Here is a 72089-nt window from a genome sequence, read left to right as displayed (position 1 = left end):
TTGTCTTTGTTGTAAATTCTTATGCTAGTTACAATGTTCTATTGGGGAGAGATTAGATTCATGCCAATTTGTGTATGCCATCCTCCCTTTACCAGTTTTTGCTTTTCTAGAAAGGTGATGATATAGAGGTGGTATGGGCAGATATAGGCAGCCTATTTTTACTTGTTCAAACGGAATAGAAGCTAGATATTATAATGTGGATTTTAGGCTAATCAAGTTTACAAAAAGGAAAAAGAATGGAGATTCCAATCATGTTTATATGTGTAGAGAGGAAACTAAGAATCATATTAAAGCACTTCTCAAACCTACAACCATCATGCCACACAGGCTGATGTCTCAGCCTATCATAGAAGAGATTGATGATTGAGTACTCTAATGAGGAGTTGGTGACAGTTGCACCGCTGTATTTAAAATATTTGTGCAGCAGCCTTTTGAGAGACTTGAGTTGGAGGGGCTTCACGAGGTGGATGGAGTTGAAGTATTCTTTAAGGAAGAACCAGAACATGATGTAGAGGAAATACAAATTAAAGACTTAGCAATGGCGTCTTAGAAATTTGAAGATATGAAACTAGAACTCCATGATCCTCTAGAGGAAGTTAACCTTGGTACCTCAGAAGAACCAAGGTTGACGTACATTAGCAATTTATTACCAAAATATTTGAGAAAGAAATTATGAAGACTTTACATGAGTTCAAAGATTGCTTTGCACGAAGCTACGAAGAAACGCTTGGGTTGAGCAGGAGCTTGGTAGCACCGCCTTCTTATCAAGGAAGAACTTAAGCCATATAAACAACTAGCTAGGAGAATGTCTCAAGAAATTAAACTCAGGGTGAATGAAGAAATTGAGAAATTGCTAAAAGCAAGCTTCATCAGACTAGCAAGGTATTCCAGTGGCTTTCCAATATTGTGCCTGTTATGAAAAAGAATGGGAAGCTATGAGCATGTTTTGATTTTAGATATTTAAATATAGCAAGTCCTAAAGATATGTATCTAATGCCTATAGCTGACATGTTAATTGATGCTACTACTACTTATGAATTTTATCTTCTATGGATGGTTATTTAGGTTATAATCAGATTTTAATTGTTGTAGATGATGTTTCTAAGACTCTTTTAGATGTCAAGGATCAATAGGGACATTTGAATGACTTGTTATGCCCTTGGATTGAAATATGCAGGTGCCACTTATCAAAGGGACATGAATGCCATTTCTCATGATATGCTAGGTCATTATATGGAAGTTTATATTGATGACATAGTAGTCAAGTCTAAAAAAGCTACTGACCATGTGGAGCACCTAAGGAAAAGCTTTCAGAGAATGAGAGAGCACAGACTAAAGTTAAACTCATTAAAATGTGCTTTTTTGGAGTCTAGGCAAGAAACTTCTTAGATTTTCTAGTGCATCAATGAGTAGTGGAGGTAGATAAGCATAAGGCCAAGGCAATTATTGAGGCAAAACCTCCACAGAATAAAAAGGAACTCCATAGGTTTTTGGGTCAGGTAAATTATTTAAGGAGATTCATGTCTAACTTGGTAGGAGAAACTAAATAGTTTTCAAACCTACTCAAACTAATGCAAGTTAAAGAGTTCGAATAGGAGGAGCACCATCAAAAGGCGTTTGAAAGGATTAAAGAGTCCCTGACAAAACCGCCAATCTTAATTCATCCTAGAGATTAATTTCCACTTAAGTCATATATGTCAGCCATAAATGGATCTATATATTGTTTATTAGCACAAAATAATTCTATAGGTCACGCGCATGCTATTTATTACTTGAGTAGAATTTTAACCTCTACTAAGGTAAGCTATTCACCAATTGAAAATGCTTGTCTGGCCCTTTATTCTCCTTGTACAAAGTTAAACATTATCTCCTCAAATCAAGGGTGTATGTGGTATCTCAAATAGACTTGGTGAAACACATGCTCAGCAAACCACCTATCACGAGAAAATAAGTAAGTGGTCATTAGCTTTAACTGAATTTTCATTGACTTATTTTCCTCAAAAACCCATGAAAGGACAAGCATTGGCTGATTTCCTACCTAAGCATCCCTCTCTAGAGTTTGGAGAAAATAAAGAGTAGGGATTGCTAGTGAATAATGTGAAAGTTCAGACATGGATCCTAAAATTTGATAGGGCAAGCACAGAAAAGTATCCAGGTGCAGGAGTCGTTATAAGATGACCAAGTGGAACTAAAACAACATTAGCATTCAACCTAGCATTTGACTACACCAACAACCAGGCTGAGTATGAAGCCCTTGTGATTTTATTGGAAATTCTACAAGAGTTGGGAGCAAAAGAAATAATGGTGATTAGAGATTCCCAGCTAGTTCTCAAGTAATTATCAAGGGAGTATAAATGTAGTAGTTTATCTTTAGCTCCTTATTTTATTGTTTTACTTAAATTATTGATTCAGTCAAGGAAGTTTCTTCTTATACCTAGAGAAGAGAATTGGGAAGCAGATGAGCTGGCTCAGATAGCTTCAGGCATAAAGATGAGTGAAGAGCTTACTCACAAACTAATTATGGTGGAAAAAGAATGCATCCATCAGTAGTTGAGAGACGAATTCACGTGGAAACTTTTAGTTTGGGTGCAAGAATTATTGAAGATTGGAGGAGTGATTTAAAAGAAATATCTTAATTGTCCTAGAAAGAAGAGGCCTCACATGATAAAGATACAGGCTCATAATTATATCTTGTCGGAAAAACAATTGCAGAGGAAAGGTCATGACTTATTGTTACTAAGATGCTTGGGGTTTCCATATGCAATGGAGATAATGAAATAGGTACATGAAGGCGTCGTTGCAGCACATCAAGTAGGAGTAAAAATGAGATGGCTAATTAGGAAACATGGCTACTTTTGGCCATCTATCCTAAAAGATTGCATAAACTATGTAAAGGATGTCAATAATGTCAGGAGTATGGAAACATTTAGAAAGCTCCATGCCAAAGGGACGAGTTATATTCAATTTTCAAGCCATGGCCACTCAAGGAATGGCCGAGTGATTTAATAAGTAAAATTCATCCAACTTCATCTAAGAGTCATAGTTTCATTATTGTGGTGACTGATTATTTTACCAAATGGGCAGAGGTGATCTCTATGAGAAAAGTAGAATAAAAGGATGTGATTCAATTTATAAAGGAATATATTATTCATAGATTTGGCATCCACAGTCCATCACTAGTGACTAAGGAACTATGTTTACTAGGGGAAGACATGAAGGAATTTGTAGAAGATTATGGAATAAAGCTTATCAAATCTACCCCATTCTATGCACAAGCCAATGGCCAAGTAGAGGCATCAAATAAAATCCTCATTAGAATTTTGGGGAAAAAGCTAGAAGATAATCCGAAAGACTAGCCAAGAATTCTTTCTGAAACTCTGTGGGTTATCCAAAAGAACGTCTACAAGTGTGAGTCCATTTCCCCTTACTTATGGTCATGATGTTGTATTGCCTATGGAGGCAGTAGTGCCTTCATTGAAAGTAGCAAAATAGAATCTTTTGCAGCTTTAAGAGTACATGAGGTCATGGTGATGGAATTAGAACAAATAGATGAGGAAAGAATGGAAGCTCTTAACAATCTAATTGCCTAAAAGAAGGTAGCTAGATTATACAAAAAAAAAGACTAAGAATGTGTAAGGTACATAATAAAGACAATTAAGTTCGCTGTGTTGGAGGGTCGGCACCGAACCCGAATGGGTGACGGGCATCTCCATATGTGGTGGGATGTACCACAGGGTTAGGCACCCAACCTTGAGAGGTGACAGGTACCTGTTGGTGAACCACAATAGATAACCAGAGGGTTGGGCAATGATGGTTGCTATTTATGTTAGCTACAATCTAAGGTAGTGTACCTATCGATGCAGTCTAGCACTAATGGCGAGTATCAAGGTCGTATTTCTCGGGAAAGTAAAAGCCCAGAGTTACTCCTTTGTTCTTTATTATATTAACCTAAAATGAATAATGAATAATTTCTAAACTAACTAATAGCTACAAGCTAAATTCTAAGGGAGATGCAGGAGTAAATGGATAAATGAAATAACCCAGACAAGAAAGCAAACCCAAAGGGAACCTAAACTAGTTGGCAATCAAACAAAAGATAAAGGATTGATGACTCCAATTATGCTACCCGTGGACAAATTCTTAATTGAATTTGGTTTCTTTTTCGAGATAACCGAATTCCTAAACTTAATAACCTAAAGTTGGAATCTCTTCCTAACGATTGAATCTTAAATTAGCATTAAGCTTTAATCCGCCTCTATTAAGCTTTATTAATTCTTAATCCGGCTAGTTAATTATCCTTATCTCTAAGTGATTATTAACCAGTTCTTGCTATTCAAAATTCCAATTACCAAATGGACTTCTCAATCACATAAAGCAATCTAAACACCACAATTCACAACGTCTCATGGATAATGCATTATCTTATTAATACTGAAAGCAAGAAGAATACAAAACCAACTCAAACAATCCAACAATATAACATTAAGCCAACATAGTAAAGAAAGAGAATTAGTTGATGGAGTATTGATATCATTCTCTGAATGATCCTGGACAATTCTTGTCACGACCCCACCCGAGGGCCCGTGAGCGGCACTAGGGAATGGGTAGGCGTAAGGCCACCGAATCCCGTAGTAAGCCTGACACTCACAACTCAAACAAATCTCATCTCAAATTAATATTATTAAAGCCATAAATTATCTTAATACCTACATTTTACATAATAAATTCGGTCTGCTAGGAAAATTAGGCGAGAACCGAAACTCATAAAATTTACAACTGATACATCTACTATTACTACTGTGGAGAATCTAAGATTTACCAATTTATATACCAAATCAAATACATCACCCGATGATGAAATAGTCGGGTTACTGAATAAGAGTCGCGGGAAGACTAACAGTCACGCCTCTGAAAAAAAAATAATTTGAGACTGTCAGTCTCGAGAGTGAGTTAAAATCAAATAATCTAGAAACCATAGCAGTCTTCACAGAAAATATTAATCATTTGAATCAGTATATCAACCATGCACATATATACAAATCATATTATAATCATACCAAAATAAAATTAAATTAATTAAATAAATAAATACTCATTATTAAATATATAAAAATTTCGGGTGGGGACATCCGATAAAATTGGAAGAGGAGAGAATTGTCGGGGAGAGAGAGTGAGGCGCGTCGGAAGAGAGAGAAAAGGGCCTGCAGTATCGTGTGACACCTTTACGGGGCACTGATTGGCACTGGCCCGAGTGGCGCGGCACCGCCGCAGGCAGCGAGGCAGCGAAGAGCGTGAAGTGGCAGCAGCTTCTAGGCATGTTTCCGGCCGTTTTCGGCGGCGTTGGCAACCGAGTCTAGTGGCAATCGGCTCCTCTCGGCGAGCGCTCTCTTTCAGCGGCAACGGCGATGCCTGTGGTGGCCAGAATTGCGAGATCTGGCAAAGTGAAGTTTGGGGACCCGACTCCCATTGTTTAAATTGTTAAGTATTTGAAGTGTTTTTCTGGCAGGTCCTGGACCCGTTTTCACGGGGGGTAAATGTCCATGTTGTAGGGGAAGTTCTGTCAAATTTTCGGTAGAATTCTCTCGAGTCGAGATTCTTAGACAGTCAGTCCTAGGAGTCTAGACCTAGGATTAATGATCGATTGTTTCAGCATAATTGATAAATTGTTTTTCCGTGATTAGATGATCTGTTTGTTCGGCTCGCTCCAACCGAGGCACCGGAGCAGAGCTAGGAGGTCGCCCAAAACCTGTGAGTTAAAGTCATTTAATCATTGCACTATTGCTAAGTCTGATTTTAATATGCTATTTTAGAATTTGTGCTTAATATGATTATTAGTATCGTAAAATAAATAATTTCACTTGATTATTAATTATTGAAAATAATATAAATATTATTATTAGTAACGTTATAACAATACAGATATTATTATTTTCTTCTACACGAATTGCACGTTGCCTTATCCTAAATTTTTAATCTTTATTTCGATATGTGTTGAATGGTTTCATTAGACAATGATATTTATTAAATGTGATGATTGCGTTTTGGGAAATGTGGCTTTAGTAGAACATGACACCTGGTGGGTTGCATCAGGACCACGTGCGCACAGGTAATGATCAAAGACAGGTAATAGGGTTATTATGGATTTGTTTGCCATGATCGAGCATTGCTCTCTAGGCTGAGTTCAGTTGATTGTTGGAGTTAAGGTCCCTGATCGAGCAACGCTCTCTAGGCGGCGGCTTATTTGGAATTCAAGTGTTCAGGCTGGAGGTAAGGACCCTGATCGAGCTTGCTCTCTGGGCGCCAGACCTGTTGGATTAAGAGAGCCGAAAGGCTACTAGAATTTGGCGTTAGGGTTCTACTGAGCCACTCATCCCGTAAAAGTAAAAATATATTTTATTTATTTATTTATTTATTTATTTATTATGGTATGATTATAATATGATTTGTATATACGTTCATGGTTGATATACTGATTCGAATGATTAATATTTTCTGTGAAGACTGCAATAGTTTCTAGATTATTTGATTTTAACTCACTCTCGAGACTGACAATCTCAAATTACTTTTTTTTAAGATGCGTGACTGTTAGTCTTCCCGCGACTCTTATTTAGTAACCCGACTCCTTCATCATCGGGTGATGTATTTGATTTGGTATGTAAATTGGTAAATCTTAGATTCTCCGCAGTAGTAATAGTAGATGTATCGCTTGTAATTTTATGAGTTTCGCCTAATTTTCGGCGACCGAATTTATTATGTAAAATGTAGCTATTAAGATAATTTGTGGCTTTAATAATATTAATTTGAGATGATATTTGTTTGAGTTGTGAGTGTCGCCACGACGAATTCGGTGGCCTTACGCCTACCCATTCCTGCTTCATTACCAGCCCTTAGGTGGGGTCATGACAAAGTTGGTATCAGAGCTTAGGTTTAGATTTCCTTCGACCTAAGTTAAGATTTTTCTTGGTACTGCGGAGTTAGGATCAAGTCTGTCTTGTTGTTTTCATTGACTCCAGTGTCTCAGCCTTCACCGTTAGGAGTCACTTTTCCTTTCGTAGCTTGTCTTTGCGTCAGGCCGAGAATGAGCTTTGTAGCGATAGGGAGATCCGAAGTGTGGTAGACTCGTGTCGTTTTCATCAAATGATTAGTGCAGTCCGCCTTTAGAAGCTTTGATTGTTGTTTCAATGGTGGGCACCGCAGTCAGTTTTAATGTAGAGCGTGGTTGCAGTCGTGTCATGGACTGCCTCGTCATCGCATTAGGCATCGCCTTAATTAGTAGTGCCGAAGTTAGTGCCTGGGAAGTCGGGCGGATGTTAGAGTTTTATGGTTGAGTTTGTGATTGTAAGAAGCTTAAGAAAGGTGGCAGGAGTATTTTCGGATGCTCGGAATCCAGAGAAACTTAAGCGAACATTATTTATTTTTCTAAGTGGAACAAGTGTTTTTGAAATACAATATTGCACCCAGTCCCGTAAGAGTGCATTATGGCATTTCACTATTAGGCATGCACAAATTCATTTTAGGGCATGCATCACACATCGTGCATTGCAACCCTTGGTGATAGGGGCATCATCACCCTGGCCCGCGATATTGTAGAATTTTATATTAAGAAATGGCTACAGGTTTTACGATTTTAAAGTATTTTTCCAAGATAATAAAGCTTTTATCAGTGATGATTATGAGGTAAATAAATAAGTAAATTTTTCAAGTGAATGGTGCTAGCTTGAGAATTCTCTAGATGACGAGCTGAGTTGCTGTAAGAGTAAGTCTGTGGTGATGTAGGCCCCATGTTGGATTATAAAGGAGGCTTCTGGATTTCAGTCAAGGAGGAATCTTGTGTTAGGATGGCATGGTTTGTATCGGTTATGGAAACCAGATGGATGGTATGTTGTGGATGATGTGATGTGGATGTTAAGAATTTTTCTGTACGTGCAAGGGGCACATCATTTAGGAAGGAAGTTGGCGAGTGGATTCTTGGCAGGATCAGAGTTACCCCTTCTTGTGTGGAAACCCTTGGTTTTGTCGGCAGGTTGGTGAGGTGGCATGTAAGTTGGACTTGCCGCTGAGTAATGTTCTCTGAGGTCAAATCCAGTTGTTCGTAGGTCTGAGTTGAGGAAGTGTAGTTTCGATCTTTTGCTCGTGTTGAACCCTCAGTGTGTGGATGTAAGTAAAGATTTGGTTTCCGAGGAGCCGTAAATTAGGATCGCCAGTTTTGCTAAAGGGTTTTGTCGATAAGTCTTGTGGTTGAGTTTATTTCTGCCGAGGAAAAGTTCCCGAGAAGCCGAGTTGGAGATGAGAGATCCCTATTTTATTTATTTTCAGTCTTACAGTGTAGCCCCTTTCTTTTAAAATTCGAGGACGAATTTTTGTTAAGGGGGGGAGAATGTAATACCCGAAATTTTTATATATTTAATAATGAGTATTTATTTATTTAATTAATTTTATTTTATTTTTATTTAGTTTAATTTGAAATAATTCAATGAAAATTTTAATAGTAGTCAATTAAATGAATTATTTTTCTATACCCAATTAATTTGAAATTTTAAGAATTAATTAAGTAAATTATTTAAGAAATGATTATATTTTGGTTATTCAAATTTTCTCCAAATGCATATTTATATAAGTAAGATTATATATTGGAAAATTATGGTAGAAATTGTAAAGGATGTTTATAAAAGAATTTTGCGAAAATTGGTATTATAATTGATTAGTAGTATTAAATTTTAAGTTGGAAATTGATTATTTAATTTAATTGTGTTTAGGATTTAATTGGAGGATTATTTTGGAATAAGGATTAAAAGTATAATTTTATTATTATGAGGGTTTAATGGAAATTTGTGAGTTTGGTATTTTCGTAAATAAATATGTCGGTCAGGGGTATTTATGTAATTATGTAATTTCAATAATTCGGATTTGGCCCAAATTAAATAGTTAAGGGCTTAATTGAAAGGATAAAGGAAAGTTTAGAGGTTAAATTGAAATTCTGCAGGATGAGATTGTAAGTAATTAAGGAAGTTAAGATCAAATTGTGATAAGGAAAAGTTTGGGGGCTTAATGTCGATATTGAAAGAAATAAAGGAGGAATGGAATCGGGGAAGAAGAAGAAAAAAAGAGAGAGATGTCAAGGGAGAGAGAGGAGCGCGCGGAGGAAGAAGCAAGGCCGGAAAGCTGGTCATGGCAGGTGGCCAGTCTTTCTCGAGCGGTAGCAATGGGAGCTCGCGCAAGGAGGAAGTTAATGAAACTTCCTTGCAAGGCGGGGCGCCCAACGCCTGGGAGTCACGATCTTGGTGCCGATCGACTCCTCTCGGCCTTAGCTTTGTTTTGGCGGCGGCAGTGTCGACAATGGTAGCCGGAAACGAAGGTTCATGGTGGAGAGAGAAAATGGAGGCAGCCGAGGTTTTTGGGCATTTCCGGCGAGCTCCGGCGAGCTATAAAAGAGCGGAGGACATATCCCGACTCTCCTCAGCTCAAGCTTCGAAATGGCACCGGTTTCATGGCGATCAAGCTCCGTTTGCAAATCGACGGCCGTGATCATCTGAAAATCTCTCCGGATGATCGGGTGTCAGATCAGAAAATAAGAAGCGGGGATCGTCATCAGCGCGTCGTTGTGAGTCTGATGGTGTGTTTGGATTGTCGATTGGACTCCGGCTGCCGGATGCGAGTCGACCGAGCAATCGAGCATCTCGGTAATTTTTCTCTAGCCTGTAATTTTGGAAATTCTTGGCTTAATTTTATGTCTATTGATTGTGTTGAGTATTTGATGATATTTGTGAGTCAAAAATAATTGTCTGTCAGTTTGCCTGCCTCGTGTTTTGTGCTGTGTAGCGAAGTCGGGAAAATAGTGAAGTTTGGGGACCCGACTCCCATTGTTTAAATTGTTAAGTATTTGAAGTGTTTTTCTGGCAGGTCCTAGACCCGTTTTTACGTGGGGTAAATGTCCGTGTTGTAGGGGAGGTTCTATCGAATTTTCAGTAGAATTCTCCCGAGTCGAGATTCTTAAACAGTCAGTCCTAGGAGTCTAGACCTAGGATTAATGATCGATTATTTCAGCATAATTGATAAATTGTTTTTCCGTTATTAGATGATCTATTTGTTCGGCTCGCTCCAACCGAGGCACCGGAGCAGAGCTAGGAGGTCGCCCAAAACCTGTGAGTTAAAGTCATTTAATCATTGCACTATTGCTAAGTCTGATTTTAATATGCTATTTTAGAATTTGTGCTTAATATGATTATTAGTATCGCAAAATAAATAATTTCACTTGATTATTAATTATTGAAAATAATATAAATATTATTATTAGTAACGTTATAACAATACAGATATTATTATTTTCTTCGACACGAATTGCACGTTGCCTTATCCTAAATTTTTAATCTTTATTTCGATATGTGTTGAATGATTTCATTAGACAATGATATTTATTAAATGTGATGATTGCATTTTGGGAAATGTGGCTTTAGTAGAACATGCCACCTGGTGGGTTGCATCAGGACCGCGTGCGCACCGGTAATGATCAAAGACAGGTAATAAGGTTATTATGGATTTGTTTGCCCTGATCGAGCATTGCTCTCTGGGATGAGTTCAGTTGATTGCCGGAGTTAAGGTCCCTGATCGAGCAACGCTCTCTGGGTGCCGGCTTATTTGGAATTCAAGTGTTCAGGCTGGAGGTAAGGACCCTGATCGAGCTTGCTCTCTGGGTACCAGACCTGTTGGATTAAGAGAGCCGAAAGGCTACTAGAATTTGGGGTTAGGGTTCTACTGAGCCACTCGTCCCGTAAAAGTAAAAATATATTTTTTTTATTTATTTATTTATTTATTATGGTATGATTATAATATGATTTGTATATACGTGCATGGTTGATATACTGATTCGAATGATTAATATTTTCTGTGAAGACTGCAATAGTTTCTAGATTATTTGATTTTAACTCACTCTCGAGACTGACAGTCTTAAATTACTTTTTTTTCAGATGCGTGACTGTTAGTCTTCCCGCGACTCTTATTCAGTAACTCGACTCTTTCATCATCGGGTGATGTATTTGATTTGGTATGTAAATTGGTAAATCTTAGATTCTCCGCAGTAGTAATAGTAGATGTATCAGTTGTAAATTTTATGAGTTTCGATTCTCGCCTAATTTTCCTGGCAGACCGGATTTATTATGTAAAATGTAGCTATTAAGATAATTTGTGGCTTTAATAATATTAATTTGAGATGGGATTTGTTTGAGTTGTGAGTATCAGGCTGACTACGGGATTCGGTGGCCCTACGCCTACCCATTCCCTAGTGCCGGTCACGGGCCCTCGGGTGGGGTCGTGACAATTGTTTTGGAGGAAAGAGGGAACACCGAGAATCGAGGCTTGCCCAAATATGGATTACTTGAGGAAAATATTCTATTTTTGTTATTATTGACAGATTTAGTAAAATGGCACATTTTATTCCATGCCACAAGACAGATGATGCAACTCATATTACGAGGTTGTTTTGTAGAGAAATTGTGAGATTGCATGGAGTTCTAAGGACAACTGTTAGTGATAGAGATGTCAAGTTTCCTTAGCCACTTTTGGAAGACACTTTGGAGCAAGTTGGGAATAAAGCTGCTCTTCTCAACAACTTGTCATCCATAAACGGATGGACGAACAGAGGTGGTTAATAGGACTTTCTCACAACTATTGAGGGCAATAATTCAAAGAAATTTGGAGAATTGGGAAGAATGCTTGCCACATGTTGAGTTTACATAAAATAGGAGTATTCATGCTACAATAAATTATTCACCTTTTGAGGTTGTATATAGGTTCAATCCATTAACTCCTATGGGTTTACTGCCATTGCCCATTGATAAGGCTAATTTTGAAGGCAAGCAAAAAGCTGAATTTGTTAAAAGCTTACATGAGAAGGTGCATGCTCAAATAAAGAAAAGAAATCAACAATATGAAAAGCAACACAACAAGGGGAGAAAGAAAGTTTTATTTGAGCCAGGTGATTAGGTTTGGGTGCATTTGAGGAAGGAAAGATTTCCAAGCCAAAGAAAGTCTAAGTTAATGCCAAGAGAGGATTGGCAATTCCAAGTCCTTGAAAGAATTAATGACAACGCCTACACGCTAGCTTTTCTAAGTGAGTATGGCAATGTGAGTGCTTCTTTTAATGTTGTTGATCTTTCTTTATTTGATGTAGGTGATGAAGTTAACAATGAGGCTGATTCAAGGATGAATCCTTACGAGGAAAACTACTTTCAAAATAAAACATAGATTATATGAGTGGTTAGTCATGCCGTTTGATTTAATTAATGCTCCAAGTACTTTTATGCGATTGATGAATCATGTTTTATGCACTTTCAGTGGAAAGTTTGTAGTAGTTTATTTTGATGATATTCTTGTGTCTTGAAAATCTTTAGATGAGCATGTAATACACTTAAAGCTTGCTTTGATGTGTTAAGGTAAGAAACATTATATGCTAATCTTAAGAAATGCACTTTTTACTTTTCTTAGATATATCTTTAATGATAAGGGAATTCATGTTGATCAGGAAAAAGTAAAAGTAATTAGAGAGTGGTCGAAACCTACTAGTGTGCATGATGTTAGGAGTTTCCATGATCTTGCTAGCTTTTATACGAGATTCATTAAGGATTTCTCTACAATCGTTGCACCTTTTACTGAATGCATTAAAAACAATGTGGGTTTGAAATGGGGAAAAGAACAAGATGATGCTTTTAACTTGCTAAAGACAAACTTAGTTCAGCAACTTTACATTCTTTGCCTGACTTTGCTCAAACCTTTGAGATTGAGTGTGATGAAAGTGGAATAGGTATTGGTGGAGTCTTTATACAAGAAGGAAGATTAATTGCATTCTTTAGTGAGAAGCTAAGTCGGAGCAAGTCTAAACTACCCAAATTATGACAAAGAGTTTTATGCTTTGGTAAGAGTTTTAGAGACATAGCAGCATTATCTTTGGTATAAGGAATTCATTGTACACACCGACTACGGGTCTTTGAAATATCTCAAAGGACAAGGGAAGCTAGCCGTAGGCATATGCTAAATGGGTGGAATTTATTGAATCCTTTCCATACATCATCAAGTACAAACAAGGTAAAGAGAATGTCATTGCCAATGCTCTATCTAGAAGGTATGCTCTAATTTCTACCCTTGATGCAAAATTATTGGGTTTTGAGTTCATTAAGGAATTATATAATTCAGACCATGATTTTGCTAATGTGTATAGGGCATATGTGAGAGAGGGGGTTTTGACTACTTCTATAGACATTATGGTTTTCTTCTTAAAGAAAACAAGTTGTGTGTGCCTCAATCTTCTTTAAGAGAGTTGCTTGTGAGGGAGGCACATGGTGGGGGTTCGATAGGCATTTTGGTGTGCGAAAGACTTTCGATGTTTTAAGTAATCATTTCTTTTGGCCACAAATGAAAAGAGATGTTGAAAAAATATGTGAGAACTCTGTATATTATAATGGTTTAGTTTTATTTAGGGAGCATAAACACGGACGTTGAGTGAAAGCATATCCAAGTGGCAATCATAGGCACCAATTTAATGCTTGGAAAATGTGGAGAAAGAAAATTAGTTGATCAAGTATTGATCTCATTGTCCGAATAAAATTTGGGACTATAAGAGTTCTTGACTAATCAACTACGCTCTAGTCCTTTATTTGATATTAGTTTATTTATCTTTCTTAATTTATATATTCATATTTAGCTTCTAGTTTTTTCTTCTTATGGATTCAAGGCTTCCGCATTATGAAGATCGCATGCAACTGAATATTTAAGGCTAGTGATTTAATCCTTATGCTTAGCTATGTATTTGTCCAAGCATTGGATCAGTGCCTATAATTGTCGCTTCCATGCGCTTTCACTCAATAGTCGTGTGTATCCTCCCCAAATAAAACCAAACCATCATTACTAAATAGAGATCAGAAAGAATAATATAAAAGAAACAAACAAACAAAATGAGAACATAGGTAGGATTTTTTATTCGAGAAAGAAAAAAATCACAAGTTCTTTGTTCTCTTTGATGCGGCTAAGCGTAAGGATCAAATCGAATTGATTTAAACATAAGGGTAGAGAAAGAACACAAAAGAAAGGAAGCATGTGGGCTATAAGTCTATGCTCGTTAAGAAAGAAAATTTATTAATCGAGTATTAATATAATTCCTTGAATGATCGCGCATGAATCTTTTGGAGGAAATAGGGAATAATGGGAATCGAGGCACACCCAAATATTCCAATTCAAGATTTCCACCATTGGGATCTTCATCATTCCTTTTTCCTCAAGGCACGTGGACTCTTGATGACAGATGGAATGGCGTAAGAAATCATGGGAATGCAATTGACAAGCTTGACCGATGGCATTGGAGCTTAGCTTGATGATCAAGTAGGATGAGACATAAATTCCAGCCATGTAAGGGAGAAATCATGTTACTTTCTATTAATCCAAGTGGGAATGAGCACGTTTTGATGTCTAGAAGGCATATAATGAAGTAAATTGGGACACAGTGTTGTTCGGTATGCCCACTCAAATTGTTTTCATTAAGGAATCGTAGGAATGCAATTGACAAGCTTGACCGGTGGCATTGGGGCATGATTTAATGGTCAAGCAGCACGAGATGCAACTCCATGAGCTTAAGGAGAAATCATATTGCTTTCTATTAATGCTAGTGGGAATACACGCGTTTTGATGCTGGGGAAGGATATAATGAAACACACTGGGGTGAAGTATTATTAGGTACGCCCACATGATTGACTAAATCTTGTTATTTAGGAATAAATCTTCATCCATTTAGTCATGTCTTTATTGATTATGATTGACTAAATCAATTAGGCTTCTTATTTTATTATTTTGGAAGTCTTTTATTATTTCCTTTTAGAATAAGTTTTTTATTACTTCCTAATTAGGCATAGTTCCTCATTTTGTTTATTCAAGAAAACTTCTATTTAGCATATACTTTAGTTAATTCCTATTTAGTTTATTTTCTTTATGCAAATAAGAAATTAAGGTAATGTCTTTGTCTATTTAAATCATATGTAGCCGAATGGCACACATTAATGAATATTTTGAGTTAAACGTATTTGTGAGAATTATTCTTGCTTGGTTCTTTCGAAGAATTTTAAAATTATTAAGAACTTGTTCTTGTGGCGTTCAACTTCGACTCATCACTCACCTTCTACCTTTCTTGAGTGTGACGTCAACAATCTTTCTTATACCAAGGTTTAAGACACAATTTATCTTTAGGTCAAGGTTATCAAAGTTCAGATTTAGCTTTCTTGGGAATCTTATTCTAATTCTGCGTGTTGGGTCTTTGCACAAGTTGCCAAGGTTCACCTCAAGCTTGACTTACCTGGAGAGTATAATGTAAGTGTTTCTTTTAATGTCGCTAATTTATCTCCTTTTGATATAGGTGAAGATTCAAGGACGAACCCTTTTGAGGAGGGAGGGAATAGTTCAAATCACAATACCAAGCTTCAAGGTCAAGTCATGATCCTAGCACAAGCATAGCACCGAAGCCTACACCAAGCACAAGGGATCCTTTATACATTCAAGGTAGGCCAATTACAAGATCTAAGGCCAAACGCATGAAGGAAGCTCTTAATGGACTCATTCAAGAGATTTAGGCCAATGATATATTAACCCATGGAGAGTTATAGTTAATTAAGGCTCTTAGCCTTGTTAATTTGATTCAATATGATAGGCTTAATGAAACCAAGCATGGCTGGATATGTGTGCACAAGGGGGAGAGCTTAATACTTGAAAGAGGAAATAAAGGAAACACCACTTTAGCTTCCTATTAGCTAAAGGGGCGTGCCAAATCAAATAAGAAGCATGGGAGCACATTTTAGCTTCCTCTTTTGCCAAATTGGAGTGTTCTTCATTAAGAAATAAGGAGGCAACCACGCACTTCATTGTTTAGGAAGTTTTGCTTGATTGTTTAGTCAATTCTTATTTAGTAAAGATTGACTATTCCTTATTCTATTATTTAGAAAACTCTTATTTAGCATATCTTTTAGATGATTCCTAATTAGTTTATTTCCTTTTATGCTATTTAGGAATTAGATTTATTTCTTTTACTATATAAACTAAGTGTAACCATATTATTGAGGGTTACTGAATATTTTGAGTTAAACATATTTGTGAGAATTATTCTTGCTTGGTTCTTTGGAGGAACTTTAAACTTATCAAGAACTTGTTCTTGTAGCGTTCAATATCGACTTATCACTCACCTTCTACCTTTCTTGAGTGTGGCGTCAACAATTTTTCTTATACCAAGGTTCAAGATACAAGTTATCTTTGGGTAAAGATTATCAAAGTTCTGATTTAGCTTTCTTAGGATCTTATTCCAATTCTACGTGTTGGGTCTTGTCACAAGTTGCCAAGGTTCACATCACCGGTGAACTTGTTAATTGTGTTTCCATGATTCCTTACACCAATCCTTGTGTCATCAGCAGTCCTTGTGCATAGAGGAATAAGGAATATGGAGATCCTAATGATGCACATCCTGAATTGAAATATTTAGGAGTTCCTCGATTATCGTCGTTCCCTCTTTCCTCTACAAGATTTGTCCATGATAATTTCAACAATGAATCAACTAATTTTCCTTCTTTGCATTCATCCAAGCATTGGATTGGTTCCTATGATTGCCACTTCCAGGTGTTATCACTTAATACCATGTCTATGCTCTCCAAATAAAACCAAACCATCATACTAGATAGAGATTAAAAAGAAAGACATAAAAGAAATAAACAAAGTTAGAACATAGGTAAGGTTTTCGATCCGATAAGGAGAAATATTACAAGTTCTTTGTTCTCTTCCATATAGCTAAGCATAAGGATCAAATCGAATTGATTTAAACATAAGGGTAGACAAAGAACACAAAAAAAGGAAGGACGTGAGCAGTAAGTCTATTTTCATTAGTAGGAGTGTTTATAAGTCCATAAGGTTCTTGAAAGAAGCTGTTAATGAACCTCCAAGAATAGAACCCACGAACTCTAATCCTTATGAACTCATGAATCACTAACTTGAAAACCTAAAGAACAACTTGAAATCAAATCTTAGGATCGTCTAATCAGATTGTAAGATGATCAAGAATTAGAACCTAAGGAAAACTAAGTCCCTTAAACCCCAATTGCCAGTGTGCCACAAGGATAGATCAACTCCTTGATAAGTAAGTTTTGCATACAAACAAGAACATAAGATACAAGCAATTTTGGCTTAAAAGAAAGTAAGAACTTTAATTAATCATAATTTGAAAAAGGCATACGAATTTGACATGTATTAAAGACATATCCAAAGTCCTAAGAAGAATTGAACTCTTACTTTACTAATTTGATCTAATTTGAGATTCCTTACAAGCTTAGGAAACTCTAACATCTAACCAAGTAGGATACTAAGAGCTAAACAAAGCCTTCGTAAATTTTCGATTGAAGAACATTAAAAAAAGCCAATTTAGCCTTCATAAACTTGAACTTTAAGAATATTAAACAAAGCCCATTCTTTATGAATTTTATTTAGGCCGAATTTATTGGACTTCCATTGTTAGTCCACTCTTGCACAAACCCATTTAAGGACTCTTGAAGCTTCTTGGCCCTTGACCTTGTAATTGGACCTTGTAGCAAACTTAATGGACTCAGATCAACAATATTAAATGGCCCACTCACATTATCCTTACCTTGTAAATCAATTTTATAAGCATTGTCGTTGATCCTCTTAAGTACTTGAAACGGTCCATCACCCCTTGGACTTAGCTTTGACTTTCGTTGATTTGGGAACCTTTCCTTGCGAAAATGCACCCAAACCAATCACCAGGTTGGAACACCATTGGCATTCTTCCTTTGTTAACTCTTATTGCCATAAATAACAGCCTTATCATCTCCTATTTTGTTTCCTTTCCATTCATTAGACTAATTAGGCCTATTACTTGAAGTGCCTTTCTGTTCAAACCTTGTTGCTCCTTTTGGTTTTAATTTCTTTTCAACCTTAATTGCAAGACGAACTATCTCCTCAAGTTCTATACAATGCTGCAATTCGTCCCTATCCATAATCTCCTTATAAAGCCCACTAATAAAACGTGCCACGGTAGCTTCCAAATTTCATCCAAATCAATCCTTGTCATGAGCATCTCCATTTCCTTATAATAATCCTCTACGTTTTTAGTACCTTGCTTCAAAGCTTGGAGTCTTTGATGTAACTCTCTATGGTAATGTCTAGGTACAAAATGTCTTTTCATGATTGTTTTGAGAACATGCCAAGTATCAATAGGCTCTTCCATGTTTCTTCTCCTACTCACCACCAATTGATCCCGCCACACTATTTCACAATTAGAAAATTGAGTAACCACTAACTTTATCTTCTTTTCCTTAGAAAAGTAATGACAATCAAAGATAAGGCTACTTACTTTTTCCAGTCCAAATTTCCCTCCCGATCTGATTTTCCTAAAAAGGTAAGAATCCTAAGTTTGATGCTACCTAAATTTTTATCCACATCATCATTATACCCACAGGAACCACCAAATTCACCTCCATGATTTTGTCTACCCATTTCATTGTTTCGGCCTCCTCTAGTTTCTCTACCCATGCCACGGCCAACACCTATAATTGTGGCATTATCATCATCATTATAGCCTAGTTCTAAATCATCCTCATTGCCTACCAAGTTCTGCCTATTGTTTCCTACATGAGCATTAGCATTGACTTGCTCTAATATGGCTCTTTGGTTGGCTGCCATATTTAATCGCATCCTCTCCACAGCCTTATTAATGTTCATTATACTCTGTTGCTGTGAGAAAAAGTTAGTATGCAAAAACAAGAATTAAAAATATTAGGGCCTCATCAATCGCATCCTTATATGTTTACTCTCCATAAATGGGAGTATTAATATCATTCTTTGAATGATCGCGAAAGAATCTTTTGGAAGAAAGAGGAAACAACAAGAATCGAGGCACGCCTAAATATTTTATTTCAAGATTTGCACCATTAGGATCTCCATCATTTCTTATTCCTTTAGGCATGAGGACTCTTGATGACACAAGGATTGACCCATGCGAATTATCCCCTATTTTCATTAAGGTGGGTCATAAAAGTTGGGACTATGGGAGTTGTTGGCCAGTCAACTCCTCTCTAGTTCTTGATTTGACTTTAATTTATTCATCTTTCTTTATTTACTTATTCATATTTAGCTTCTAGTTTCTTCTTCTTATGGAATAAGGGCTTCCGCACTATGAAAACGACATGCAACTGAATATTTAAACCTAGTGAGCATATAATTTCAGTTTTGTACCTTGTAGAGAATTAAGTTATTGGTTCTTCCAAGAACATTACAGACTTATGAGGACTCGCACTAGCAAACCTATACTTATCTCTCATGTCCTACTTTTGTTTTCTGTTTTTTATCTACCATTGTGTTTAAATCAATTCAATTTGATCCGTATGCTTAGCCATGGAAGAGAATAAAGAAATTGTAATTTCTTTCCTCATTAGATACAAACTCCTATATAGGTTTTCATATGTTCGTTTCTTTTGTTCTTCTCTTACTAATCTGTATCTAGTATGATGGTTTGGTTTTATTTGGCGAGCATAAATATGAGTGTTGAGTTAAAGCATGTGGAAGAGGCAATCATAGGCACAATGCTTGGACAAATGTAAAGAAAGAGAATTAGTTGATGGAGTACTGATATCATTCTCTGAATGATCGCGGATGATTATTTTGGAGGAAAGAAGGAAGACTAAGAATCGAGGCATGGCCAAATATTTCGATCCAGATTTGTATCATTGGGATCTCCACCATTCCTTCTTCTTCTAAGAAAGAGGACTCTTGATGACACAAGGATTGGCATAAGGAATCATAGGAATGCAGATGACAACATTGACCGATGGCATTGGGCATAGATTGATGATCAAGCAGGACAGGCCATAATTCCACATGCATAAGGGAGAAATCATATTTTTCTGAAATAATCCAACCATGCTACAAGTGGGAATGCGAGCGTTTTGATTTTTAGAACCCATATAATTAAGTAATTTGGGTCGGACTATTATTAGGTAGGCGCACGCGAACTTCCCCTTGTTTTTGTTAAGTTGGCTCATAAAATTTAGGACTTTGAGAGTTGTTGACTAGTCAACTCCTCTTTGGTTTATGATTTGACTTTAGTTTATTCATCATTATTTATTTATTTATTCGTATTTAGTTTCTCATTTCTTCTTCTTAAGGAATGAAGGCTTTTGCACTATAGACACCGTATGCAACTGAATACTTTAGGCTAGTGAGCATATTACTTTAGTTTTCTACATTGCAAAAAATCAAGTTATGGGTTCTTTCAAGGACTTTGTAGACTTATCTAGACTCCCGCTAGCGAACATAGACTTATCACTCACGTCCTTCTTTTCTTTTTTATTCTTTATCTACCATTGTGTTTAAATTAAGTCAATTTGATTTACATTTAGCCATATGGAAAAGAATAAAGACCTTTTGATTTCTTTCCATATTGAATATAAGATCCTACTTATGTACTCATTTTTTCGTTCTTTTGTGCCTTTCTTTCTAATATATGTCTTGCATGATGGTTTGGCTTTATTTGGAGAGCATAAACACGAGTGTTGAGTTAAAGCGCATGAAAGCGGTAATCATAGGCACCAAAGCAATGATTGGACAAATATGAAGAAATAAAATTAGTTGATAGAGTATTGATATAATTCTCTGAATGATCGCGGATGAATCTTTTGGAGGAAAGAGGGAACCACGAGAATCGTGGCATGCCTTAATATTATGATTCAAGATTTGCACCATTAGAATCTCCATTATTCCTTGTTCCTCTATACACGAGGAGTCCTGATGACACAAGGATTGGTATAAGGAATCATAGGAACAAATTGACAAGCTCACCGAGTGGCATTGCAGTTTAGCTTGATGATCAAGCAGGATGAGATGTAAATCTACGGGCATAAGGGATAAATCATGTTGTTTTCAATTAATCGAAGAATAATACAAGCAGTAATGCGAGCATTTTGATGTTTGGAGTGCATATAATAAACTAATTTGGATCAAAGTGTTATTAGGTAGGCCCACACGAATTTCTCCTTCTTTTTGTTAAGCGGCTCATAAAATTTGGGACCAGTTTATTCATGTTTCTTTATTTATTTATTCATATTTAGGTTCTAGTTTCTTCTTCATATGGAATGAGGGATTTTTCACTATAAAAGCCGTACGCAATTGAATACTTGAGGCGAGCGAGCATAATATTTCAATTTTCTACCTTGTGCGAAATCATGTTATGGGTTTTTTCAAGAACTTTTCAGACTTATCAACACTCGTGCTAGCGAGCATAGACTTATTGCCCATGTCCATGCATGTTTTTTGATACTTATGAGGCATATAATGAAGTAAATAGGGTTCAAGTGTGATTAGGTACGCCCACATGAATTTCCCCTTGTTTTAATTAAGGAATTATGGGAATGTAATTGATAAACTTCACCCATGGCGTTGTAGCATGACTTGATGATCAAGCAGGATGAGAGGCAAAAGGGTGATGGAAAAATCATATTGCTTTCAATTAATCTAAGCGGGAATGCGTACATTCTTACATTTGGGACACATATGATGAAGTAATTTGGTCGGACTATTATTAGGTAGACCCATGTGAATTTCTCTTTTTTTTTTCATTAAGCTGGCTCATAAAATTTGGGACTATGAAGTTGTTTCCAGTCAACTCCTCTCTGGTTCTTGATTTCACTTTAGTTTATTTATCTTACTTTATTTAATTGTTCATATTTAGCTTCTAGTTCCTTCTTCTTATGGACTGAGGGCTTGCGCACTATGAAAACTGCATGCAATCGAATATTTGATGCTAGTGACTATATTATTTCAGTTTTATACCTTGCAGAGAATTAAGTTATGGATTCTTTCAAGATCTTTGCGTACTTATGAAGATTCACACTAGCGAACCTAGACTTATCGCTCATGTCCTTCCTTTCTATTATGTTCATTGTCTACCATTGTGTTTAAATCAATTTGATTTGATCCTTACGCTTAGCCATGAAAGAAAATAAAGAACTAGCAATTTCTTTCCTTATTAGATATGAAATCCTACCTATATTCTAATTTGTTTGTTAGATGGCGTGATAAGTCTATGTTTGCAAGTGCGAGTCTTGATCAGTCCGTAAAGTTCTTTTATAAACCCAAGACTTGATTTCCTACAAGAAAGAAAACCAAAATAATATGGTCACTAGCCTCAAGTATTCAGTTGCATGCGGCTTCTATAGTGTGAAAGCCCTCATTCCATAAAAAGAAGAAACTATAAGATACATATGAATAAATAAATAAAGAATGATGAATAAACTAAAGTCAAATCATAGACTAGAGAGGAGTTGACTAGTCAATAACTCTCGTAGTCCTAAATTTTATGAGCCAGCTTTACGAAACCAAGAGAAAAGTCACATGGGCCTACCTAATAATACTCTGACCCAAACTGCTTCATTATATACGTCCCAAACATCAAAATCCTTGCATTCCCCATTGTATCATGCTTGGATTAATTTAAAACAACATGATTTCTCCCTTATGCACGTGGATTTATGTGTCATCTTGGTTGATCATCAATTCATGCCCTAATCCGTCGGCTAAGCTTATCAATTGTGTTCCCATGATTTCTTATGCCAATCCTTGCATCATCAGCCGTCCTCGTGCCTAGAGGAACAAGGAATGATAGAGATCCCAATGGTGCAATGGATCATATTATTTGGGCGTGCCTCGATACTCGATGTTCCCTCTTTTCTCCAAAAGATTCCTCTATGATCATTTGCAGAATGATATCAATACTCGATCAACTAATTTTCTTTCTTCACATTTGTCTAAGCATTAGATCGGTGCCTGTGGCTACTACTTCCACGCGTTTTATGCTTATCAAATACAACCAAACTATCATATTAAACATAGATTACAAAGGGGCGAACAAAAGAAATGAAGAAATGAGAGATAGGTAGGATTTCAGACTAATAAGAAAAGAAATTGCAAGTTCTTTATTCTCTTCCATACGAGTAAGTGTAAGGATCAAATAATATGCTCATTAGCCTCAAATATTCGGTTACATGTGGTTTTCATAGTGAAAAAGCCCCCATTCCATAAGAAGAAGAAACTACAAGCTAAATTTAAACAAAAAGAAAATAAATATGAATAAACTAAAGTCAAATCAAGAAGCAGAAAGGAGTTGACTGGTCAACAACTCTCGTAGTCCTAAATTTTATGAGTAAGCTTAATAGAAACAAAGGAAAAATCGTGTGGGTCAATCTAATAACAGTCTGGCCTAAATTACTTTATATGTGTCCTAAATATCAAAGCGTGCGCATTCTCGCTTGGATTAATATAAAGCAACATGGTTTCTCCCTTGCACACGTGGATTTGGGTCTCGTCTTACTTGATCATCAAGTCACGCCCCAATCCCACCGATAAAACTTGTCAATTGTGTTCCCATGATTCCTTACACCAATCTTTATGTCATCAAGAGTCCTCGTGCCTAGAAGGAACAAGAAATGAGAGGAATAAGGAATGATGGAGATTCTAATGGTGCAAAACCTGAATCGGAATATTGGAGCGTGTCTCAATTCTCGTCGTTCCCTCTTTCCTTTAGAAGATTTGTCTGTGATCATTCGGAGAATGCTATTAATACTGGAAGAACTAATTTTATTTCTTTGCATTTGTCCAAGTATTGGATCAGTGCCTATGATTGCCGCTTCCACGTGCTTTAACTAAACACTCCTATTTATACTCGAAAAAAAAAAGTAAACCATCATATTAGACGGAGATTAGATAGAGAAGCACAAAAGAAACTAAAAAGAAGAGAACATAGGTAGGATTATCAATGTGATAAGGAAAAAAATACAAATGTTTTGTTCTCTTTCGTACGGCTAAGCCTAAGCATCAAATCGAATTGATTTAAACATAAGCATAGATAAAGAACACAAAATAATGGAAGGACGTGAGCTATAAGTTTATGTTCGCTAGCATGATTGTTGATAAGTCCATAAGGTTCTTGAAAGAACCCATAACTTGATTTCCCGTAAGGTAAAAAACTGAAATAATATGCTCACTAGCCTTAAGTATTCAGTTGCATGTAGTTTTTATAGTGCAAAAGCCCTCATTCCATACAAAAAAAGAAACTAACAGCCAAATATGAAAAAATAAATGAAGAAAGATGTATAAACTAAAGTCAAATCAAGAACTAAAGAGTAGTTGTATGGCCAACAACTCTCATAGTGGCAAATTTTATGAGCTAGCTTAATGAAAATAAGGAAAAATTCGCATGGGCATACCTATTAACACTCCAGCCTAAATTACTTCATTATATGCGTCTCGAACATCAAAATGCGTGCATTCCCACTTGGATTAGTCGAAAGCAACATGATTTCTCCATCACACATATGGATATGTGTCTCGTCCTACTTAATAATCAACTCATGCTACAATGCCACTAATGAAGCTTGTCAATTACGTTTCTATAACTCCTAAATGAAAATAAGAAAAGATTCGCATGGGCATACCTAATAATACTTAATATGCTTCATCATATGCCTCCCAAGCATCAAAACACATGTATTCTCGCTTGCATTAATCGAAAGCAATATGATTTCTCCTTATGCATGTGGATTTGCATCTCGTGCTGCTTGATCATCAAGTCACACCCTAATGCCCCAAATGCATCTCTTTCTATATATATGGCCTTTAATTGAAGTCCTTATAGGTTTTGGATTTCTACAAAGCCCTAACTTACTCTAAGTTGGGCTTTGTTACCCTAAATGGACTTTAATTAATATAATAACTAATCCATAGATAATAACCCATCATAGGCCCATTAGCTCTTAATTAATTAATCTTTAATTATGCTCAATATATATAAGCTTAAGCCCAAATCTTAAAGCCTCATCTTAATCCACACTTAAAGCCTATTTGTGTATGACCTACCTAATATGTTAGCAATGAATATGAATTATATATTGAACTCCTTTAATTCAATGTTAATTTTCTAACATAAGTTAATCCATATTCATAGATCAAGATTTGCATCTAGCAATGAATCATGACCATCAAATGTGTAGGAATGATTAAGGTGATTTAATCAACAGTTACAGTGAACAATCTTATAATGTAATTCAATCCTTTCATTGTACTTTTATCCTAATTGATTCATAGAGCATGGATGCAAGCGTCAACCCTATAATTGAACCAATCATATTTATTCTTGATATTGCATATAACATCTTGAATAAGATCTATGAAACAATTTTCATAATCTTCATTTATACAACCTTGGCCAAGGATTTCCATGTTAAATCATATCAAGAATCATCAGAATAAGGTTCCATGACATATTACCTTGGGCAATGAATTCTTTATTAATAACTTATTATCTTCCTATGACTCTTACTATACCCAATGATTATCCCTTGAGTGATCCATGGATAAGAGAACATAAGATAGCATCAAAGTATAATAATCCTCATATAAGATAATATACTGTTATCTCAAGTCTAAGGATCGTGTCTTACATGATTGTCATAAGAGTATTGTCCAAAGACACTGGGGGTAAATTTCATATGGACTACTCACTAAAGTCATGTTTAATAAACTTGTTCTTGTAACAACCTTTATGCTTATCGCCAAATCCCTATTCCTCAACCGTGTGAGATAGATTGCTTACTCCATAAGTAAGTGATAACGAATTATAGCAGTCTCGAGCATTTGATCAAATATCCAATGGTCAATATCTAATTCTTGATCAAACATTAACTAGGAATAAAGTTTAAGAATGTATGTAATGAGAACCTCATCATTATAAACTCACTTTATAACTTCTCTTATATTTGTATCTACATTCTATGGCATTCATCTCTAACTCTTTGGATTATTCCTTGATAATACTCGACTCCTACCACTGGAGTCAAACAATGCCTTTACTATGATTGTATACCATCAATTGTGATCTATAAATTAACACAGATCATCTGACAACTCTTTCTCTTTAGGGCAATACTCTAACAATTTTCCACTTGTATTAAAGCACTATCAAAGGCAATCATCATGGTATCCAATATCAAATTCTTTCTTATGATGATCATGTTCTTTCTAGGTCAAACGGCTTTATTGGAGGATCAACTTTGTTATCTTCAATGGATATTTGTTTTATTTTTATATCGTACTAATAAGTCATTTATTAGTAATGCTCTAATGCAATATTTTGGATCATAGATGAGACCTTGGTTCTTTGAAAATGGCTCTATTGTCTATCTAACTCATTAGATCAACAATACTTAAGAACCACACCTTATTCTTGAAAAAGAATATTAACTATCCAAATATTTCTCATATATTGTCCCAAAAATAATGAGATGTATTGAGCTCAAGTTGTAAGAATAACTTTTTTATAACTCTTTCCAAAAATCATGCTTTCCTTTTAAAAATGAAATGAATCTATTTTGTGAGTTTATTTTATGTGATTTACAATCAACATCTAGAATAACCATAAAGTCTAGTACATAACATGACATATGTACATAATAGAATATTATGCTTTCGCGTAAATCATTTTATTAATAACCTCTTTCTCAATTAGTGTTTATGGCATATCTGTTTGGAAAGAGATATGTCATAAGACATTGCCAAGAATCTTTCTTTAATTCTTCCATGTTAAACTCCTTTAACATATATGTCTATGTACTTAAAGTTTAGAACATTTGTGCAGTTTTAAGCATCTATCTTTATAGATCTCAATCCTAGAAAGTTAACTGCATGTTCTAACTCTTTATGGATTTTTATCTTAGTACACTTATCATAATATTGCCACTTTCCTTTATCTATATGTCCATAATATACAATATTAAAAAATATATTATACTCCCACCAACCCCTTCATATACACTTATTTATTCTCTTTGGATTGGAACTTATAATTGCATTATTAATCAACCCCTTGATTAAATATGTAACTTATCAAGTTTTTTTTGCTCAACCTTTAGGCAAAGATTTCCATGTTAGTTTTTCTCAAAAGCTCACTTTCACCCTTATGGATCTTATCCATTTAGATGGGTCCATCATAGTCTTCACTTGGTTAAATAATATGGTATCCACAATAGAATCTTATGGCTTGATGCTAACTCTAAGAATTAATGTCAAACATTAGTTCTTCATGTAGTAGTCTCGTCAACAATGAGATATAATTATATATTCCATAAGAGATCTCTATTTTTTATAAATATGTTATATCATACTACACATCAAAAATTATATATTTGATTAGCATAAGGATAAGCATCTTCAACCTTTGTTCCATTCTAATGTTAGTTGATTTATCTTGATCTCTATCAAGATATATCAAACTCCCACTACTTCTTTCAGAAAACCGCTTTTTCTTAAAAGACAACATATTCCAAACAAACACTTTTATTTCAAGAGTATGATAGTGTTGATATCCTAAAACCCTTTTGGATACCTTACAAACTTACATTTATTAGATCAAGCCTATCAGCTTTGTCTAATTGTACATGTTTCTCTTACACATCACAAACTAGTCTATATCCTATATAGACTTTATTATGATTATATTACAAATGTAACTAAATGGAGTTAATTGTTATAAGAGTATATATTCTATGAAAAGGCTTGTGATACTCTTTATTGATATAACTATATCTCATAAAGTTAGGTTTCATCATCTTATGAAACTTTATCAATTTGAGTAATTGCAAGTTATAGACATTCTAGTGAGGAGTTCAACATATGTCTCTTTCTTAAAGACAACTTGATTATAATATTGATTTCATAAGATTTATAAGTTCATAACTTATTTGTGTTATTTATTTGTCTTAATATCAATAATATAATCGTTATGCCTATTTAGGATTGCTTTAGGTTTGTCACAATAAGAATTTATTTTTATACAACCTTTTCTATGACCTTCTACAAACATAAATCATTTAACTAAATAAGGCAACAATTGCCTAATATTATTAAATGAAATAATAGCAACAATTATTCTAGAAAAAGAATTATAAAAAATTATTAAATTCTTAATAAGGAAATTAGAACTAGTAACTAAACTAAATGGAAATAATTGCCTTTAGGCTAGTTTATTCCTTCTTTTCAGAATTAGAAGCTTGTTCTTACTTCTTATTCTTCAAAGCAGCGACATAAATCCTACATTTCCTTCTCTAATGTCCTTCCTTCTCACAATGGTGACACTTTCCTTTGTCCTTTTTGACACCTTCAATAGCCTTTAAAGCTTTCTTGGACTTCTAGGCTTTCTTTCTCTTTTTCTTCTTAGACTTACTCTTAATAGTCTTAGATGGTTCTACCATTATAACAACTCTCTTTTTCTTCTTTATGGTGCCCCTCACAATCTTTAATATATTAATAAGTTCGAGTATCATAGTATCCAACTTATTTATTTGAAAGTTCATAACAAACTGTGAATAACTGTGAGGTAGAGATTGCAAAATTAAGTATATACTTACTATTCATGGTCCATCATAAAACCAAAACACGCTAGATGTTAAATATATCCGAGCATTTTTAGTCCATGTGCATTCACAGATGCACCTTCTGCCATCTTGCATTAGAACAATTCCTTTAAGGTCTCATACCTTTCAATCCGTGCCTACTCTTCAAACATTTTCTTCAAATGTGAAATGATTGTTTGAGCATCTATATTCTGATGTTGTCTTTGTAGTTCATAAGTCATACTTCCTAACATCACACAAACAACTTGGTTATCGTCTTCTTGACGCTTTTTATACTATTAGACCACCTCCCCGGATGCATCTGCGATCGGGAGACGTAATGGAGGTGTGTCTAGCATATAAAGTTTCTTTTCTTATTTGAGAACAATTCTCATATTGCAATGCCAATCAAGAAAGTTCGACCAAGTAAGCTTGTTGGTGTCAAAGATACTATGCAAAGATAGATTGCCATTTATCTTTTCTTACAACCTTCCAATATAAAGATAAACGAATATAAGTTAATTTATAAAAGTAACTAGTAAAGGTCTTGCAACCCGTTACTTAACTCCTTGTGGGTGCGGTTTCAGGACATAAAAGACTTTTCAACCTAACTGGGAACGCACTAACTAGTCATTAAGACTAGTACAGAGATAGGAGTCTCTATCCATGTAATCACCGTGATACTTTTACTAATGACTCGCGTTTCTCAGATTCCATAAGGAAGCTTACGGCACAAATCCAGTGATGGATCCAGAAGCCAACTTTCTTATTTGTGTATATTAGTCTTTAATTTTTTTGTTTAACACAGCAGTTCATACACAGGCATACCAAATAACACATACAAGTTACCTAGGTCCAGCCCATTTTATTAAGCCTAGCCCATATTAAAGTTATGAATCTAGCTTACTAATTAATTATACATATAACCCACTTAGTCTAGCCTAGTTATAAGATATGCTTTAACTTCCAACCTTTAAGCCTAATAGACTAGTTATTATGATAAGTCCCGTTTTGTGTGAACCTAATTCTAATATAGTCCAATCCTAACTAGAAATGTTGTAAAGCCTATTAAGTCTACCTCAATTTTAGAGTTTAGGCCCGGTTAATATTAATTAGCCTAATGGACTATAATTTTCATATTGGATTCAACTTTAACCTAAAGTCTATATGTCCATTTTTTAATTAAGCAGTCATGTTATAATTATTTAATATTCATTAAATCAAGAAATAAACAATAACAAAGAGTAGAAAAATAAATCTAACTATTACAATCTAGCCTACAACTAAAATTACAAATAAAAGCCATAAAATCGAGCTACAGTATACAAAATCGACATAAGTACATCAAAAACTCGCAACATACAAAAAAATGGGGCAAAGGAGTTTAGAGTCGGTCGGCTCTGGGGCATCCAACCTGATTGCTTTGATTTTTCGTTTAATCCACACTTTCTAGAGCCGATTTTAACATGCATAAAGGATAAAAAATAATTAGAATATGAAAGAAATAAAATAAAAATAAAATAATAAATAACAATCAATTGAAGTAGAAACATAAAAGTTTGACAAATCCTAAAAAAACTAAGAATAAAATAAATAAAGATGGAAGATTAATCATATAATCCTAATAAAGTAATTTAATTACAAAATCATGGAGAAAATGGAAATTTAATCATATAATCTTATACATGTGATTAATCAAATTCCAAAACCCTAATGCTGGCATATTATCAGATTTTAAAACTCTAATATTCTTACTATCAAATTCCAAAATCTAATAAATTAATAATAAGCATATTAATAGGAAAACCTAATCTAATCACATTAATCATAAAAATAAACTAGAAAAGTAACCATAATCATGTTTTTAAGGAAAGACTTAAAAAGAAATAAGAACACAGTTTAAAGCAATGTTGATGGTGGTGGATGCATGTTGGGGAACTCTTAGGTTGTCATCATAGTTGATGGTTCTACGAGTCTCAAAAGATGAAAAAGCAGTTGAATTGAAGATTGGTTGGGAACCGAGTGCTAGATGTGGTATTGGGAAAGCTTCTGCCAACTTCAAGAAAAGGTTCCTAATAGGTCATAAATAGTTATATTTATTGTGTTTAATTTCCTTACAATTTGATTGAATAATGTACTTAATTATGGAAATTATGTTTATTCTAACCTAGGTGATGAAATATCAAGGATTGAGCAGAATGCAGCCTAAAGACATGTTTTAAGTCATCACTTGTCAGAAACCAAGTCTTTTGGAGGAAGAGTAAAAATCTGTACAGAAGATCATTGTGAATAAGGCGTGACCATGCCTTACAATTCGTGAGCTGCTGGAACCTGCAGAAGAGAGCTTCAAGTTTTTCAAGATAAATTCGTGGTGGATCCACTTTTATATAATTTCCTCTCTTTTTGGAAGCGCTGGATAAAGAGAAATTTCTCCCACGTATTTAGGATTTTAATTTGTTTAGATTACTCTTTATCTTATCCTTCCTTATAGGGATAAGATCATATAGGAAGTTTATTTCTTTTTTATAAGGATTCTCTTATTAGGGTTTAGGTTTAACTTCCTATATAAGGAGGTTAGTTCTACCAAATGAAGGGCGGCTGAGAGTGCTTTGATATTTACTATTTTTCTTCTTCTATTCCTTATAATTCTTTTCTTGTGAATTTTTAATCCACCATGTGTGGCTAACATTTTAGTTTCTAATTCAAGAGTGAATAAATTCCAATTGTGATTTTGTGCGGTTTTGTCCTTAATAGAATTCTTCTGTAATTCAAGTATTCTTTATTTCTTGTTTTTATTATTTATGAATTTTTGATATTGATTGAATTGACGACTCAACTTTGATATTGATTTTTCTATTGCTAAACTTTGAGTTTGTGATCCGTAGTTGTCATGAACGATTGACATAAGTAGCAAGGAGCTGGCTCATGTGTGTGTGATTGCGGCCTTTTCAAATTACATAGCTTGCATGATAGGCTCTAGGGAAATAAAGGAACAAGGTTAATTCAATTGCAGCTATCTCAATTAATTAATGTTGGTTTAGTCATTCTCATTATTCTTACTACTATCATTGAGTTGATATGGAACTCTATCGTGCTCAGTTGACTAATGGTAAGTCTTGATTTGGATGTTGGGTTTGAGTCAATTATATTAGGAGAATTACACTTGTTGCGACTTTTCTGAATAAGTAGACTAAGTACTTGAATAGAAAAATTGATATTTCAGCCTATGATCATGATTACAATTGGATGGAATTAGCACTCTTGAATTGAAGATTTGTTAAGATTGATTTTTATTATTCAGCCCTCATTATTTTCTGTTTATTTATAATTTTGATTCAAACATTCAAAATCCCCCATTTTATTTAATTTTGAGAAGCTATTCACATTGGTTCCCTTGGGACTCTACCTGGTTTCACTATTTCTACAAGTTAGTTTAGGAAAATCAGTAATTTATTTTGAAGGGCTTCGACAACCCGTTCAAATTTGGCGCCGTTGCCGGGGAACCTATTTTAGTTTCTCCTTATTTAATTTATTTGTTTATGACTCGTTCTTCTCAAGATATTGATTTGCAGTATAATCCTGAAATTGAGAAGACATCACGTCGATTAAGAAAGCAGACTAGGCAAAGAAAAAGTTGTCTTATAGGGGAGTTGGAAATAGATTTGGCTATTGTGACACATCTATTTTTCAAGAAGTTACAGAAAATATGGCGAACAAAACTCTGAAAGAACTAGTCACGCCGGATTTAAATCAACAACCTTTATGCATTACATTTCCTAATATTACAGTTGATTTTGAATTAAAATCTGGTTTAATTCACTTACTCCCTTCTTTTCGTGGATGTGCAGGTGAAGATCCCTATAAACACTTGAAAGAATTCCATATTGTATGCTCCAGAATGAAGCCACATGGTGTGACCGAAGAGCAAATAAATCTTAAAGCTTTTCCCTTTTCTTTGAAGGATAAAGCAAAAGATTGGCTCTATTATCTACCATTCGGTTCAATAACAACATGGAATGAGATGAAAAGATTGTTCTTAGACAAGTTCTTCCATACAACAAGAGCTGCCAACATCAGAAAAGAAATTTGTGGGTACGCCCACCATGAGCATAATCAGGAATGTCTAGCTATAAATAATAAACTTAGCAATCATATTTCAATTTTTATGCATTTAAGTTTTTTCTTTTGTATGTCTAAATTTTAGTGCTTTATGTTTACCTTGTAGGTTTGTGAAGGAAATGTAAGCATTCATACCTTCTTTGATTCCCAAAAGTAATATTTCTCCATTTGAAGCAATTAAATCCCCTTTAAAAAAAATTTACTTTTGAACGAGCCACGTTGCGACAGTGAATTTTCACACAGGCCCGTAGTAGAGGCACGGCAGGAATGAAACGGGCTCGAAGTAGTCAAGCAGCAGCAACCAGCAGCAGAGCCAGCCGCGAGGGGCTCTCCGAGAAGGAGGCAGCCGCTGCTGCCCTAGTAACGTGCCAACTACGAGGTCACAGGCCACATGCAGCAGACGAGGCCACGAGGCAGAACGAAGCCACGAAGAAGATAGTCGCGAGGTCATGGGCCAGCCGCGAGCCATGGGCCACATGCCACAAATGAGGCTGCGAGGCACTGAAAAGGCTGTAAGGTGCGCAGCAGCGGCACCAGCAAGCCAACCGCGAGTCACGAAGGAGCCTCCAGGCACGGAAGGCAAGCAGCGCGTGTGAACGGGCCCGCATCGTAGACAGACGCGACAATAGCTTGACAAACGAAGTCCACAAGGCGCTGAAAATTCCACGGGCCATTGAAAAATGCAAAAATTTTAATTCTTGGCTATTTTTAGGTGAAATTGAAATAATTAAATCCAAAAAATTAAGGATTCATTATAACAAAAATATAGTTATTTTTAAATTAAAATACTCTCTAAAGATTACATATATATCCATCTCCTCTACCTAAATAGTCATATCATTGATTTAGGACTTTATTTTAAATTTTATTCTAGGATTTGTATTTATTTATTTTTAGAACCTAACTTTAATTATCTTAGGATTTAATCTTTCTAGTATATTTAGGATAGTTTATTATTCTCAATTCTTTATTTCTTTATTTTTTTTATACTTATCATGATGTGTGTTCAAGTATGCTTTTAAAGTTTGGATGGTAGATATTGGAATTCAAGTTCATGGCTACTATGCATTTGATATGAAGATATTTTTAATTCAATTTCTAAATTTGGAAGAAATTAGAAATTGAATTAAATAATTCAATTTAATTATTAATTAATAAATTTAAAAATCTTTAATCTTTACAAAGGAAACGGGTTACCACGACCAAAGTGAACTCTTTCATTCCTACATTCCAAATTAATGAATTCGGGATGAATCCAATCTCCCTAAGTAGGGTTCGAACCTACAACTAGTCAATTTATCGACACATCTAAGATCGCCAAATGTTTGAAAGTTCCTCTATTCAATCCTTTTCCTTCTTCTTATTGTAAAACTCCAAAAGAGTGTTCTATCTTTTTTCTTTCTTCTTGATCTTTATTTTTATATATGCAATCTAAGTATGGGGGAGGAAAATAGAATATTTCTTCAATTAAACTTTACATGTCATGACATGAGAATTAGCAACTTTGATGAATCTTTATAAAATTTTAAATTTTTCTACTCAGCTTTTTCTTATTATTCTGAGTCAATGAAAGAATGTTATTATGTCGAGTTTCTTGGTACTCTTGAGTTAGTTTTTTAACATGTACAATGTGAACTCATGAGTTATTTACACTCAAATGATCAAATATCTATTATTTGCACATGGACATGATGAATAGTTTGGCAAATTTGAGTTGGGTATAATTAGAAGTGTATGATTTAGACTATGATCTTCTTGTTACTAAATTAGCTTGCCTAAGTTTGCGAGATGTGATATAGGTAAGTTAAAGCTCTAAGTAATATGTTCTACTCCGCTAATTTTAGTCGCTTAGTAACCAAGGATCTTCATGAAAAATGCGTAAAAAGGCAATTAAGATTATGAGTATGCAAAGTATCTTGAAGTATGTTTTGTTGAGTAGCCAGTTGCATTCATTATCTATGTTTGTATTTGAGTAAAAAAACATAACATCTGAAGAAAAAAAGAAATACCTCAAGTATCAAATGTTAAAATAAGGGATGTAAAGAAAAGAAAAAAGTCTAAGAGCTTCAAAATCAAGTGATATAAAAACATATAAATATCTATTGATCTGTCGTTATGAATTAAAGTTTTACTTTTTTTAATAGGATTATGATAATTTGGATTGTGCATCATAGTTGTATTCTTTGAATATGAGTTAGACTATTTGTTGTGAAACATGTGCAAAAGATTAGATGCTTAAATCTTTTGATTAACAATAATTGAATTTATATTATTAAAGAAAATTATTATGATCCAAGTGTTCTTGATGATCTTTGCATTAGTGAGATTCTTTTGAATAATATCTTTAAGCTGAGTTGGAAGTTTTTCATAATTTTGGTAAAAGTTAATTCTCAGTTGCTATTTACTTGAGAACAAGTCAAGGTTTAAGTGTGATGGTATTTGATCAGTGCAAATTATATATAGATATTTAAGGGTATTTTAGAGCTTTAATGATATATTTTTATATATAATATGGTGAAAATATATGTTTTTACCTCACTTAAATTTAATTGTCTATTTTCATATAGTATTAGCCAAAAGAGGAAAATATGAAGTTAAATACTTAAAGAAAAGCTTAATTGAGCTTGTTCGTGTCAATGCCCAAGTTTAAGATGCATACATTGCTAATTACAAGGCTCATTAGGATTTATATTAAGAGTTATTTATAGAATAGTATTTGGTGGAGATAAAGATACTTAAAGTCTTATCTATTAGATAAACTAATATTAGATATACATTTCTAAAGAGATTTATCTAGAGGAGAACTCTTCTCTCTATATATATCTCTGCAAAAAACCTAATAAAAAGGGAGGAAAGCTCTCTCCTATCTGCACTCTACATCTGTCCACCATTATTTTCTCTACAGTTCTTCCATAAACATTTTAGTTTAGTTTTCATTACTCTTTTTAAGATCTAAGGAGTTTTCTAAGAAGTGGAAAATAAAGATCAATCATCTTCCTACTTGAAAAAAATTCTAGATTTAGAAAGAGCTTTTACTTTATTATTTTACATCTTTCTATTTAATATCAATGATCATTGGGTTAAATATATTTAACTAGTATTCATAAGTGTTTAGTTTAGCTTTTTTACTTTTATAAAAATCTTGTTATTTATTTATTTAATAAATAATTTCTTTATATTTATATATGTATTAGTTTTATTTATTATTATTGGTTGACCATCGCATCAATTTAGTAGTAATATTTATTATGAAAATCTTTAGATTAAAAATATTAGAAACATGATCTCTACTTTAATCTATATTAGTATAAAAAATCTAAATTACGTCGCTAGTTTAAGTGATAGGAACGCATTTTATTTAACGGTCTTTTGGATCATGGTTATTGACAAGAACTTATTGAATCAATCATGTGGGCTCATCCAAAAAAGACGAAAGGGCCATCTTTACAAACTTCACAAACACGAATAGATGTGATTAAAGGTCTATGGCTGACCGATATTGCACAAAGGAGAGAGAGAGATTCGAACCCTTGATAGTTCTTTGCGAAAAGTTTATAAAAAGAAAAGAAAATTAAAAATAACAAAATAAAAAAACACATCACCATCTTATTCATTAAATCTCGATTTAAAATAAAACAAAAAGATTACTAAATAAATAATTAGACTAAATATTATTTTTAACATATGATTTTAAATCATAAAAATTTACATTGCATATTCATTATTTAATTACTTTATTTTATAAATATTATCCTCTAAATATACTTATTTAGAATATTTAAATTTATTTTTATTATTTTATATTGATAATTATTCTATATAGTAAATAGTCTTATAGTTCTTTAAAAGATCGACCGACCTCCTTCATTATAGAAAGAGTTTGTATACTTGTTGTTACTACTAATTTAAACACATCTCGATTAATATTATCTCGTTAAGGTGCTGCCTAACCCCACAGCCATGAAGACATGGAAATCAAAAGTGGATATTTCTAAAGCTAAAATAGCTTACAATTCTAGTCCAACTCAAAATCAAAAGTGAATTAATAGAACGATTGCTCAAAATATTCACATGTAGTATTGTATGATTTAAAGCTCAAACGCTATTTACACTTCTACTACGCAAAATATGGAGTCCCAGCAATTCAAAACTCAATACCACTATTTATCTGAACAGAGAAAGATGGTCGGCCCACATCAGAGAATGGGCTATCAACTCTCACAACAATTCCAGAGCACCCAGCATTACTATTCCACTTAGACCGGCCAATCTGCATTAAGGTCACAGGAAATAGAATAAAAATAGACAATCATCCACAAAAAGTAAGAACATGCAAAGATGTTAAGTATCTCTATTTCGAGAGCTAGACCCAAAATAACAGCAATCCTTACACATTTGTTCTGTTTCAATCATTCATTGCAATTTTATTTTTTGAACAAATGGAGTTTGATGCATCAGTGCTGGTACATTCGCAATTTTGCAATTTCATCAACCGTCAATTAGATTATTAGCTTCTAACCACTATGGGTAAGACTTTGACTGAAGACCAAAGTTAGCCCCTCCATATGCAGTCAGACCTGCAAAGAAGTACCCAAGGCCCTGACAAGTCCAAGAATGCAAGCTAGTAATAAAGTAACATGCTAGTAGCAAACTGCTGCGCCTCAATTCAAATAGTTTCTGTCGTAGAAAGAGAAATGACAGTAAACTGAAGGGTGAAGTGGCCATGAATGTAAGGCGAAGGATAAAATGGTCAATGTGATGCAAGAAAAGAAGGGGTACAAACAGGGTATGATAAAAAGAAATAGACCATGAGTGGAAGGAGACCAATGAAAAACGAAGGTTTAATCCATTAAAAGGATGGACAATAATCATTCTGATGTAGCAATATGCTAGGTCTGCCTTGCACTTCAAAGAAGGTGCATGCTCAATCACTGAAAGTGTCTTACTAAAGATCCGTCATTTAGAGAGACTAAAGACCATGCACTGCGCTTCAGTATCTAAGCACACGTTTTTTTGGCAATTTAACTAGAGATCTTCAATATTGAGAAATGGCTTTACTAGTAGCTTTATTTAAATTGTTTGCATAAAACATGTTAGTGGGATAGGAGACTACACCTTTAAATCGACAGCATCCTTTTAGCAAGAAGCTTGAGGTTACATTGTGTTGAGGCAGACAATGAACTCTGGATTCTCAATCTAAGGATATTTGGATCTTATTGTTTCAAAGATATGGTTACAGTGGCAACACAGATCCGTGCTACACAGAAAATTGCAGTTAGCCTGGCAAACTGGCCTATATTCCTCTTGTTCAAGGTGTAACATTTATTTTAACAAAGTATATCCCATGTCTTAATGGTAACAACGAATTCCTTCACAAGAATCAATATTCCAGACACTTGCGCTATGAGTATGTCCGTCTTCACTGGTGGCCTTTTGTACTTCGAAGAAAAAAAGTAGCTTGTCTGCAAAGCTTTGTTTTTTTTTTTTTGCTTGTTAAAGAAACCTGTGTTTAAAGCCCTTAACTTGTGTGCACAGCAGCCACCCATGAAGCCAAATTGGTTTATGCTGGAGGATTAAAAAAGATGAAGTGAAAATAATTGGAAGAAAAATGAGGAGAAAATGTAGTGAAACTCATTTTCGGTCAACTCATTTGGATTGATGAAGTTTTAGTCATCTTATTTCGGTGAAAGAAAATTGAAACCGTAGACTCCTCATTTATCTACATGTGATGTTGTATTATGGGAAAATAGTTAGTTTCAGAACACTTTCCTACCCAAAATGTGATATCTACCAGCACAAGAAAATTTCTTGCAAGTAGGGCGTAACCAAATGAATAAATATGCTAAATAAAACAACTTACAGAGAGTGATGCAAATATGGAAGGGTGAGCCATGAATGCACAGCCACAGATCAGGTTAAGTTGCTCATTCACTGAATGAATAAGTTCTGCCCTCAACCCAGGATTGCTTCCGCCAAAAGTGGGGCACAAACTGACATCAAGCCCCAAAAAGTTAATCAATCAGATGGCCATTTAAAAAGAAAATAAAAGAAACAACAAAACAGAATAATAAATAACTCCTAAATGATCATGCTCAATTCCAAATAAAGCCACTAACAACCATTGTGCAAATGCACTCGAGAAGAGCCAACCAATATGAGAGTCTTATTTGTTCCTTTTACTCGTCATTGCCCTTAAACACTCAGGTCACCCATGTCAAACACCTTTTATTAGCAAGTTATCGTCATAGAGGAGTTGCAACTCCACTAACAAGAATAATACCAGCTATCCACATCCCCAAGACAGAATTTGGCTCTCATAAGGTCAGTTAAGTTTGTAGTGGAACAATATCGACTAATTGAGAGATATATTTGACAGCATGTAAGGAGAAGTGAAGATGGTATAGGACAAGAAGAGAGCCACAGATGCAAGAATGCAAAGGGCTCCTCACATAGGAATTTTGATGAGGCTGAACTATCTGAATTGGCATCATTATGTTCACTTTCAAAGCAGAATTCTATTGCAACTAAAATATATAACTCAATGATGTAGGACAGATTTAGGAAACTATTCTATGTTGATTTCGAAGAAAAAATACAGGTTAAGATTGATTTCAGGTCTGATTTTGCCGAAATTTAGATCTGAAATAGAGGAATAGGAAAGAGAAAAAACTTCTAAAAGTCAACACTTAGAAAGTTTAGGAGTCATATCTAAAGAAAATTGAAAACACGTTCTAGAGCAATAATTTGTAGGAAATCTTGTTATTAAATCTGGAAAACAGAATAACAATTCTTAGATATTTATAGAACTAATCCTAGACCTAAAGATTTTTAAAACTCCTAAAAGGATTCTTTAAATAAACACTTTACTCTTATCCAACAAGGATTTAGAACAAGACTCAACAATAATTAACAGAATCAAAGGCTTCTAAAGATGTTAGGATAACTTATTCCTATTTTTCTAAGGAACCAGAATTCCTGCAACAACCAAAATCATATTCCTCCAGCAATCATATTTGTTGAACCTAATAAAGTTCCCAATCAGCCTCCCCATCATCCCCTTTGTTCCAAACAAGTGTTTGAGCATTTGAACCATGTTTCATACGTAGTTTGTAAACATGTCGCCAATATGTACCATCATTTCTCCCCAGTTTAGAAGAACTCGATTCCGTCGAGTTAAAAGCATGATATCAATCATAAAGACCAGGATCAATCCTTTATAACTCTTCTTCAGTTATCCACATACAGTCGGATTGTGGACAGCCTACCCATTTGATGAGAAACTTTTGATAACCCCCACTTCTAGTAGAAACCACTTGATAATCAAACAATATCTTCTATTTGTTCTTTGAGAGGTTGGGAGGAAGCCTGGCTATAACTTCATCAATAGGAACATTATCCACAGCAAGATGTGGAGGGCCCAAACCAGATTCAACTAATGCTCAATCCAGGGAAGCAGGCAAATACTGCATTCTCGTGTCCAAATCAAACTTAAAATACAGGTAACAAGGAACCCCTATATACTCGGTGTTGTACAAGGTAAGCTGAGAATTCAGCTGTACAAGCATGATCATGGCTGAACAGACCTAAAAACAGCAGACTGACTAATTCCAGCCGTCTTTTATAATGCTGCTCATTCAGCATTCACTAGTTCACTTTTTCCTTTTAAGTTTCTTTGCTTCAAAATCTCCTGGTTTCCCAATGCGTGAATGCTGAACCAAATAAAAGTTCCTATAACCTCATGACACTGGTCTAGTATTGGATGTAACCAGGTCAACCATGAAAAGAAGGAAACTTTCGAGAAGCCTGCTTTAGTAAACAATTTATTTTCCAGGATAGTACAGGACTTCAAAAGCCATAGCCACATTCTGTTCATCTCATCCATAACTGTGCTACATGAAATGAGTACTCACATCTTGATTTGTAAAGCAAACGCGAGAATTTACCTGAACTGAACAGTTGGCCTCACCATTAGACCTGATCTCTGCCACGCTAAGGCCTGTGCAAAGCCTAATGTAAATGACTTGTCGGGCCATTGAAACATTGGTGTGATGCGTGTACCCCACTTGTTCTGGCAAGACATAAGTACAGTGGATTATATTTCAAATACCAAAACTACATAGAATAGTGAGATTTTGAATTTAAGTCCACTCCTGACATTAACCATGAAAATTCACTAAGATTATCTTGAAATTCATTAACAGTCTAACCAACCTTGTGAGAGAAGCTAAATCTCATTTCCCCTGGATATTTGCCCTGTGCTTGGAGAAGTCCCCCGCAGAAAGGTAGAAAAGCACTTGTAGTGAGTCCCTCGCCTGAGACATAGGTAACCTGACCATTTGGAAATTGCAAATCCACGAACGACTGCATGTAGAAAGAAGTAGCAGCAGGAGGAGAAAATTACGAAGATGATATAAAGAAACTAGCTCTAAAGATTTAGAGCTACAAGAAAATTCTGTATCAGCACTCAAATACATCCATCATCGACATGTTAGCTTTTCAAGAGGAAAGAGTGCATATATGACAAGTTGAAAGATTTTTCCTTTGCACTCGTGGAATTAAGTGCAATCTTGCATGTTTACAGTTTCTACACATTACTAAATATTTAGACCTTTCCATATCATATAAATCTTCAAATTCTGATATTTTTTATGAACTGATTACAAACACTCATCTCATTTACCTATATGGTAGGGAAGGGGAGGAAAAGGGAGGTGGAAAGAGTGCAGAAGCCTTTAATATTTTCCCACTTACCCTTCTAAAAGGGTTTCTTTTTAATGTGAACTAGAACTTGAGTTTTTGACCCCAGAGAGTTGCCCATTTGATAATATCATACCCTGACTAATCCTTTGAGCACCACTATTCTAATGGATTCAAACATATAGCGATTTCACCATCTCTCACATTTAAGAAGCTAATCACTTACACAAGCTACAGGATTGAGACAAAGCATTGACATTAAGAGCCACCTTCTATGCTTTGACCATACAGCAGGACAAAGAGAATGCATTCCATTCTGACAAAAAAGGGATAAAAGTTAGTTTACAAGAAGTAATAAATAATAAAACAAAAGCAAGAGACAGTAGATGCAAATTTGTGTAAATAACACAACTAGTTCTCAGAGAAAAATGTACACAAACATCTGGTATCTCAGATGTAAACATGTCCACGCCAGCAATTTGTATTCGCACCACCAAGCAATTTTCAAAAACCCAAAATAAGTCATTGGTGCCGCCACAAAGTCATTTGATAATAAAATGCCCAGCAAGTATGACACAGGCAAATCAGCAAATTAATCAGGAGTATGCAAGCAATTTATGTTACTCAAAGCCGTTTTCGAAGGCCTAAAATTCTGACATCAGAGCAATTATGTTACACTAGCTTTTCATCCACGTGCGTTGCACGTGAATTTTTAATAATTTGACTCGTTATTATTTGCTTAATAAGAAAATTAAATTTTTCATATTAATTCCTTTAATAAATTAGTACATAGATTAAATTTTAATTTCTATAATATACCTCATAATTTTTATATAATTATATATCTTATTTAAATATAAATTTCTAATTTCACAAACAAAAATGTATTTAGTAGAGTTTCACCACTTGAATATGATTATTCTTATAAATGCTACAATTTTTTTAGTTTTTCTAATAATACTACTACTATCTATTTTTTTATTTGGTTATTCTAACTTAATACTTGACTTTTTGAATTCTTATTAATTGAAATTTTAGTATAGTATAATTTAAAATAGATGTTTGAATATGATATGTTTCTTTTATACAATCGAATCCTACTCTTTACAATTAGATTTATTCGACATTCCTATTTAACTTTTCGAGAAAGATACCTATGTTTTATCAAATTTTCAATTATTATCACCTTTTACTTGACATTATAAGATCATTTTTATATTGCAATAGTTATGACTTATTTATAGTCATATCTAAAAGTAATTTGTTTAACAAATTTAGTTTTTTTTTTTCTTTTTTCTTTACGAACGGATTGAAGTATGAATATGCCATATTTTACGAATATTCTACTATTTTTGTTTTTAATTAAATATGTTTTCTAAAACCTCAGAAACATTCAATCCAATCATTCATCTATTAGAAATGAAAATATAGTTTAAATAAAATTAAATCAAAAAATTTAGAATTGATATTCTATAAATTTGTCTTGTTGACCCTTTTAGTAAACATTTTTGGATATGAATAATCCAAATTTTATAAAAATCTTACAATTTTTATTTTAATCAAATATTTTAAAACATCAAACCAATCATTTGTCCAACTAAAAATGAAAACATAGTATAATAAGAATAAAACCAATAAGGAAATTAGGTTTGATACTTGGTAATTTAAAATGTTAAGGAAAGCTTTTATTATTCAATTATTTAGTTTGATACTAAGCAATTAGAGTACTTAATTTTAAAGGTTTTTAATAAAAAAATTTTGAAATTATGATACTTTAATAACAAAATTCTTTGGTATTATTGTTTCTTTGTTTATTTTATATAAAATTGTTCTTCAATCTAAAATAACATATTTTAATAACCAAATTATATCTAATTAGCAAATAATTTAATTAACTCATATTTTCTTTTAAGAAACTAATCTAGCTAATCCCTAGAAGGCTGTTAATTTTTATATTTTGATAAATTTGTCTATCTCCTCCCCTTCTCACTTTTATGTATATTATTAATCATTAGTTTTTTATCATAATAAATTATACATTAATCATTTGACTCGATAATTATACCTTTTGTTTTATCTATGGCTAGATATAAACTTTTTCTTAGTTTCGTAATCACCATCATTTAAAATGAAATAAATCTTTTTCTTGCTTTTATTAATAAAATCACTATCCTCTATTGTTTAAATATTAAGATTATTACTTTGTTTATTTTTAAATGAAATCATATGCCAATGAAAAACTTAAAAGTTAGTATAAAAGTAAAAACTTTAACCGCTGAAATATTATCACAAATAATAATTTTATGATATATAATTTTTTCATATAATTCATGGCTCATATTTTTTTTAAGAAACTAAATTAACTAATCCCTAAAAGGCCATTAATATTAATATTTTGATAAATTTCTCTATCTCCTCTCCTTCTCACTTTTACATACCTATATCATTATTTTTTTATTTAAATAAATTATACATTAATCGTAATTATTTGACTTAGTGTTATTTTATAGCTATAATATAAAATTTTCCTTAGTTTTTGATCATTTTGTCATCATTTAAAATGAAATATAGCTTTTTCTTAGTTTTTAATCATTTTGTCATCATTTAAAATGAAATATAGCTTTTTCTTGCTTTAACTGTTCAAACATTATCATAATACTAATTTTAGGATACATATTTTTTTTATATAATTCATGCAAATAAAGTTATATTTGGACTCATTTTTATTATTTATATAGTTCATATATGTTTCTCAAATAAAAAGAAGGTTTGAAAAAATACATGCATAAGCTGGAGCTAATGCTTACACATGTAAAATCTAGCTCTAGCAAATAGTAAATCAGAGCATCATTTTTCTTTTATATAAATAAAAGGATAAACTCATTATATAGCTAAGAGAAAATATATATAAATAAAATAATAAATAACTCTAACTGGATTACTTTTAAAATAATCATTAGATCATTAAGGGAAAAGTTATTTCATGTTTTTTTTTTTTTGGTAATTGATAGTTCGGTCAAATCAATTTCATGATCTATTTTTACGTCTAATTATCGATTTTTAGATTTTTTTATATTTCTTATTAATTATTACTAGAAGTATAATAGAGTTAGGATTTTAGCTAAAAAGGTTTTAGTCCTATTACTACTATTTTTAATTAATAATTAACTAATTAGTAACTCAATTAACAAAAGACTAACCGATTTTAATAGAATAATATATAAGGACATCTTAACAAATTTTCTTCCCCCCCTCCCACTCCCCACCACTTTTATATATGTTTATGAAATATTTGCTTGTGCAGTCTAATAATATCCAAGCACTTTGCCCCTCAACCACTCCCACCTCCGAATACATCTAAGTTTACTTGACAACTAAGCTAACTAATATTTGGTCATACCTTCCTATCATAACCATACCAAAGCAAGTGTTGCTTTGACAGATGAACAGGCAGAAGAAGTGTCGAATCGCGAACAAAAAGTACTGGTCCAAGCTGAATGAGGAAGAGAGATGAATTATCATTTCCTGATGTGGAGGTGGAACTGCCATGTGATGCTTCAACTCTCCATAAGTCTCCTCTTGCAATCAAAGAACTCTCGAAGTTGCGAGTTCTACTGTCATAAGTTGATGTAATATTCATGACCCCCTACACCAAGTAAAACATAATCATTATGAAATACCAGTTGTAAATTCTACTGCATAAAACAAATTGGCACTTGATAACATTCAGTGACAGATGATGACAACAAAATAAACATATAAAAGCTAATATTTTAGAAGAAAATTCGTTGCGATCATTGATATAAATAAAATGATTGATTTCCTTCTTTCAATTGGCTTAGATTAATTACTAGAGCAAATTATGGAACATAATTATTTAAGATTGATACGTGCGGTTGAATTACTAAGCTTATTATCCACCCAACAGGCACGAGAAGTAGGGGGTGTTCTTGGGCCAGAAACAAGAAATATAATCTAAGTCAGCCAAGTTCCACCTACTGGATCACAACATGCTATTTTCACTTCCATAACAACTCTGCCCACCTCTTTCACCTAATCAAATAGTGCAGTACCTACAATTTAAACCAATCACTCGTCTATATTTTTTAAAGGCACAAGCTCTATCAAGGTACTAAGGGCCCCAGGGCGAGGGTGCAATCCCACATGCACACACTTGACTGATGTGAAGGGCAAAAGAGAAAAGACCAAACTGCATGATAAAAGACAAATATCGGCCTTAACATAAATGATGCATTAATTTAGCAACCAGTGTTCTTTAAATCAAAAATAAAGATAAAAAATGAAGATGTTAGAGAGGTTTAGACAATAATCTTACTCCTAAATAGCAATGATTCCTAAAACAATTATAAGATGTAATCCTCAAACAAAACCAGTCTTCTTCTTCATCATTATTATCAAATTCAAATTTATCACTTCCAATTTGTTCTTCTTCATCATCTTCTTTATTTTCTTCTTCAAAATCAACATCTTCCTCATCTTTACTAGAGGATTATTGACTCTTTAAGAGTATGCTTTGCCTGTTCCATTGCCTTGGAACCCATTTTCTTAGGTCTAGCACTTGGAGCAGACGCGATGTAGGATAGATTTAGATAAGCTGTTCTATGTGAAAATAAGAATTTAAGACTGAATTTTCTGATTTGACAAAATTTTAGATCTGAAAGAGAAGAGGAAAGAAAATATTAAAAAAAGAACTTCTAGGAGTCAATTCTAGGAGTCACGCCTAAAGAGAACTGAATCATAATTCTAGAGCAGCAATTTGCATGAAATCTTTGTTATTGAATTTGGAAAAACTAAATAATAATATTACAAGCCTTGATAATTATAGACTAAAATAATCCTAACACTACTTCGATTATGAATCCCAAATTAGGAAAATTACAAACTAATATTAATTAGGAAATACTAAATCAACTAAATTCCTAAATAAGACAGAATTAAAATAAATATTTACTGTAGTACCAGCATCGGTGGAAATTATAGAAATACCGTTTGGCTATTGAAATTATAAATATTAAACTAAAATTCTAAATATCTTAATTCTTTGAATTTTGTTATTCCTGCCCTATCCACATTATTCTCCCCTAGTTGGAGAAAAATCAACCTCGCGTTTTGAAATACATAAGATGCAAAAACAATAATGAGTTGGACCTAAATCACCCTTGTTAACAATTGATAGCAAACAAAATACTTGAAACCTCCTTCTAGGCTCATCCATGAACTCATTAAGAATAATGAACTCCACCTTTTGAACACTAGTAATAGGAAACACAATTCACCATCTTAAGAATCTTTCATAACTTAAACAACAAATTGACCTCTTGTTTCTCTTCACATGATAATCATCTTGTAAATCATCATATGCATACTCTCCAAACTCACCCAAATTATCTTCACAATCTTATTGTGATGAACCTTCATCAACATATTCTTCCCCAGTATGCAGATTAAATTTCTTTGGAAATTGACATCCCATATGTCCAATTTTTCCACACTTAAATCGTTCAATACCTTTTCCTTTAGCATTGGTGATATTTGAAGAAGGCTCTGAGTTCTTGGAGCAATTAGATGGTTGCATAGTAAATTTGGTCTTGCGATTTGTCCTAAATCCTCTTTTAATTGACTCGGCTTGAATCCAAAATCTTTTTATAGATGGTTGACTCAACCCTCCCTCAATTTCTAGGGCCACTTGATATACATGATCTAGAGATTTAGGTGTTGCCTGAATAATTTTTTCCTGATATATATCCTTAGACCAATCTTAATCAGGCCATATTTTGCAAAGATCTTCCATAATTTTACTATAGAGTGCCAATTCTTCAAACTTTTGCAACCTAGATAGAAGTGCAACTGATTGTATCAAATATGTACAGTCTCAACTTACAGGGAGAAATAATTGTATATTAGATCTAGCATGTATGATGAATCAATCATGCAAAGTGGGCACTTTCTTGTTACTTAATTTTAAAATAAAAAGAAACGGCTCTTTTTCACCACCATGGGTTCTCTTATGTGAAAGAGGTGCTTCCTTCAACTTCGGACATGTGACTATCCTCCTTCCTTCACTAGAGTCACATACGCTACTCTTTTGTGTTGCTGACAGTTCAAGCCTTTTTTGCAATATGAGTATGGTATTAAAATATAACACTGGAAAGGTCTTTATAATTGAGGAACTCGTCTAAGAAAGGGGTATTCTCTTTTACTTCGTCTACGGTACTAACTATACAATTGGACTTCGTCTAGGGTACTAGCTATACAATTGGGTGGCTGAATATATAATTCAGAAACTCGTCTAAGAAAAGGGTATTCTCTTTTACTTCGTCTAAGGTTACCAACTATATAATTAGGTAGCATATATTCAGCCATAGACATGTTGCATTGCCTTAAAGCATATTCTTGTTCTCGAATTCTCTCAAGATAATTATAAGCCAGATATTTTTCCTGTAATTTTGCCTTCATATCACCCCAGCTTGTTATTGGTGGTTGTCCTAATCCTTGCAACTCATTCAACATTGTACTACCATATTTTCGCCAATCCCATAAGTTTCATCTTGGCAAACCTCACTCTTCGCTTGTCTTCCATATCTCATGCCATCTGAGACATCAACCTTGACTTTCTTGGTGATATCTCATACTATATCTTGTTCATGGTTATGTAGGTTTTGATTAATTTATTGATGTTCCCCACTGTTCTTATGTGCAATTTATAGCACCTGATCAACTCTTGTAGCTGGTTGTCGAGGGATGACTTGGGCAGCATTTTGATAGTCTTGAAACATTTTCAACAGTTGTTCCATCATAGCTTCTAATCTATTAGTTCTTGCGTCAATTTGATTAGTCAATTCATCTTGCAATTCAGTAATTGATGCTTCATGTCTTGTTTGCATAGCATCAATCTTTGGATTCAGCTCAGCATACGCCACCATTACTGCGTAAATATAATCAATAACCTTCAAGGATCTTAAAGCTTTGATACCAAAATTGATGTAGGACAGATTTAGATAATTTGTTCTACATTGATCTTCACGAGAAATAAGGGTTTAAGATTAAATTTCAGGTCTGATTTAACAGAAATTCAGATATGGATTAGAAGAGAAGAAAATATAAGAGAAATTCTAAGAGTCAACACTTTGAAGGTTTAGGAGTCATGGCCTAAAGAGAATTGAAACAAATCTACAGGAAATCTTTGATGAATTTGGAAAAACTGAACAATAATTGTTAAGCCTAGATATATAAAGACTAAACTAATCCTAACACTACTTAGATTAAGAATCCTAAACTAGGAAATTACAAATTAACACAAACGAGGAAATACTAGATCAGTTAAAACTCCTAAATCAAACTAAGAATAAAATAGAGATTCCTAAATAAATTTTAATTATTGTTCCAGCAAAGCTGGAAATTTACAGAAATACCCTTTGGATATTGAAATTGAAAATATTAGACCAAAATTCTAAATCTCTCATTTTTTAAACTTTACTTATCTTTATGCTTTCCTTATCTGCATCAAGATGCTAGGATGACAATCTTACTTTTAATTGCTCTCATATAATAAGACTTTTTCAAGTCCAATAGCTCAAGAATTGATGTGGACTTTGTTAACTTGTAACAAAACACAAGGAACAAAATTTGAATTTCCTAGAAAGCTTTCTAATTTATTTGGAGAAGAACCTTGACCCAATGATAACTAGGGGGTGTACATCGGTCGGTTCGGTCACTGAACTGAACCGAAGTATATATGAAAGCGAATTGGACCGAACTGCAAAATTTCGGTTCGGTTCCGTACGGTTGATTTCCGGTATTATTGTGTTAGTTGGTAAATAAAGCAATTCAATGTATTTGGTCTAGTGGAACATGCTTTATCGTGTTGTTGAAAGGTCCTAGGTTCGAAACTAAGCGCTTCTTTTCTCTTTCTTTTTAGACGTTTTTATATTATAATTTTAGTTTGTATATACAATAGTTAGACATATTTGGTCTAGTGGAACACATTTTGTTGTGTTGTTGACAGGTCTCGAGTTCGATACTCAATGTTTCCTTTCTCCTTAACTTTTTTTATTTTAAAATCTCTTGTAAAGTGCAACTGCCAAGAGTCAAACCAAATGCCTATTGTAGGTATCAAAGAAGGTTTATATATATATATATATGTAAAAAGATGTCGGTCGGTTCGGTTTTTTTAGTGTCTACTAAATAAAAACCGAACCGAACTGATAAAACAGAAATTTCTTACAATTAAACTGAAAATCGAATCGAATTTATAAAAACCAAACCAAAGTTATTATTCAATTCGGTTTCAGTCTGGTTTTCAATTTTAACCTAATAGTGATACCCCTGATGATAACTTATATCATAAATAAAATAAGAAGAGCTTTTAGATGTTACACTCAAGGCTCAGGTAGAAAGTGAGTGATAAATCTAGTTTCAACTCTACAAGAACGAGTCTTTACTAAGGACAAATAGTTCTCAAGAGAATCAAGACAGGAATTTCTCAAAAAAAGTTCTACTAAAATTAATAAACTTCATTACAATATCTTCGGCCAACATGGTATTTATAGGCCTGAAACTATAATGAATCCTAATTCTCATGAACTAAGCGAATTATATTGAAAAGGAGTAAATCATAACACCCTAAAAGTAAAAAGAAATAAATCTAATGCCAATAAGAAGTTGCCACCTGTATAGCTATGTGCCAAACCCTAAGAAATAAAGCTATGTCCTTCCTACACATGCTTGAATCGGCCCAAACTAGTTAAAGCACTCCAATTTGCTTGATTTGATCCTTAAGGCCTTGTATCATTCATCCTCCAATATATTGAATTATGTTAATAATTGAGTTTGAAATTTAGATCCATTTCTTTGACTTTTAGTACTTTAACCCAAAATGTCTTGAATAAACTCATCAATTTGCATCCTTCATTTTCTTAGCTTTAGACCTTATAATTAGACCTCCATGGATGTGCAAAGGATCTTTAACTCCTGAACTTGTAACTTGATTTGAATCTTGAAGCTTTCAATTTAATCTATCTCAACAAACATCTGTCCCATCCCAAATAATAAGTTAAGTAATTGATCTGTTCTTTTTCGGTCATTTTGTTCTTTTGCTTTGATATTGTGTCAATGGAAGTGTCATAAGCTCTTTTCTTGTTTGAATCAACAGTACAAGTTGCTTGATGGAATTAATGTCAAAATAAGAATACTAATCACACAAATATAAGAACAATGTTACAAGTCGTGCCTTCTCTATGACTTGCGCTTGACTTGCACCTTAGTGCCTAGGTAGTGGGGAACCAGGACTGGTTCCCCTTCTAGAAACTGAGTCTAAAACTAGACAAGAGTCGCAGGTTAGTTCTCAATTTGAACCATCTCAAAAGAATCGACACACGTCAATTAGTAAAAGAAGAACATCGGCTACTTTATGTAGTCGTTGGATTATACATATGTGCATGTATGCACACTTGCGCAAGTAAAATGGACACGATAGTAGTTGGTTCCAATTATGAAGCAGCACCTTTTATTTATTTTTTTTCTTAAATACATTTCAAATTGGAACCAAAATAGCGATTACACGCTTGATTCTAGAAGGGGGGCTACACACCTAGAATTTAATATTCTCAAATTATTACTTGTTTACATACATTTAACATTTAATTGTTTAAATACTTTTACTAGTCTGAAAAAGCAAACACTTCCAAAATAATTTCTTTTTTTTTTTTATGAACCAGCCCGACATCAAATGGATCCCAAACCATGGTCATTCAATTCCTAAACCGTTTTGGTTTCTGAAATGGACCAGCCATATCCAGTTTGGATACAGCACCACCAACCGGTTTGGCCCTAGTTTTGTTCCAATTCCAACCTGCAGCCAAGGCTACACCGGAGCACATACCTCAATAAGAGATCCTGCCTTTCACAGGTTAAGGCACTGAGACTAGAGTCTCATGGGTTGGGGAAAACTTCGATAACTATCATCAAATATACAGCATCTTATAAAATCTCAAGTTAAATAAGCTATTGATATGTTATTATGATTTGGCTTCTAATCATCTCCAGAAACACCATAGTGACATTCCATATAATAGAATGATGTAGGGCAGAGTTAGATGACCTGTTCTACGATTTCCACAGAATATAAAGGTTTAAAATTTCAGGTCTGATTTACCGAAATTAAAGTCTGAAACAAAGAAATAGTAAAGAAAAGACAAAAAAACTTCTAAGAGTCAACACTTAGAAGGTTTAGGAGTCACCTAAAAAGAATGGAAACATAAAATCCTAGAGCAGCAATTTGCAGGATATCTTTGTTTATTAAATACAAAAAACTGAATAATAATTGTCATAAACCTAAAAATTTATAGACTATACTAATCCTAACATTACTTGGATTAAGAATCCTAAACTAGGATAATTACAAACTAATACTAATTATGGAATACTAAACCAACTAAAACTCCTCAACTCATATTAAACTAAAATGCAAACTCTGAAGCAAAGCTAGAAATTCCAAAAATACCTTTTGGGTATTAAAATTGTAAATATTGGATCAAAATTCTAAATCTGTTGATTCTTTGAATTTTATTTTTCAAGATGTTTTCCTTGTCCGCATCATTCTCCCCTTGTTGGTAAAATAACTCGACCTTGAGTTTTTGAAACGGTTAACAAGTACAAACATTGAACTTGAATTCAGCCTTCTTAATTGTTAGCAAAAGAAATACTTGAAACCTCCTTTTAGACTCATGCATGAACTCATTAGGAATAATAATGCAATAATAGACATACGCAACAGAAATTCACCATCTTGAGCGTCTTTCATAACTTCAACAACAAATTTGACCTCCTTTCTCTCCTCCACATTTTAATAGCCATCCTGCAAAGGCTCTATCTGTTGCTGCCTTTCTAGCTTTTCCTTTCCTTGAATGGGTCATCATGTTCAATGTCTTGGAAATGCAAATGTTGGAGCGGGTTTCGAGGTTTGACAATTTGTGGTAGCAGGATTTGACTCTATGTCCCTTTTCCATGTTGATCATAGAATTGACTGTGGTCTTTTAATAGCTGCAATTGTTGTTCCACCCCTTTTGATTGTTGAGCAAGTGTCTAGCTATTTAATAATCTTTACCAGTTGCTGTCCTGAAATTCCTGCATGTGCATTGTCAAATTTGTAAATTGAAAAAATTAATAGCGGCTGGTTCTGAACTTTTGGCTTTCCTATTATTAGATTTTTTGCTCCTTAACCAACATTAGGCATAGTTTGCAGATTAGGTCTTAGGTTTGGCTTTGGCACAGCTTGTGGACTTTTGTTGTCTTCTAGACATTGTTCTCCAACCATCTTGGATGCAACTTCCTGACTTGGGGCTGATTTTTGTAGAAAGACTTGACTAGTATTTCTAGAAGTTTGATTGCTAGGGTGAAAGGAACCTTGTAAGCAACTCATCCATCAGAGCATTCATATGACCAAACCTTGAACTCATCTTATCATTCAATTGATCAAAATTCGATTCACACTCTTGACGAAAAGAATTCTGCTTTTCAAATTGGTTCAAGTAATTACCCAATGGCATGCAACTAATTTTGAATTGTATATTGTTGCACCCATTCTTTATACGGTGGCAAAAAAAAATTTTGAAGCTTTGATTCATCTCTTGCCATGTTTAATTTGCGGTCGCCTTGTATATCATACTCAATGCTATACCACCATAATTTTGTAGATCTGATAAAATTACACTTTGAAAATCTTACCTTATGAAGTTCCTCATAGTTGTTATGATTAAAGTAAGATTTGAGAGATTCAATCCAATCACAGGATTATGTAGGATCACATCTTTTAAAACAAAGTTGTATATTCCCATAGTTGATGAAGATTAGAACATCAAACTGTAAGGATGTTGAAGCTCTAAGACCAAAATTGATGAAGGAAGGTTTAGATAACCTGTTCTACATTGATTTTCACGAGAAATAGGAGTCTTTGAATTTCAGGGCTGATTCGATAGAAATTCAGCTCTGAAACAAAGAAATAGGAATAAGAAAACAAGAAAATTTCTAAAAGTCAATACATAGAGGGTTTAGGAGTCACACCTAAAGAGAATTGGAACACACAATTCTAAAGCACCAACTTGTAGGAAATCTTTGTTTATTGAATCTGAAAAACTGACTAATAATTATTACAGAGCCTAGATATTATAGACTAAACTAATCTTAATACTACTTAGGTTAGAAATCCTAAACTAGGAAAATTACAAACTAATCCTAACTAGTAAATACTAAACCAACTAAAACTCCTAAATCAGACTTAAAATAAATGAAAGACGCCTAAAATAAGTTTTAGCTATTGCTCCAGCAAAAGAGAACCACAAAAAAGGGCGGAGATATCATCAGCAGCCCACTGGGTATTAAAGTAATAAATATTAGACCAAAATCCTAAATCTCACAACTCTTTGAATTTTGTTTTTTCTTGATTTTTTCCTTGTAGCGTCATAGAATCAAAGACAAGATTACTATTAACTGTATTCCAAGACAAGATTACTGATATATTTAAATTCCAACAACTACATATATACATAGATTTTATTTTATAATGACACTTGTTGCTAGTTGATTACAGCCATTTTTCAAATGTTGTTCTCATTGATTACCCAAACTTTTGTCAAACTGAGTATCTTGAACCCATTGACAGTCTTTTCAGATTAAGAGCACATGAAAGACCTCAAAGGAGCAACTGTTAACTGTTAATTGGTACTTTTTTTTTTTAAATCTAACCAAGAAAAAACAGTTCAGACATTTTTAAAAGTGAAGAGTTATTGTTTGTTTCACTAAAATTCCTTGCTTCATACAAAAAAGTTATTCCAAATTACGAGAATTTAGCACACGAACTTGGCATAATAAAGACTCACGACATTTGGCGGGCACCTTAAAAGAGTTTCAGCTAAAGTGGGACATACACTTTAGATTTTTATTTATTGTACTACTGTTGGTCAATTCCAATGCTATGCATCAAAATTTTTTAGCAAGCAAGATCCAGATCCAATATGGTACATGATTTAGAATACTGCATAGTGATTAGAAGATTTTGGAAGATAAAGAAAAGGATCAAATGGGTTGAAGCAAATAAACTACAATGTCAAATTTCATTTCTTTATAGGACAAAAAAAATGCTTTTGTTTGTTAGCTAAAATGAATTTGAGAAATAACAATAGATTACAAGATATGACTAGAAAAATAAACTTTATAAATGAATATGACCACTTTCTCAACCCAGGTAAAGGCACTATAACAGCTTGGCAGAATGCTATTTTTCTACAATTTTAATAAGGTTTGAAAGAGCAACTTTTGTCTGAAGCATTTATCATATTACTTTCGGTTTGCAGACTTGATTCCAGGTAGCAAACACCTCAGGTTTTCTTTTCAAATTTCTCTACCTCAGCAACTCCTACTGATAGACAGTCCCATAAGCTATAAAATGCAAATCTTTTAAACACTCAGATAACAACACCGAAAAGATCAAGCAAAATTGCAGTCATTTCCATGCAAAACAAAATTTTGCATCAGTAAAATTTTTGCTCCCCAGTTAAGCTAGTATACCTTTAATTTCCATGCATTAAATATAAAGCAAAGTAATCTATCAACCCAGACATACAATATAATTTTTGAATTAAGACTTTACAACTCAAAGATATCTTTTTTTTTTTATTTAAAATGTAAAATCGTTACCAATAAATAATCTTAAAACGTCGAAAAATAATAGTGAGTACCTGTGGTTTACCAAGATGCCCCACAGACTTCAAATTAAAACCACCATTTTCTTCGTCTGAGGAACCCTCCACCCTACCAATACCAGCATCACCATTATCCACAAATCCAAATTCCCTCAACCTCTCACTGACCAAACCAAACTCCCCCTCCAAACTCACACATGCATCATTCCTTTTACTGTCCATCATCACCACCTCCATTCTAACACTCTCCTCTTGCCTAAAGGGCACTGGCAATCTCCTAAAAAACTGTTGCATCAACCCATTCAAACAAGCCCCAAAATCAGCCCCGGCTTGTCCAATCCTATTTCCAATATCAAAAATCCCATTTATCCCATTACTATCAGCTAGCACTCCAAAATCCCTTTTGCTAAAATTGTATGCAGGGAATTCCAGATCGAAAAGCTTCGATTTTTGATGGTTTGGCCATGGAAATACTACTTGTGGGTTAGTCATGTGAGATTGGATTAGACCAGAAAAACCCTGAGCCAACCTGTCCGCGAGGTCCTGCCCTTGCCTCTGTACCTCCTCCCATGCTTCAAACGACCTTTCCACTGACATTTCCACTCACAGTTTACCAATTCATGTGATTCTTCGAAAGATTTACAATTTGTTTTGGTTTCTTTGGTAATAAAGACAAAGATGCTAATGGGTTTTGAGCTGATGATAAGTTTAATGTGTACTGATAGTGGTAACCTGCGAAACTGATTGTAAAAAGAGATTTTTGTTTTTTAAGTAATGTAAAAGGCGGCTCTTGTTTATTTTAGGAAAGATAAAACCAAACTTAAACGAACTAATTCTTTTCAAAATAGTAAAAATTTAAAGAGAAAAAAAAACTGAGTCAGAAACTTAGTATTACAAAATCAGTTTAAGTAAACTGCAAAATGAAGAGCTGTTTCCAAACGGAAGAGAAACTTGATTTTTTGAATTGAAGAAAAAATATAAAGGGTGTTATTAGGGTTTTGTTTCCAGTGAATAATTTAGGGATCGATTTTGAAACGAGAAGAGTACTGAAGATTAAGCTTTTTTTATAATTTGTGAAAGAAAATACAAACACAAAAAAAAAAAATATAGAAGCTTAGATGCAATTGTGGATTCTTTGGGTTGCGATTTTGGTTTGAGAGAGAAAGAGAGAAAGTAGGGTTTGAATTTTTTTTTTTTTTTCTGATAAGACGGTTGAATGAATGTTTGAAGGTAGAGGAGGTGCGCAATGCGCACATAGATTAAGGTGCCGCCACGTTGATGAATTACCTGTGGCTGTGTTGATATAAAATATAGATTTTATTTCAGGTGGAAATGCTTATGTAACAGGAAGAGGACGTAGATTTCTTCACCGCCAATGTGACTAATTTCTTCTTTTCCTTTTCGAATAATGATTTCAGCCTCCGAATTAGAGTTGTTTACATAAATACTCATCTTTTCCTTATTCATCTTGCAACGTTATGCTTATATAGATAAAAAAATTCATAAGAATACGTTTAAATCAATAACTACTAATTTCAACAACTTTTTCTTAAAATAACAATTATCATAATTTATTTTTATCTAATTTTTCATAACAATCGATTGCAACATTTTCTTTCTTTTTTCAATCTTCAAAAAAAATTAATGGTCAAGCCTTATTCATTCATTAATTTTTAAAATATTTATTATAACAGCTCAATCGTACTCTTTCTATTTATAACAGTTCTATCAACTACATATTTTTATTTAATAATTATATATGACTATGATAACAATAACTTTTCTCTTTTATTTCTTTAAAAAAAAAAAGGACTACTCTATATATATATAAAAAATCAACTATAAATATATCACAAGATTCATTCGAAGAAAAAGAATTTGTTGAAAATTTAAAAAAAAAAACTCAAGATAAAGAGAAAAAAAGATTGTAGTAATTATTCTTTATTCACAAACTTAATCAAATAAAAAAAATAACAATGTATAGATATGATTTTAATATATACTGAGGAAATTAAAATTTCCATCAATGTTGTCTGATAGGTGTGAAAAAATTAGAAGTTATACAAAAATATTATAACTAATTCTTAATTTATTTTATTATGTGCAGATATTTTGTCCATTATATTTTGAAAAATTTTGATTCAAAAATTATTTGTGTTTGCCTTTATTAATTAAGAAGAATGATTGAATTGGTGAATGTGAGAATAAATTTGGATGAATAGAGGGGAAAAAATAAAAGAAAAGAGATAGATACATACGATTTACAGTGGTTTGATATTAACTATCCTACATCCACTCCAATTGGGTATTTCAGTGTACACTTACAAAAATACAATAGAATTTTCACAAGCTTACTCCTAACTTAGTGTTCAGGGCTACCAAGCCTTTACACTTGTGTTTTCAAAAGCTCACACATAGACCTTATAAGAGTTTTACCTAGGCTAACTCTTGAAATCCAATTTCGAGTGTTAACACTCAAATCCTCACAAGAGCATACAAGCTCTTACAATAATAAAGATTAATTATATACAAAGTTTAATAAGAAATGTGTAAAATAAATCAGCAATGAATAAGGCACAATTGGAGGTTGTTGATAAATCATAAATATCTTTTGGAGAGGGTACTTATATCCTCTTAAAGCCCAAGAGACATTACAATATAGTTCATAGGCCTTTCATTGTTTCTAGCTCTAGATAGTGCATGAAATGCACTATCAGAGCACAGTCACGGTCGCAACTGACTTTTTATAGTCGAGACTACTTGGTCGTGATTCTTAAACTAGAAATGGCTATAATCGACATGTCACTCTGTGATTCGCTGTATCAGAAATAACCGTTAGTGGTCTTTTAAATGGATATGAATGTCGTGGTTGCGAGGTCATTAGCGCAATTGCGATCTAATGGAGGTAAGGCTTATGAGGTAGCGAGCTTGGTCATGGCCCCGATGTTGGGCGCGATACCTACTGTCTCTATTTTCCATTTTTCGTAGGCGCTACTTCTTGCTCGCGGTAGCGAGATTTCCTTCAACTTCAATAGTCAATTGAATATGAAAGTTACGATCGCGATAGGCTAATAGTGGTCGCGATTTAAGAGATAGATTTGAACTTTAACCTTTCTATAAAATGCATGATTCTTCTATAGAAGGCACTTAAAAGCTAAGGTTAGAAACATTCAATTTAATTGTCAAGGTCAAAATTAAGGGTGACTTTAGTCATAAGATGACTTAGGCTAACAATCGCCCTTGTTTTTTATTTTGATAATTAAAATTAGATTTGAGAGAGAAATAGTAAAATAAAATGAAATAAGATAGGAGAACTCCCTTTTAGTTTTTAAGGTGATTTTTCTCTCTCGTTTATCTTTTGAAGTTTTTCCTCCTCTCTAAGGTAAGCTGATTTCATTTTAACACATGTTTCTCTTATAATTGTATAACTCCCCCTTTCATTTAAAAAAATTTAAAACTTTAATTTAATAGAATTGATTTTAATTTTAATGTCTCTCTTTTTTATTTAACTTCTTAAAGCTCTTTAATCTTTCCCTTTTTGTCAAAAGCAAAAAGATAAGAAGCAAGTAAGACTAAGAGAGGATAAACAAAGTAAGAAATGCATAACAAAAAGAAAAAGAAATAACACATTTCATTAATTAAGAATTAAAATATCTATTGGATTATCTTCTGTTGAAAATTCTGCAAAATACTCGGCCATGCGACATTATCATGGAAAATTGCTAGCCCTCCCTCAAAATAATGCTCCTAACCAAATATCCTATTTATGTAGCTACAATCTAAGGTATTGAACCTGTCGATACAGATTAGCATTAATGGCGAGTATCAAGGTCGTATTCTCGGGAAAGGGTGATCCTAGAACTACTCCAGCATCTTATGTTATCCAACCTTAACAAAATTGATGAAGTTACTATTCTATGACTAGATACAAGCTAAGTGATTAGCTAAATATCAAACAATCTGCAAATATTTAATGAAACAATCAAAGGAAGAAATTAAACCCAATGGGACCTAAGCTAGTTGGATTTTAGTGAAGGTAGAGATTAGATTGACTTCCAATTGTGATTACCTATAAGCGGGTTCTAAATTGAATTCAATTTCCCTCTCAAGAACATCAAATTCCTAAACCTAAGAACCTAAATGATGGAATCTCTTTCTAACGATTGAATTTAGGTTAGCCTTAAGATTAATCCATTGCTATTAAGAGTTGTTAATTCTTAATCCGGCTAGTTAATTACCCTTATCTTTAAGTGATCATTAACCAGTACTTGCTATTCAAATTTCCAACAAACAATGGAACCCTAATGGGTTCAACAATTCTAGCTACTCATGCTAACAAATAACACAAAGTAAGGAACAAATACAGAAAAGAAAGTTGAAAACATGTACACCCTTCTTCTTCAAGTTAGATGAACAATCCTAAATCTCCAAATCTGAATAATGAACCTCAATTTGCCTCTTGAATGCCTCCAAATCCACTCTTGATCTTCAATGTGATGCTTGAACCACTGGAATCTCTCCTTCAATATGCAAAATAGTCTCCCAAAGTCGAATATTGAAGTCTGAAAGGGGTGGCTCGCGCGTGTATGTGAGATCTAAAGTCAAAAAATCGAACCCTAGCAAAATAAATCGATTTTGCCTATATAATTGTCCCAACATGGCTGTGGTCAAGCCCGTGCTGGTCAGCACGGGCGGAGTTCAGGCCATGTTGGACCTTCTAGTCCCGAAAAATAGTTATTCTCCCCGACCGTGCCCTCGCCGGTACTGAGCCACCACGGGCCGTGATGGAGACCGTGGTGGCCCCGGAAACCGTGCCAAAAGGTCACTTTTGAGGGTCAAATGTCGATGGTTCAGCACGACTAGAGTCCAAGCTGTGCTCAACCTTGAAATGCTAGCCTTTGCTTAATTTTGATGGATTCTGGTCTGTATTCGCACGCATCTCCCTCAAATACTAATAATGTCCATTGATGATCACCTGAAACATGAAAGGAACCAAAACACAGGTGATTCTGACATAAAACAAGATAACTATGCATAAAAATGGAAGTAATTGAGCATATAAACATGTGTAATACAATGCATATCATCTATATGTCTATCCATTCTTTTCTCATGCCTTTTCATAAATATAAGCTCTTTTTCTCCAAAATCTTCACTATAATTCCTAGGGGCTGGAGGTTGCACCCTTGCCTCTACTCCTTTCTCATGTGGAGGGGACACTGCCCTTGATCTTTTGAAAGATCTTCTAGGACCCTCATACTCCCCAACAATATACTCATAAGTGGTTTCTTGAGTGAGAATGACGGTTCTAGAGTGAAGTAGGTAATCAAGGTCAAGAAGGTTAGAGTTATAGGCAAGTTTGTTTAAAGGGATTTATTTGAGGTTTGAAGGAAAAACATTGCAATATTTTGCAATAAGAGCGATGTGAGAAGGGAGGAGAATAAGTCTTTTGGACTTGTTGCCAAGAGAAGTGAAATGGTCAATGAGAAATTATGAGGTTTGAGTTTCTTGTGATTTACCATCCCATAAAGAAAGAAGATGTCTCTTTTAGCTAACCTCTCATTATCATCACCTCTAGAATTAATGGTGAAAGTAATTATCTAATGAAGAAACCATAGATGAAGAGATTTGATGTTTTTGGCTAAGGAAGTTTTTGGATCAAACCCGATTTTAGTAGAGATGGATGTCTAAAATTAGGTAAAGGAGCTTTCCATATCCATAATACGGAAGTACCCATCCATATGAAAACTAAGAGCTTCCTCCACTTGATCCCTAATAAGGCTAAATTGCTTCCAAAAGAGGTTGAATGTAATGCCACAATGGCCTAATAGGTCACTCAACTTCTTTTTAACATCAAAAGAGCATAAGAACTCTTTGCTTAATTCTATAAACCCATTCTCATTTGGGAAGACAAACTTTTCCTAATTAAGAGCCTTGATTCCTTACATTACCTCTTTCTCAATCTCTAATTGCCTAAGGGAATACCTGGATGGTACTTTATAAGCAACCACTTTCTTAGAAGCAATAATTTGGTATCTCTTTCTTTCTTCCTCACTCACACATTTCATCCTTTCAACTATTTGTGCTATTTCATCTTATGAACTCTCTTGAGTTATTTCTTTTTGTAATCTTGGACTTTGGTGCCACATAATTTAATTTGAAAAGAAGAGAAAAAGAAATTAAAAGTATAGAAAGAAGATAAAAGTATAAAGATGAAAGCTTGATGAATATAATGCTTCAGAATGATAAAAAATGACAAAGAACAACTTTTTAAGGGTTTTTATAGCTAGAAAAATATAGCAAAACGATTAGAAATCATTAAGATTTAATTTTCAAAAATATGTAAAAATTTTCAAAAATGTAGTTTTAATGACAGTTGTGATCGTGATATGATGATCGTATCCATGATTTTTGTAAAATGTGTATGATGGTCATAAACTTTTGAAATCACGCTCGCGAGATTGTGCATTGCATTCGCGAAAGACTTAGATATTGATTAACGGTCAGAAATCTAATTTTCACGTTCGTGAGACACACATTGCGCTGGCGATTTTGCCTAAAATTCAATTTTAGAAATCAAGTATATATTGCATTCACGATGCAGAGATTACGCTCGCGATTTACGAGTCAAAAATGAAAAACATGAGATTTTTGTTTAAAACTTTTCATGAGACTCATGGCACAACTTTTATGATCACACATTGATATAAAAATGACTCAAGGATACTTAAGAGCCATTTATATTAATAATGAGTAAAATTTTTATTATTCATAATCATAAGATCAATGCACTACAATGTTCACAAACATTCAATCAAGTATGCACATCAATTCATGTGAACATGCTGATGAATCAAAAGAGTCTCCACCTATCATACTAAGTTACCTTTTAATGAAGTTTAATCTATCTTCATTTAAGGGCTTTATGGACAAATTGGCAATTTAGTTATTAGTGTTGAAAAATTCTAATATTATATCACCATTTTGCACATTATCTCTCAAGAAATGATGCCTAATATCTATATGCTTACTTTTAGAGTGTTGAATGAGGTTCTTAGACAAGTTTATTACACTAGAGATATCACACTTAATTAGAATGTGACTAAGCAATTGGCCATAATCCTTGAGTTGTTACTTTATCCAAAGAATTTAAGCACAACAATAACCCATCGTCACATATTCTGTTTCAATGGTGGACAAGGCAACCAAGACTTGCTTTTTACTAAACCAAGATACTAAACATTCACCTAGGAAATGGCAAGTTTCAGAAGTGCTCTTTCTATCTAAAAGACTACTTACATAATCAGCATTGAAAAAGCTAATTATGTCAAAACATGTATTCTTAGGATACTAAATGTAATGTGTCATTCAAATATTTCAAGATTCTGTTAACGACATGGAAATATGATTCTCTAGTGTTATATTGAAAATTTGTACACAAACAAAACACTATACATAATATCAGGTCTAGAAGCCGTAAAATAAAATAAAGATCTAACTGTACCTCTATACTTCTTTTCATCAATTGGCTTACTCTTTTCATTCTTATCCAATTTTGTTAATGTGCTTATTGGTGTCTTAGCTATCTTGCATCCTTCCATTCTAAACTTCTTGAGAAGCTCTTTGGTGTACTTGGATTGGTTAATGAAGATGTCGTCCTTGCATTATTTAATTTGATATCCTATTAAGAACTTGAGCTCTCCCATTATGCTCATTTCAAATTTCCTAGTCATGCACTTGGAAAATTCTTCCCACAAGGATTTGTTAGTAGCACCAACTATAACGTCATCAACATAAATTTAAATAATTAATATATCATGCTTGTGAGTTTCCACAAAAAGGAGTTGTATCAACCTTCCCTTTTAAAAAGCCATTTTATTAAAGAAATGTACTAACCCTTTCATATCAAGCTTTAGGATCTTATTTTAAACCATATAAGGCTTTAGTCAATTTGAGAACATGATTTGGAAACTTATGATGTTCAAAACCAAGAGTTGTTCAACATACACCTCTTCATCAATAAAGCCATTCAAGAGTGTACTTTGAACATCCATCTGTAATAGTTTGAAATTCATATGGCATGCAAAAGCTAATAACATTCTAATTGCTTCTAATATTTCTACAGGTGCAAAGATTTCATCAGAATCAATGCATATCTCTTGGTTATAGCCTTTGGCAACTAATCGGGCTTTATTCCTAGTAATGGAACCTTACTTATCTAATTTGTTCTATATACCCATTTACAACTAATAATTGGATGGTCTTTTAGTCTAGCAACAAGTTTCTAAACTTTAGTTTTCTCAAATTGGTTGAGTTCCTCTAACATAGTAGTCACCTAACATTCATCAATAAAAGCCTCATTAATAGTTCTTGGCTTAATTTGAGAAACAAAACCAATAATATTATTTAAGTGCTTAAATTGAGATATAAAACTTAGACCCTTTGAAAGATCACCTATGATCAACTCCTTGGGATGCCCTTTGGGTTCCCTCCATTCCTTTGAAAGTTCTTGAAAAGCTTCTTCTTGAGGTGATGGAGAGGGCTCACTATATTAAGGTTGGTCTTGAGAATTTCCTTCAACTTAGTTTCTACTTTATTAAGGTCAAACTTCTCAATATCACCTACAAAATGATCAAAAGAACCTTTCCTAAGATCAAGTGTATTAGACTCATCAAACATAATATTCATAGACTCTTCAACAATCATGGACCTTTTGTTGAACCCTTAGAAGCTTTGCTAGAGGAGGAATAACCAAGAAAGATACCTTCATCCTTTTTGGATGAGAATTTCTCAAGATTATCCTTGTGTTTAGAATATAACATTTGCATCCAAATACTCTAAGATATGAGTTAAGCTTCTTCCATGCCATAGCTCATAAGAAGTTTTATTCAAAATTGGTCTTTTGAAAACTCCATTAATTATGTCAGAAAAAGTGTTGATGGCCTTCGCCTAAAGATATGTAAGTAAATCATACTCATTAAGCATAGTTTTGGTCATCTCAACACAAGTCTTATTTTCCTCTCTACAACACCATTTTGTTGAGGTATTATAGAAGATGAAATATCATGTAAAATTCCATTTTTATCATAATAAGTTTCAAACAAAACATTCTAAAATTTCTTTCATGATCTTTTTTATTTTGAAAGTACAAATGTTTGACATTAATTCTTATATTTAGCATCAAATTATAAGATTCTATGTGGATACCATATTGTTTAACCAAGTGAGGACTGTGATGGACCCATCTAAATGGATAAGATCTATTAAGGTGCAAGTGAGTCCTTGAGAAAAAACTAAATATGGAAATCTTTGCCCAAGGTTGAGCAAAGAAAACTTAATAAGTTATATACTTAATTAAAGGGTTAATTAGTAATGTAATTATAAATATTAATCTAAATAGAATAAACAAGTGTATATGAAAGGATTAGTGGGAGTATATTAATGTTTCCTAATACTATATGTTGTGGACATATAGATGAAAGGAAAGTGGCAAATCCTTTATCACGAGTCTACCGAGACTTATAAATCCATAATAAGTTAGAACATATAGTTTACTTTCTAGGATTGAGATCTATAGAGATAGATGCTTTAAAGTGCACGAATGTTCTAAACTTCGAATACATAGACATATATGTTAAAACATTCAACATGAAAGATTCTTGGCGATGTTTCATGATATTTCTTTTTCCAAATATATATGCTATAAACACTCATTGAGAAAGAGGTTATTAATAAAATGATTTATGCGAAAGCATAATATTTTATTATGTTTATATGTCATATTATGTACTAGACTTTATGGTTATTCTAGATGTCGATTTTAAATCACATAGAATAAACTCAAAAGATAGATTCATTTCATTTCTAAAAGGAAAGCATGACTTTTGGAAAGTTCCAAAAAGATCATTCTTACAAATGAGCTTAATACATCTCATTATATTTGAGGCATATATGAGAGATATTTGGATCTTTAATATTCTTTTTAACAATAAGGTGTGGTTTTTAAGTATTGTGGATCTAAAGAGTTAGATGGGCAATATAGGTATTTTTAAAGAACCAACCGAAATAACCGAAAGTTTTTATAACCGAATTGAACTGATCAGAATTTTTTTACTATTATGTACGAGTATGAGAAAATAACCTTGTAAGGGGGCATACATATACCAGTGTGAGAAAACAACCCCATAAGAGGGGGTATAAAACTGATTATTAGAAATCAACATTGTAAGAGGGATATATTTTTTAGTATGAGAGAATAACATAGTAAGAGAGTTATATTTCTTACTATGTGAAAATAACTCGTAAGAGGGTTATATCTTTTACTATACGAAAACAACCCCGTAAGAGGGATATATTTATGAGTATCAGAGAATAACCCCATAAAAGAGGTATATTTGTAAATACGAGAAAAAACTCGTAAGGATATATTTTTGAGGTTGTGAAATCACCCGAATAAGAGGGGGTGTATTTGTGAATATGAGAGAACTGCACCATAAGATGGGTACATTTTTCACTATTAGAAAATAACCCAGTATGAGGTGTATATCGTTTAGTATGCAAAAAGAATCCTGAAAGAGAGGTATATTTATGAATATTAGAATAGAACCCCGTAGGAGGGGTATATTTCTTAAAAATGAGAAAACAACCCGGTAAGAGGGGAATATTTGTAAGTACATGAAAATAATTTAGTAAGATGGGTATATGTGTATATATGTGAAAAGAAAACGCCGAAAGAGGGCTATATTTATGAGTATTAGAAAAGAACCCTGTAAAAGGGCTATTGATATGCATTGTGTTACACATGTTTATATGCCCAATTACTTCCATTGTCGTGCATAGTTATCTTATTTTATGCCAGAATCACCTGTGTTTTAGTTCCTTTCATGTTTTAGATGATCATTAATGGACAATACCAGTATTTGAGGGCGATACGTGTGAATACGTACCAGAATCCATCATAATTGAACAAAAACTAGCATTTCAAGGTTGAGCACAGCCTGGACTCTGGTCGTGCTGAACCATCGAACTTTGAGTCTCAAAGGTGGCCCTTCGGCACTGTTTCTAAGGGCACTGCGGTCTCTATTACGGCCCGTGGTGGTTCAGCACTGGTGAGGGAGCAGAGGAGGATTTTCGGGACTCAAAGGTCCAGCACGGCCTGGACTCCGCTGGTGCTGACCAGCATGGGCTTGACCATGGCCATCATGGGACATTTATATAGGCAAAATCGATTTCTTTTTTGAGGGTTCAGTTTTCTGACTTTAAATCTCATATATACGAGCGAGCTACCCCTTTTAGACTTCGACATTCGACTTTAGGAGACCATTTTACATATTGAAGGACATATTTCAGTGGTTTAAGCATCACGTTGTAGATCAAGAGTGGATTTCGAGGCATTCAAGAGACAATTTGAGGTTCATTATTTAGATTTGGAGATTTAGGACTATTCAACTGACTTAAAGAAGAAGGGTTACATGTTTCCAATTTTCTTTTCTGTATTTGTTCCTCATTTTGTGTTACTCGTTAGCATGAGTAGCTAGAGCTGTTGAACCTATTGGGGTTCCTTTGTTTGTTGGATTGCACTTAATGTTTATGAGATTTTGATTATCAATGCTTGTATTCTTCTTGCTTTTAGTATTATTAAAATATCACATTATTCATGAGACGTTGTGAACTGTGTTGTTCAGATTGCTTTCTATAATTGATAAATTTTTTTACTAGTTAGAAATTTAAATAGCAAGAACTGGTTAATGATCACTTAGATATAAGGGTAATTAACTAGCCGGATTAAGAACTAACAACTCTTAATAGCAGTGGATTAATCTTAAGGCTGACCTAAAATAAATCATAGGAAGAGATTCTATTGATTAGGTTTTTAGGTTTAGGTATTCGGTGTTCTCGAGAGGGACTTCAAATTCAATTTAGAATCCGCTCACGGGTAATCACAATTGGTAATCAGTCTAATTTCTACCTTCACTAAAATCCAATTAGCTTAGGTCCCCTTGGGTTTGCTTTCTTTCCATGATTTTTTCATTAAACCTTTGCAGATTGTTTGACATTTAGCTAATCATTTAGCTTGCATTTAGTCATAGAATAGTAACTTCGTAACTATTATTTAAGGTTAGATAACACAAGACGCTGGAGTAGTTCTAGGGTCACCCTTTCTCGATGATACGACCTTGATACTCGCCATTAGTGCTAGTCTGTATCGATAGGTTCACTGCCTTAGATTGTAGTTGCATAAGTAGCCCATCAAGTTTTTGGCGCCATTATTGGAGAATTTGTGTGTGAACTAAAGTGAATTTGTGTATATGTTACTCTAGCCATTTTTATTTTTTGTCTTTTGATTTTTTTTATTATTTATTCTTCTATCCATTTATGTGTTCTTTGGTTGCTGCCTATTAATTTCAGGTAGTTTATGACCAGGAGCTCTAATCCTACCACTGTAGATCCTCTTGCTGGACCAGAGCGATCCTTACTTGTGATTTCTTTCCTTATCGGATTGAAAACTCCATCTATGTTGTCATTTTGTTTGTTTCTTTTGTGTCTCTCTTTCTAATCTCTGTTTAGTATAATGGTTTGGTTTTACTTGGGGGCATAAACACGAGTGTTGACTTAAAGCGCGCATAAGCGACGATCATAGGCACCTATCCAATGCTTGGACAAATGTGAAGAAAGAAAATTAGTTGATCGAGTATTGATATCATTCTTCGCATGATAACAGACAAATGTTTTGGTTTAAAGAGATGCCTAGAATTGAGGCATGCCCAAACATTTCGATTTTAGGATTTACACCATTTGGATCTCCATCATTCCTTATTCCTCAAGGTACGAGGACTCTTGATGACATAATGACTAGCGTAAGGAATCATGGGAGTGCAATTGACAAGCTTAACGAGTGGCATTGGGGCGTAGTTCAATGATCAGGCAGGACGAGATGGAAATCCACCCACGTAAGGGAGAAATCATGTTGCTTTATATTAATCCAAGTGGGAATAAGCACGTTTTGATGTTTGGGAGGCATATAATGAAGTAAATTAGGCCCGAGTGTCAATCTGTATGCCCACTCAAATTTCCCCTTATTTTCATTAAGGAATCATGGGAACGCATTAACAAGCTTGACCGATGGCATTGGAGCATGACTTGATGATCAAGCAGCATGATATGCAAATCCATGCGTGCAAGGAGAAAATCATATTGCTTATGATTCATATAAGCGGGAATGTATGCATTTTGATGCTTGAGGGACATATAATGAAGCGTATTGGGTCGGGGTATTATTAGGTACACCTACGCATATTTTTCCTTATTTTCATTAAGGAGTCATGGGAACGTAATTGACAAGCTTCATCACTGGCATTGTAGCATGATATGATGATTAAGCAGGACGAGACACATATCCACGCGCGTGATGGAGAAAATGTTTCTTGCAATTAATCCAAATAGGAATGCAAATATTTTGATGTTTATGATGCATATAATGAAGCAATTTGGGTCGAAGTATTATTAGGCATGCCCACGCAAATTTTTCATTGTTTTCATTAAGCCAGCTCATAAAATTTAGGACTACAAGAGTTGTTGACCAATCAACTCCTCTCTAGTTCTTGATTTGACTTTGCTTTATTTGTCTTTCTTTATTTATCTTTTCATATTTAGCTTTTATTTTCTTCTTCATATGGAATGAAGGCTTTATCACTGTAAGAACTGCGTGCAACTTCATACTTAAGGCTAGTGAACATATTATTTCAGCTGTCTACCTTGTGGAAAATCAAGTGATGGTTTCTTTAAGAACCTTATAGAGTTAGGCAATCTTTGATATAGGAAGAATGGACTAAATCAACATCTAATATTCCTAAATAACTAAAAGAACAACTGTCCCACTTGTTTCCTCTTTAAAAACATGCCTAAGTCAAGCACCCAGTTTATGTGCCTTCTTTAGTTTCCTTTACAAGTGCTTCCCTTGTTTTCCTCTTTTTTTTAGTGCCTCCTCTTATGTTCCTTTAAATTTTGGCTTAAACTCAAAGATTCATGACCCAACATGTTGAATTAGGTTAATAACATTGTTATGCTTGATTAACACTAATTCTTCATGTATAGTAGATGGCTTGGCCCAAATATCTTGAATAAGCCCATTTAAGGCCTCCTTTATTCTTTTGGCTCTAGCTCTTGTAATTGGACCTCCTTGGATAATTAATGGATCATTTGGGCTTGGAACTTGTTTTCCTTGACTTGGTTGGCTACTTGGCTCCTTGGGCTTTAAGTTTACATCATTAGGTACAAGAATGACAAGTACGACATAAGGACTTAAGCTCACACAAACATACGATTTTGAAAGTAGCTCCTCAATTTGCCTTTGAAGTTCCTTTGTTTCCTTCAGATTACTTCTATAGGCGGGTCTATTAGGTATGTAAGCCTTAGGAATGAAGTCTATTTGATGTTCTATGCCTCAAATTGGTGGCAATCCATTAGGCATGTATTCAGAAAAGTATCTTCAAATTCCTGTAATAAAGCAACAAACATACTAGGCAAAAATGGGTTATGTTCATTAGTTGCAATACAAGTTCCTTTGTAAAAGAGTACAAACATTAGCTTATTTGAATAATAACCATGCCTAACCTTATTTTCCCTAGCTAAGAAATTCTCATTCCTCTTACTTTTCTCTTTAGGCCGAATCTCACTTTCATATTTTCTTTCATTTTCTTTCTTTCCACTCTTTATCTTTCCACTCTCTAAATCATTCTTTTTACTCTGTTCTTTTCAGCCTTTAATATCTCCATTTCCATTTTACATTGTTCTTCATACACTTGCTTTGGAATAAGCAGAGTAAAAGTGGTCTTTCTTCCATCCGTGACAAAAAGAGTACCTATTGAGAAATCTATCATGAAACAACCTTGCTATCATATTGCCACGGTTAGCCAAGAAAAATATCACCCAAATGTATAGGCACGATATCACACAAGATTTCGTCTTGATACCTGCCAATAGAAAAGAAATAATAACTTGCTTGTTCACCTTTACCTTACCACAATCATTAAGTCATTGAAGCTTGTAAGGATGTGGATGTGGGATGTTAGGCAGCCCCAATCTCTCCATCATATGCGAGCTAGCTATGCTGGCATAACTCCCACTATGAATAATAATACTACATGCCTTACCTTGCACATGACATCTAGTGTGGAAAATGTTGTCCTCTTGTTGTTCAAAATCATCTCTCTCATGTGACATTGAGTGATCTTCTAGCAACATACAAACCTCTGCTAATAGGGCCCTCGATACCATCATCACTACAATCTTCTAATGGTGACATCCTATCCTCACTACTTTCCCCATCACTAGTCGATTCAAACTCTCCATGTTCTCTAGTGATCATAGCCCTTTTATTAGGATATTATGATGCTATATGGCCATTCCCTAAGCACTGGAAACACTTAATGTCCTTAGTTTTTCTTTTGGAACCTTTGTCCTTATTGTTCTCTTTATAGGCCGAATCACTCTTTTCTCTTAGTTCCATCAAAACTAGTTTTACTCACTCCCCTTTTGAATCTTTATTCCTAGAAGAATTCCAAGTAGATTTGGTATTAGAGAATGGTTTGAATTCATACTTTGTTGATCCTCTACTTTGAAGTTGCTTTTCTACCTTGATGGCAAAGTGGACCAATTCTTCCATCTCTTCACAGTGTTGTAAATCCACCTGATCCGCTACGTCTTTATTTAAACCAGCTAAGAACCATGGTGGCTTCATGTTCTTCATCCAAATCAGCTTGAGTCATAACCATCTCCATCTCCTTGTAATAGTCCTCTATAAACTTAGTCCCCACTTCAAAGTTTGAAGTCGTTGATGAAGCTCCCTATAGTAATTTTAGGCACAAACCGCTTTCCCATAACAGTTTTGAGGTTTTTCAATGGGATGTTCGAGATTCCTCCACCTACTAATCACCACTTGATCCCACCAAACTATGCCATAATCCATGAATTGAGTGACGACAAGTTTCAACTTCTTCTCTTCACTAAAATTGTGACAATCAAATATGAACTCCACTTTCTTTTCCCACTCCAAGTAAGCTTGTGGAGCTATTTTGCCTCTAAAGGAAGGAATTTTGAGTTTAATGCTTTCCAAATTTCATTCCACATTATCCCCAAAGCCTCTGTTGCCTCCAAAATCTTGCATTCGGCCTCCTCTTCCTCTACGTAGACCTCGGCCTCCCTTATTGCCTCAAACATTACCCATGATTGGGGCATTGTCATCCTCTTCATAATCCATATCATACTCCTCATCAATGATGCAACCCCAAAGCCCAAAGAACCAAGTAACCAATTATGCCAAGGAGATCAAGTTCCAAGCCCAAGTGATCCATTATTCATCAAGGGTGGCCCAATTATAAGAGCGAGAGCCAAGAAAATGAAAGAGGCCTTAAATGGTCTTATTCAAGATATTTGGGTCAAGCCTTTAAAGCCAAATGAAAATTTAGAATTAATCAGGCCCAATCTTGTTTTTAACCTAATTGGCTGGTCAACAACTCTCAAAGTCCCAAATTTTAAGAACTAGCTTAACGAATCCAAAAGAGAATTCACATGGACTTATCTAATAACACTTTAAACCAAATGACTTCATTATATGTGTCCTAAACATTAAAAAAATCACATTTCTAATTGTATTATGCTTGGATTAGTTGAAAATAATATGATTTCTCCCTTACGTGAGAGGATTTACATCTTGTCCTAGATGATCATCAAGCTAAGCCACAATGCCACCCAGCCAAGCTAAGCCCCAATGCCACCCACCTAGTACGAGTCTTCAAAAGTTTGTAAAGTTCTTAAAAGAACTCATAACTTGATTTCTTACAATGTAGAAGATTGAAATGATATGCTTACTAGTCTGAAATATTTGAATGCATAGGGTTTTCATAGTGCGAAAGCCCTTATTCCATAAGAAGAAGAAACTGCAAGCAACATATGAATAAAAAAACAAGAACCGCATAGGAGTTGATTGGTCAACAACTATTGTTGTTCCAAATTTTATGAGCCAGGTTAATGACAGTAAGAGATAATTAGCCTAGGCCTGCCTAATTACTTCATTATATGCATCCCAAAC

General features: G+C 33.9%; 1 protein-coding gene across 2 annotated transcripts; it reads right to left on the bottom strand.

Annotated features, from left to right (window-relative positions):
* Window positions 1–36610: 36610 nt before the first annotated feature.
* Window positions 36611–56349, bottom strand: LOC8270411. 2 transcript variants are annotated; one of them, XR_007217222.1, is made up of 9 exons: window positions 55037–56349; window positions 44683–44928; window positions 41509–41598; window positions 40797–40946; window positions 40529–40653; window positions 38446–38575; window positions 37701–38150; window positions 36977–37162; window positions 36611–36855 (listed from the first exon to the last, which is right to left on the bottom strand). XR_007217222.1 is itself a non-coding variant. In XM_048378845.1 (7 exons), the coding sequence occupies exons 1-7, from the start codon at window positions 55595–55597 to the stop codon at window positions 36730–36732; spliced, it is 1428 nt and encodes a 475-aa protein (XP_048234802.1). In that variant the 5' UTR covers window positions 55598–56343; the 3' UTR covers window positions 36611–36729. The 2 variants fall into 2 exon arrangements, 1 of the variants encoding a protein (XP_048234802.1); XM_048378845.1 differs by lacking the exons at window positions 36977–37162; window positions 37701–38150 and having other exon boundaries at window positions 55037–56343.
* Between the last annotated feature and the right edge of the window lie 15740 nt (window positions 56350–72089).

The sequence above is a fragment of the Ricinus communis genome, chromosome 9, assembly GCF_019578655.1.
Source record: "Ricinus communis isolate WT05 ecotype wild-type chromosome 9, ASM1957865v1, whole genome shotgun sequence".
Taxonomy (NCBI): domain Eukaryota; kingdom Viridiplantae; phylum Streptophyta; class Magnoliopsida; order Malpighiales; family Euphorbiaceae; genus Ricinus; species Ricinus communis.
This window is presented reverse-complemented; position numbering and strand designations above follow the sequence as displayed.

Excerpts from the sequence above, each read along its gene's own strand:
- LOC8270411 (XM_048378845.1), bottom strand. The coding sequence starts at position 55,597 with ATGTCAGTGGAAAGGTCGTTTGAAGCATGGGAGGAGGTACAGAGGCAA. Across the intron at positions 40,947-41,508 it reads GTCTCAATCCTGTAGCTTGT|TCGTTCGTGGATTTGCAATT; the intron begins GTAAGTGATTAG and ends TTCTACATGCAG. Across the intron at positions 38,576-40,528 it reads AGGCCAACTGTTCAGTTCAG|TTTGTGCCCCACTTTTGGCG; the intron begins GTAAATTCTCGC and ends GCTTGATGTCAG.